General features: G+C 61.9%; 8 protein-coding genes across 10 annotated transcripts; 5 read left to right on the top strand and 3 right to left on the bottom strand.

The window, feature by feature from the left end:
* Nucleotides 1–3,874: 3,874 nt before the first annotated feature.
* On the top strand, nucleotides 3,875–9,241 carry XKRX (XK related X-linked). Its single transcript, XM_059824515.1, has 3 exons — nucleotides 3,875–4,188; nucleotides 6,668–6,927; nucleotides 8,496–9,241. Exons 1-3 carry the CDS (start codon nucleotides 3,890–3,892, stop codon nucleotides 9,239–9,241), a joined length of 1,305 nt encoding a protein of 434 aa, XP_059680498.1. The 5' UTR covers nucleotides 3,875–3,889.
* Nucleotides 9,242–10,760: 1,519 nt separating this feature from the next.
* NOX1 (NADPH oxidase 1) lies at nucleotides 10,761–15,490 on the top strand. 3 transcript variants are annotated; one of them, XM_059824459.1, is made up of 13 exons: nucleotides 10,761–10,809; nucleotides 11,827–11,918; nucleotides 12,515–12,625; nucleotides 12,730–12,814; nucleotides 12,920–13,065; nucleotides 13,146–13,327; nucleotides 13,560–13,698; nucleotides 13,804–13,896; nucleotides 14,080–14,315; nucleotides 14,396–14,558; nucleotides 14,686–14,832; nucleotides 15,045–15,169; nucleotides 15,364–15,490. In XM_059824459.1, the coding sequence occupies exons 1-13, from the start codon at nucleotides 10,761–10,763 to the stop codon at nucleotides 15,488–15,490; spliced, it is 1,695 nt and encodes a 564-aa protein (XP_059680442.1). The 3 variants fall into 3 exon arrangements, with proteins under 3 accessions (XP_059680442.1, XP_059680443.1, XP_059680444.1); XM_059824460.1 differs by lacking the exon at nucleotides 12,515–12,625; XM_059824461.1 differs by lacking the exon at nucleotides 14,686–14,832.
* A 995-nt stretch (nucleotides 15,491–16,485) lies between these two features.
* On the bottom strand, nucleotides 16,486–23,773 carry CSTF2 (cleavage stimulation factor subunit 2). Its single transcript, XM_059824278.1, has 15 exons — nucleotides 23,716–23,773; nucleotides 23,435–23,513; nucleotides 22,458–22,627; nucleotides 22,014–22,150; nucleotides 21,752–21,871; nucleotides 21,494–21,649; nucleotides 21,242–21,365; nucleotides 20,870–20,932; nucleotides 19,505–19,564; nucleotides 18,732–18,873; nucleotides 18,203–18,366; nucleotides 17,653–17,915; nucleotides 17,082–17,207; nucleotides 16,812–16,937; nucleotides 16,486–16,680 (listed from the first exon to the last, which is right to left on the bottom strand). The coding sequence occupies exons 1-14, from the start codon at nucleotides 23,771–23,773 to the stop codon at nucleotides 16,815–16,817; spliced, it is 1,785 nt and encodes a 594-aa protein (XP_059680261.1). The 3' UTR covers nucleotides 16,486–16,680; nucleotides 16,812–16,814.
* Nucleotides 23,774–24,709: 936 nt separating this feature from the next.
* TRMT12 (tRNA methyltransferase 12 homolog) lies at nucleotides 24,710–27,699 on the top strand. The gene is made up of 5 exons (XM_059824504.1): nucleotides 24,710–24,774; nucleotides 24,924–25,071; nucleotides 25,151–25,766; nucleotides 26,605–26,762; nucleotides 26,835–27,699. The coding sequence occupies exons 1-5, from the start codon at nucleotides 24,710–24,712 to the stop codon at nucleotides 27,285–27,287; spliced, it is 1,440 nt and encodes a 479-aa protein (XP_059680487.1). The 3' UTR covers nucleotides 27,288–27,699.
* A 2,118-nt stretch (nucleotides 27,700–29,817) lies between these two features.
* On the top strand, nucleotides 29,818–36,832 carry SYTL4 (synaptotagmin like 4). The gene is made up of 16 exons (XM_059824362.1): nucleotides 29,818–29,955; nucleotides 30,119–30,334; nucleotides 30,857–30,966; nucleotides 31,128–31,242; nucleotides 31,407–31,514; nucleotides 31,780–31,903; nucleotides 32,011–32,101; nucleotides 32,294–32,397; nucleotides 32,507–32,593; nucleotides 32,935–33,113; nucleotides 33,295–33,397; nucleotides 34,326–34,487; nucleotides 35,221–35,326; nucleotides 35,717–35,816; nucleotides 36,350–36,558; nucleotides 36,679–36,832. The coding sequence occupies exons 1-16, from the start codon at nucleotides 29,846–29,848 to the stop codon at nucleotides 36,819–36,821; spliced, it is 2,067 nt and encodes a 688-aa protein (XP_059680345.1). The 5' UTR covers nucleotides 29,818–29,845; the 3' UTR covers nucleotides 36,822–36,832.
* Nucleotides 36,833–37,382: 550 nt separating this feature from the next.
* Nucleotides 37,383–42,705, bottom strand: SRPX2 (sushi repeat containing protein X-linked 2). The gene is made up of 10 exons (XM_059824381.1): nucleotides 42,636–42,705; nucleotides 40,651–40,737; nucleotides 40,366–40,557; nucleotides 40,061–40,237; nucleotides 39,552–39,678; nucleotides 39,329–39,450; nucleotides 39,032–39,211; nucleotides 38,756–38,889; nucleotides 38,564–38,685; nucleotides 37,383–38,233 (listed from the first exon to the last, which is right to left on the bottom strand). The coding sequence occupies exons 1-10, from the start codon at nucleotides 42,703–42,705 to the stop codon at nucleotides 38,053–38,055; spliced, it is 1,392 nt and encodes a 463-aa protein (XP_059680364.1). The 3' UTR covers nucleotides 37,383–38,052.
* Nucleotides 42,706–44,433: 1,728 nt separating this feature from the next.
* On the top strand, nucleotides 44,434–49,953 carry TSPAN6 (tetraspanin 6). Its single transcript, XM_059824375.1, has 8 exons — nucleotides 44,434–44,553; nucleotides 44,664–44,852; nucleotides 45,069–45,143; nucleotides 45,724–45,822; nucleotides 46,094–46,249; nucleotides 46,968–47,051; nucleotides 48,891–48,990; nucleotides 49,202–49,953. The coding sequence occupies exons 1-7, from the start codon at nucleotides 44,467–44,469 to the stop codon at nucleotides 48,957–48,959; spliced, it is 759 nt and encodes a 252-aa protein (XP_059680358.1). The 5' UTR covers nucleotides 44,434–44,466; the 3' UTR covers nucleotides 48,960–48,990; nucleotides 49,202–49,953.
* A 2,731-nt stretch (nucleotides 49,954–52,684) lies between these two features.
* Nucleotides 52,685–61,361, bottom strand: TNMD (tenomodulin). Its single transcript, XM_059824524.1, has 7 exons — nucleotides 61,299–61,361; nucleotides 61,037–61,171; nucleotides 57,685–57,825; nucleotides 56,788–56,889; nucleotides 54,751–54,904; nucleotides 53,417–53,589; nucleotides 52,685–53,029 (listed from the first exon to the last, which is right to left on the bottom strand). The coding sequence occupies exons 1-7, from the start codon at nucleotides 61,344–61,346 to the stop codon at nucleotides 52,820–52,822; spliced, it is 963 nt and encodes a 320-aa protein (XP_059680507.1). The 5' UTR covers nucleotides 61,347–61,361; the 3' UTR covers nucleotides 52,685–52,819.
* Between the last annotated feature and the right edge of the window lie 2,399 nt (nucleotides 61,362–63,760).

The following is a 63,760-nucleotide window of genomic DNA, read 5'->3' as shown; positions in this document are numbered from 1 at the left end:
TCTGGCAAGGAGCTCCCTGCCATTTCCAAACAGCTTTTCTCTTCTCCTTTTACAGGAGCCGAGCCGCCAGGCAGGGGTGTGTAAAGCAGACATGGCTATTTTCAGAGCGAGGGCCGGTGAGGGAGCCTGCTCCCTCCCCGCGTGCAGCACACGCAAATGCCCTGGCGCAGCCGCAGGCGTGCAGGGGGCTGGAAAAACTGCACAGCAAATCCCATGTTTCCCACGGCGGGCAGCCACCACTGCCACGGCCCTGTGTTCAAACTGCGCTGTGTGAACACTGGGATTAAGAAAATAATGAAGGCTGGGATTAAGAAAATAATGAAGCTGGGATGCTCTCTGGGACAGGGCAGGCATTTGTGGGAACAGGAGAACTGACATCTGCGTGTGGTGGCAGGACTCGGGCTGGCACCTTGGCCATCCCTGGCTGGGGGGAGACTCCTGAATGCCGGTGCCTGCAGCAAGGCACGGGGCAGGGACTGGGGCGGCACCGTGCCACCCCTGTGCAGGGAAAAGAGTGTTTTCTCCTTCTCTTTGCCCTTCTCTCCTATTCCAGCTCCTGACAGTGAGGTCTGCAAAACGCATGAGATTCTAGGTACTGTTGTAACATAAGTAACCTGCAATCCATCTAAACCCCCTCACTTTCGTAAGCGGTGCTAGAGGTGCCAGCACAGTCCCCCTCTGTTTGGCACCTTGGTTTTTACCCCAAAGGGCATTTCCACGGCAGCTTCGTGCCGTATTGGAGGTCACTTCACCCGTCTGGACTGCGGCTCCACAGCCCAGGGGCTGCTCTGCTGCCGCAGGGAGGGCTCAGGATGGGGGCTGGCCAGCAGCTGCCCGCTCTGCTGGCCCACAATCCGGCCACTGCACACGGGAACACCTGGGTGGGATGTCCCCAGTGCCCGGGCAGTCCCTCCCGGCTTGCCGCAGCTCTGGGTCGGCCAGCGGCTCTGTGACGGCAGTGTCACGGGGTGTCTGTGCAGCCCAAGCCGCGCTGGGATTGCGGGCAGAGGCGCAGGCGTCGAGCCGGCAGGCACAGGGAGTGGTGGAGGCAGCGGGGGCAGGATCGCTCGCTGGTGCTATCTGTGACACAGATCGCTTTTATGGTCTGCTGTTTACAGTGCTGAGCTATGGACAGGTAGGGTTAGGCTTGAGGGGTGACTCACAGCGTGAACCAGAAAACAGCCTGCTGCCTCTCCGTGCCTGGGTCAGAGAATGGGATAATAACTGGTGTGGGAAGCGCTGTGAGGCTTCGTCCCTCCAGTCCTCTGATGGCTGCTGGGGCTCCCGGACGCAGGACTGGAATTCTTGACTGCTTAAATAATCACTCTTAAATATTTCATCATGAAACAAGGGAAGATGAAATTAAAAATATGAGTCGGAGCCCAGGCATTGCTCAGCCGAGGGCTTGGTGACCTGCCAGACTCCTGGGGGATGCTTTTAATTTGGATAAATGGAAGTTGCATAAATGGTATAAATTGCACGTTGCTCTTGCTGCTAATACAGAGGTGTGGGCGCAGTTGGCAGCGCCACACGATGCGCCGTTGCCGGCTGAGCGCCCAGCCAGGCTGCGTGCCGGGGCCGGCACAGCCGTTGCCCGTGCACAGCTCCCACTCCGGGTGTCTGCGGGAGCCACTCGGCTGGTGGGCAGGCTCCTTCTCTTGAATGCCGTTCCCTTTGCCCTCTGCCCTGCTGGGGTTTTTTTTAGAGAGGCTGTTTTCCAAAAACAGCTTGAAAATATGTAACTATCATACCAGAGCTGAGCGGTCACACGTAGGTCTCCCATCGCCGCCGGTCAGGCCAGTCCCTGTGAGCTCATGGTGTTTGTGGTTTCCCGAAGCAGCTGTTCAGCGTTGGAAGGAAAAGTGCTGAGCAGCTGCAGAGACCGGGATTGCTTCTGTGCGGGAGCTGCTGTCGGGGCAGACACGGCCGCCAAGGTCTCAGGCGGTTTTATTCCCAGCTCCTCCGCTGATAAGCCCCATAGCCCTGGTAATGCTTCCAGCCTGGTAAAATGGGGGAAAGTGGGGTGTGGGGAGGGTTTCATGCTTTTGGCTTGTGTGGAGCCAGGCAAGTGATGGACACAGCATCCCTCCATTAGTGTGGGCACCTCCTTGCGAGCTGGCCTGGCTGCCAAGGGGTGAACACCGAGTGCCTTTTAAAAGTTACCTAAGTCTTCCCAGTCTGCCTAAACCAAGGAAAACTGGCTGACCTCAAACACTCCTTGCCTTGTCCCATCTTTCCCAGCCAGCCGGCGTGTGCCCAGGCTGGACTGAGTAACCTGGCAGGCAGCGCGTGCTCGGGTGAGACAGCTCGCATGCATCACCGCGCTGGCAGCTCCCTGCGGTCCCACCGCTGCTTGTGGGGGAAAGGCTGGTGGGGTGGTGCTGGGGGCCACCGCACGTGCCGGGCAGAGCGGGGAGCCCCACAGCCATCGATGAGGGGAGCAGCCCAGCCAGCTTTGTGTTGCCACCGCCGCTCTGGTGACTGAGGTGTGGAGCTGAACTGGCCTCCCCGGGCCTGGACCACAGGTGGGACAGACAGGAGTGGACCTGGGGCTGAGCGGTGGGCTCAGCGATGGGAGGTCTGGCTCCGTCAGTGAGTCCATATATCCCATCACCTTGAAGGTGGGTCCTTGAAGGTGATGGGAAAAGCACCCTGTTGCTCAGCTGTAGGCCAAGGTGGTCTTCACTACCTCCTACCCAAGTGCAGGAGCATCCAGGATGCAGGAGCCACATCTCCCCCATAACATCCTACCCAAATCTTGAGGGCAGCCCTGCACACACACACCAGCCGCCCGCCGGACCCGAAGGGGTGCCCCTGTCACAGCTGGGCTTGCGAGATACCAAAATGCTCCCTGCCTTGGCAACACCCTTCCTCCCACACGCTGCCCCACAAAGCGCAGGGCCACGGGCTAGTGGGTGTCCTGGCCCAGCCCCACGCACCCTTCCCTGGGGCTGGAGGTCAGGGTCAGCCCCTGGAGCTGGGGTGGTGGTGGGTGCAGGCAGCGCTCTGGCAGATGGCTGGTAAAAGCCACAGGCCTGGCTGTGGGCAGGGCTGGCACCCACACTGGCATCCACTCCTGCCCCACAGCAGGACCCCACTGCCCCTGGGGCTGTCTGACACCTCTCCTCTGGGGGGACCCCCCATGTTGCTGCACCTTGGGGTGCTTGTAGCTGCCAGGGCACAATTGGGCCAGGACTTGGCAGAGGGGTCCTAGGAAGGACCCCAGAGGCTCGGGGGCACACGGGGTGTAGCATGGGGGCTGGTAGGGCTACGTCTGGGGGAGTGGAGAGTCCCAGGGTGGGTGCTGCAGGGGGGTCCTGGGCTGGCAGGGGGGTCCTGAACCGTGGGTCCTGGCTGTGTTGGGGGTGTCCTGAGGCATGGGGTCGTGGCAAAGATGGGGAGTCGTGGGGTGGAGGATCCTGGGCAAAGGTGGGGGGTTTGGGGCAGGGGCGCAGGCGGGGGTGTCCTGGGGCAGGGGGCTCGGCGCCGGGCGGGGACCTGGGCACAGCAGCGTGCCCCGGGCGTCCCGGGGCAGGGAGGTGGTGGGCATGGCGGGGATGCCTCGCCGGGGGAGCGCGGGATGGAGGGTCGGGGCCCGGCGGGGTGTCCCGCCCCCGGTACCCGTCGCGGCGGGCCCGGAGCGCTGCCGGTGCGGCATCCCCGCCCTGCCGGAGCACGGCACGGCTGGGCTCGGCTCGGCACGGCTCGGCGGGGCCGGGCCAGGGCTGCCCGTCGGGGCGCCGTGCGGCGGGGGCACCCCGCTCCGCCCCGCCCCGCCCCGCTCCGCCCCGCAGCGCGGCTCTTCTCTCCGCTGCAGCCCGGGATGGCGCCGCGGCGGGGCTGAGCGGGCGGGCCGGGCCGGGCCGGGCCGTGCCGTGCCGGGGCCGGGATGGACGGCCCGAGCGGGGGCTGCCCGCCCGCCGCCACCGCCGCCCCGTCGCGGGCGAAGCTGCCGCTCGGCATCGTCTTCTCGACGGCGCTTTTCTGCGGGGAGGGGGCGGCGGCCGCCGTCCTCTGCCTCTCCTACGGCCACTCCGACGACCGCTTCTGGCTGGCGCTCACCGTCTTCTTCGTGCTCTGCCCCTCCGTCCTGGTGCAGCTCACCCTCATCTTCGTGCACCGCGACCTCAGCCGCGACCGCCCCCTCGTCCTGCTCATGCACCTGCTCCAGCTCGGGCCCATCATCAGGTGAGCGCGGCAGGGACACGGGGACCCCGGCAGGGACACGGGGACCCCCGGCAGGGACACGGGGACCCCGGCAGGGACGCGGGGACCCCCGGCAGGGACGCGGGGACCCCGGCAGGGACGCGGGGACCCCCGGCAGGGACGCGGAGACCCCCGGCAGTGACGCGGGGACCCCGGCAGGGACGCGGGGACCCCCGGCAGGGAGGCGGAGACCCCCGGCAGTGACGCGGGGACCCCGGCAGAGACGCGGAGACCCCCGGCAGGGACGCGGGGACCCCGGCAGGGACGCGGGGACCCCCGGCAGGGAGGCGGAGACCCCCGGCAGGGACGCGGGGACCCCGGCAGGGACGCGGAGACCCCCGGCAGGGACGCGGGGACCCCGGCAGGGACGCGGGGACCCCCGGCAGGTCCCGCGGGCAGCGGGTGAGAGCGGGGACCGGGGGCCGGGCAGGGCGGGGCGCTCCGGGCACCGGCTGTCAGCAGAAATCTGTCCGTGCAGCAAACCCCGACGTGCCCAGGGCTGCTCCTGCCGGCTCCCCGGCCCCCTCCTCCCCGGGGGCACTGCCGCTCCCGGCCCGCGGGGGTCTTCTGCTCGGTCACCCCTCCCCAGCGGTGCCGGGGGGGTGCTGCCTGCTCTCCTGCCTGCTGGCCCCCGGCTCTGGGCAGGACCGGGCTCTGCCAGCCTGTTGCATCTCAGCTGCTGGAAGGGTTCTTCGCATGGTCGCTTTCTGCCGCCGGCATCTCCCTCTGCCTTCGGGTTTTGCCATCTCCTGGCTGGGGCTGGGAGCACAGATGCAAATCCCGGCTGGGGTGCTTGGGGGTGAATAGGAACAGGGGCTGTGCCCCCTGGAAAAGGTCCCTGGGCCTGGGGCAGGGAGGGGTTATGGGCCATGGAGGAGAGGAGCTGGGTGCAGGAGTGGGCCTGGCATGGCGTCTGGGGGGGCTGCCGGACCCCGCTGGGGAGAGGAGGGTGAGGGGGTGGATGTTGCACAAGCTGGAGAGGTGCTGATCTCTCACTCCCTGGGAATGCTGCGGTGCCTCCCCGGGCTGCCGTCACCCCGGCCATCCTGCTCAGCAAGAGTGCACAGGGGGTGCAGCGAGCGGCACGGCAGAGCCACCATCTCCGCCAGGCTCCGTCCCTGAGGGCATGCCAGCAGCCACGCTTCGGGGCACGCCATACCCGCAGAGCTGCAAAAACACTGCGGCCTGCACCACACTTCCTCCGTCACCGGAAACAGGGTGCCAGGGGCATCCTCGTCACCACGGTTCGTCTTCAGAGGCAGCTGGGGAGCCTCACCTCCGTGCCACCAGCTGTGGAAAGGGCTGCAGGTCCACCTCAACCACCTCTCACCGCACCAACCATGGCTCTCTGAGACGGTTACAGTGGTGCTTGGCCGCTTGCAAGTGCCAGCCAGAGCTGCTCGGGGCGGGGGGGCTGCTTCAATCAGCTTCTTGGGCTGGAGATGGAGCCCAGCCGGTTGAGAAGGTCTGGCAGGGCACCGGGAGCCAGCTGGGACTGCCCGTGAAGCCAGGGCTTTAGGATGAAACCGTCTTCCCGTTAGAGTTTGCAATGATCCATGAGCGCTGACCTGATCTGGCCAGAGAATTTATCCAAAAACCTCATTCCATTTGGGTCTGAAACAGAGCAACTTCTGCTGTTCTAATGAACGCTCATAAATAATTATATCCTGTTGGTCCCAGAGCCAGCTCTGCCCCGGGGCAGGAGCCAAGCCTGTCGGATGGGTCCTCCTCTGCTGATGGCCTCTGGCCCACGCACACCCCCCTCACGGCTGTGTGTGGAGGGGCTGGGGGTCCCTCTGCCCGCTGGCCTTGCAGCAGGGAGCAGCGTGGGAGAAACCCACCTCCTCTGCCCTCACGTGAGGGTGCCGCGCGGGGAAGGGGCTGCGGAAGCGCTGTCTTATCTGCCCATGTCACACCCGGCTTCACCCTGCGCTCCCTTTCCTGCTGTCCCCACCAAGAAGGAAGCGTAGAAGCCTTCTGCTCAAGAGGAGAGATCAAAGACAATATCAGAAAGTTTCTCTTGCCTCTGCTTAGAGGAAGAGATGCGTTTTGTGCCAGTGGGGAAAACAGAGCCCAAGGGTGATTAACCACTTCCTGTAGCTCTAGCTCCCAGCAGAGCTACAGTTTCCATACCCTGGATGCTGCACCTCTTGCAGCAGTTGTTGCACCCCTCGCTGGGGCAGTTGTTGTCCTCCTGCCCCACATGCTTCACCCTGAGTGCTGGAGCAGAAGAGTGGCCACCGGGCAACCCTGCAGTCCTGATGTGACCCTGCCCTCATCCGGACATCCCTGGGCCAGGGACTGCCCGCAGCGCTGCTGAACAGTTGCCCAAATCAGTTGGGCTGCTCCCAGCAGGAGCATGGTCCAGCCGGCATCGAGCGAGGGGGGACTGGAGGTGCTGGGATTGGGGCAGGGGGGCAGCGGGGAGGCTGGCGGGGTGATGGGTGCCACGTCCCCGCAGGTGCATGGAGGCCCTGGTGGTCTACTGCTGGTCGGGGAAGGAGGAGGAGCCCTATGTCACCATCACCCGCAAGCGGCGGCTGCGGAAAGGCTACGAGGTGGAGATGGAGCAGGAGGTGGGCCACTCGGTGCGCCGGCTGGCCACGCACCGCAATGCCTTCAAGCGCATGGCGGTCATCCAGGCCTTCCTGGGCTCTACTCCGCAGCTCACCCTCCAGCTCTACATCAGCGTCCTGGAGAAGTACGTCCCTGCCGCCCGAGGTAAGGGTGCCTGGCACGTGGGCTCCCCCGGGACCGTGCAGGCAGGACCCAATCAAGGCATGGCGGCAGCTCCTTAGCCGCGTGTGCCGGTGTGGCATCCGAACAAAGCTCTGGGGGGTTGCTGGGGGCATGGCTGCCACTGGACTCCCCTAAACGTGGAGCGCAACCCGCAGAGGCTGGGCGCTCATTTGTCTCCTTGTTTGCTTTTCCCACACCCAGCACTCTGCTTTCCAGCTTGGAGTGAGGCTGGGAGGGTGGGAAGAGCTGGCTGTGACCAAGGCGCCAGGCTCTGCTCCCAGCCCGGTGCTTGCAGACGTCTGCCCTATGGAGCCGTGCCATCCACTCGGTGCCCTATCCCATAAAAATGTCATGCCCCTGCCCCAGGCTGCTCCAGTCTGCATTAGTTACTGGGTTTTTGCGGCTAGCTATGGGCTCTGGCTTCCCCATGGTCCCTCCGTTGGATCTATTTCTGAGCCTTTCCCAGTGGCCGGAGCTCCCAGCCCAGCACTCCCAGGCTCCCTTGCCTGCTCCCAGGGTGTTTTTGTGCTCGAGGGCTGGATGTGCTGGAGCGAGCTTTAAAATCCCTCTTCAGCGTGCTGACGAGCTGGCTGTGCAGGAGTGCTCTTGCACCTTTCCGACTGTAGTGCCCGGTGAAGGAGCTGCCCTCGCCAACCCGCTCTCCCTGCCGTGCTGGGAGCCCAGACCTTGCCCTCTGTGCCCATGGCAGGCGCATGGAAAGAGGAACACAGGAGACATAGAAATCCCCTCCTTGACCACAGTGTCCTGTGAGGGTGTTTTGGGGAGTAGGAGCGGTGGAGGCAAGAGGATGAGCCCCAGCACTCCTCCAGCAGCTGATGTGGGAAGCAAATCTCAGTTGACATATTTCAGTTGATTCCTTCACAGAGCCGGTGTCTCAGTTCAGCCCCACAGCTCACAGCCGCTGCTGCCAGCACGGCGTGACTGGGACCAGCCGCATGCTTCCTTTTTTCTCTGTCACGGTTTTCCTGGCTGTGCTGAATGTGAGCAGCGGCTGGCATTCCCTATGAATGACCTTGGCTTTGCAGCCCCTGGATGAGGGTGGCTCTTGAGATGCTCCCAGGGTGAATGGTGGGGTATGGTGGTGCAGCTCTTGGTTTAAGGTGAGGGCAGAGGGTTGCTCGCAGCACAGCCTGTGCCCCTCTCCCCCTTGAGCAGCATTTCTTGCACAGAGCAGGGGGGTTGGTGCCTGGTTCAAGCACAGGAATGGCCCCAGTTTGACAAAGGCATCTGCTTTATTGGTGTAGGGAGCAAATCTGGGAGCAGAGCCTCCTGCTGCCTGCAGGTCCCCCCACAGCCACCCCGTCACGAGGTCTGTCACCACCAGCCACGAGCTGTCCCAGCAGCGCTCACACTGAGCCTCCTGCTGCAAGACCTGGTGCTTGGCACCCTGCCCTTCACACCCAGGATTGGTACCCTGTGCTTTGCCCCCGGGGTTGGCACCCCATGCTTTGCACCCGGGGCAGTGGAGAGGCTGGGCACACAGCCCGGTCCCCGGCACTGCCTGACTCCCCTGCCCTCTCCCTCTGCAGCCGTCCTCATGGGCATCTGCCTGGTGTCGGTCACCTACGGGGCACTCGTCTGCAATATCCTGGCCATCCAGGTCAAGTACGATGACTACAAGGTCCAGCTGCGGCCGCTGGCCTTCCTCTGTATCGTGCTGTGGCGCAGCCTGGAGATCTCCACCCGCGTGGCCGTCCTCGTGCTTTTCAGCACTGTCTTCAAGCACTGGATCATCCCCATCGCCCTGGCCAACCTGCTGGTGGTCTTCTTCTTGCCCTGGGTGCAGTTCTGGCGGAGCGGCACCCGCCTGCCCGACAACATCGAGAAGAACTTCAGCCGGGTGGGCACGGTGGTGGTGCTCTGTGCCTTCACCCTGCTCTACGCCAGCATCAACATGTTCTGCTGGTCGGCTGTGCAGCTCAAGCTGGCCGACCGGGACCTCATCGACAAGTCACAGAACTGGGGCCGCCTGGCCGTGTACTACGTGGCCCGGCTGGCAGAGAACACGGCCCTTGTCGTCCTCTGGTACTTCTTCAAGACAGACGTCTACGAGAACATCTGCACCCCACTGCTGGTGGTGCAGCTGCTCCTCGGATACTGCCTGGGCATCTACTTCATGCTCCTCTTCTTCCAGTACCTGCACCCCTGCCGCCAGCTCTTCCGGCACAACGTCGCCGACTTCCTGCACTGCGTCTGCTGCTGCCGGCACCCGCCGGGGACCCCTCTGCGCCTCCAGGCGCCCCACGAGCCTGGCGTGAGGCACAGCATTGTCTGAGGCACGGCCAGCGCACGGCGCCTCCACCCCGCTACGGACATGGGGACAGGCAGCACCGGGCTGCACCGGCAGCCGGAGAGGGCTCGAGGCACAAGCCGTGCCAGAGGCAGGCGCTGCCTGGCCCTGCAGTGGCAGCAGGTCCCAGCGCATCCCCGCGGTGGCAGGGGGACGGGAGCGTGCCCGCCTGCCCAGGGCCACGAGCATGTACACGAAGGACTTACGGGGTGCCCAAACCGCCTGCTGTTGCAAGTCAGCTGCCGTGCGGTGCACAGACCCTGGGGTGCCCCCACACCCTCGCCCGCCCGCAATGGTGCATACGGTGACCTCAGGGACACGGGTGCCGGCGGGACTGTTTTAAGCAGTAAAGAAACTTTGCTGTGGCTGCGCGTCAGGGTGCTGGCGGGTGGCCGGTGACTCACGCAGAGGGTGGGGACTGTCCCGCCGGGGCTGGCATGGGTGTGCACACCTGCTGCCCACGTAGCCCTCGCACTCGTGGGCGCGAGCCAGGGCTGTGGCAGCGGGAAGTGGGGATGGGGGGAGCCCAGCGATGGAGCTGATAAGATGCAGGAGCATGGCGGAATGGGAGCTGGCCTCATCCTGCACCTCCCTCCGCCAGCATAGTCCTGGCTGTGGGCCAGGAGCAACCGGCACGCCAGCAAGGAGCAATCCTGCCCAACCTGTTCCTCCGGGCAGGAGGCCCCAGCACCGGCTGCTCTTCCCAGCAGGAGCTGTGGGTGCCACGGTGCCGGGCACTGCGGAGCTCAGGAGCCTGCAATGGAGGGCAAGCAGGAGAGGAAGGGCGGCTCGCACATCGATGGGCATGCTGATGGGACCCAGGGGTCCTCAGCCCAAACCAGGAGTATGACCCCCCGCCGAAACCATTTGTGGAGTCAGCTCAGTTTGAAGGGTGCTGGGTGCCAGGCTGAGGGTGCCTGCAGAGGCGCAGCACTGCTGGTACTCAGGCGCTGGGCGCTCAGTCTTAATTCACCCTCCCTGGGGTGGATCTCCGGGCTGGATCCTGGCACCAGTGGAGTGCCATGCCCCTGGGACACTTCTCCCTTGGCAGTTTTCTTGTCAAACCGGGGCAGGGGAGGCTGGCGAGGGATGCCAGGGAAGCCGGGGCATCTGAGCCCGGCACAGGACGGACCCTCCGCAACTTCCTCCCACCAGGAAATTCCAACCTTAAGAAAAGCCCATTTTTGTCCCCAAATATTGCAAAAAACCCGAGAGGAGCAGCCCAAAGCCCTGCAGCGCCGGGCCGTGGGGCCACAAGGGACTCCTCAGCGGTGTGCCGTGCCTGGCGGGCGCAGGGGGCTGGTTTCGGGGCTGGCAGATGGAGTCAGCCCTGCCTTCCTGGAAGGTGGCCTTGGAAACCTACGGCATTTCCTCAAAGGCTTCTCAGGGGAAAGTCCCCGCAGTGCCGTTCCCGTGGCCGGGGCTGCCGCACCGCCTGCCACCTCCATAAAACGGCGGGCGGGCGGCGGCAGGCACGGGCAGGCGGGCGCAGTGACATCGCACCATGGGCAACTGGCTGGTCAACCACTGGTTCTCGGCTGCCGTCCTCGTGAGTTTGTGGGGCTCATCTGCTGGGAGGGGCTGGGGTGATGCAGAGGGGGGGTTATGGGTGGCACGGTCTGGGCATGGCCCTGGGGGGTTCACAGGGCAAATGGGGGCTATGGGCTGTCCTGGGCTTGGCTGCAGGGAGGGACAAGCATCTCCTCTGCTCAGCCAACCTGCAGAGCCCCGGCGACCAGGGGAGGGATAGGGTTTAGAAAAATTCGGGAAAACACAACTCAAAGGAAAGGGGGGGACCCGCTGCAAAACTTAGAAACGCCACTGCTTTGCCTGGCCACTTCGTCCAGGAGCCTCCCATGTGCCTCTTCTACCCATGCGAGAGTCGGAGGCTCCCGTGAGAGCCTGCACCGGGGTAAGGAGCCTGCACCGTAGGGACGATCTGCTGGTGCCGTGCTGTGGCATCGCTGGTGTAACGGGGCTTGCCCAGCCGGCACGGTGCTGGCTGCTCAGCACTGCCTGAGGTGCTACAAATGCATGGGAAAATGGGGGTTTGCTGATAGTTGGGTTATTTTCATTTTTTAAATTACTTTTTTAAAAAAAAAAACCCTAAACCCAAGGCAGAGTGGTTTGGGGAGCTCTGCAAAAAATTGATATCTGTGAGAGGGGCCAGTGTGGGGTGCAGCAGGGTTAGGCAGGGGACGGCAGTGCGGTGGGGCTGGGTGAGCCAGCTCCCTGCAAAATTTCCTCCTCCCAGAGTGTTCCCCACGCAGCCCCGCTCAGCCCCGACCACGCTCCGGATCTGCCCTCCCCCCTTTTCCTCCTTCCTCGTGCATGGGTGATGCACAGAGACATGGGTGATACACAAGACAGTTGTTTTGCAAGACTCCCACACCTCTCCCCACCTTTGGCCCTGTGTCCCAGCCCCGTGCATACTGCCACAGTGCATAAGGAAGCAGGAGGGGACACACTGTCCTGATGCCCTCCGGCTGCACCCACGCCTGAGAGCTGCAGGGTGAGGGGGGGCTCGGGCCAGGGTCCCTCACGAGGCTGTGGCTTTCCCCCACAGGCAGCCTGGCTGGGCATCAACATCTTCCTCTTCACGTACTACTTTCTGTTCTTTGACCGGAACGAGCGGTACTTCTACACCAGGGCCATCCTCGGGGTAAGGTGCTCCCCTGGGGCACCCTGCCTGCCCGGGCATGCTTGCCCCTCGGAACCCTCCTGCAGCGGGGTGGGGGCAGCAGCACCCCATGCCCCTTCCTTGTCCTGTCCTCTTCCAGCCCCCCATCGCTCCATCCCAGTCCCCAGCCTGGCATTCCTCCATGCTGGTCCCCATCCTGGTCCCTGGCCTGTCCCAGCCCAGCATCACCCCAGCCCAGCATGACTCCCTCCCAGTCCCCCTCCTCTCCTGGCTCAGCGTCACCCCCTCCCAGTCCCCAGCCCAGCCCAGCATCACCCCCTCCCAGTTCCCAGCTCAGCCCAGCATCACCCCCTCCCAGTTCCCAGCCCAGCCCAGCATCGCTCCCTCCCAGTACCTGGTCCAGCATCGCTCCCTCCCAGTACCCGGTCCAGCATCGCTCCCTCCCAGTACCCGGTCCAGCATCGCTCCCTCCCAGCTCAGCATTGCTTGGCCCCATCATGTCCTGGTCCTGGCACAGCACCGTGTTGGGCAGAGCCATGGGGGGCAGCACGGCTGCAGGCAGACGTACCCCGTCTGCAGCACGGGACTGTGGTGGTCACCCCCTCCCCTCTCCCCAGTCCGCCTTGGCGTGGGCACGAGCGTCGGCCAAGTGCCTCAACTTCAACAGCATGTTGATTCTGCTGCCCGTCTGCCGCAACCTCCTCTCCTTCCTCCGCGGGACCTGCTCGGTGAGTGGCCCACGGCGGCACGGCCAGCGCGGACGTCCCCGTCCCCATCACCATCTCCATCCCCATCCTCATCCCCGCCCTGACGCCGCCGCCTCTCCCCGCAGTGCTGCAGGCGGACGCTGCGGAAGCAGCTGGACCACAACCTCACCTTCCACAAGCTGGTGGCCTACGCGCTGGCCCTGCTCACAGGTACCACCCCGCGCTGGGCTGGGGCACGGTGGAAACTGGGAGGCAGCCAGGAGGGTGACCGCCTGTCCCCTGCCCAGCCGTGTGACGTGCCTGTCCCCTGCCCAGCTGTGCACACCATCGCCCACCTCTTCAACCTGGAGCGCTACAACCACAGCCAGCAAGCCACCGACGGCAGCCTCCCCGCCGTCCTCTCCAAGATGCACCTGCAAGGCAGTGACAAATGGCTAAACCCCATCCACTCCAACCAGACGGTGAGCACCAGCCCTGGCATCCAGCCGCCCCCCGCCACTGCCTGTCCCCTGCCCCCTAACCCATCCTGCCGCCCCTCCAGACCGTCGAGTATGTGACCTTCACCACCATACCGGGGCTGACAGGGGTCATCATCACGCTGGCGCTCATCCTCATGGTCACGTCCTCCACCGAGTTCATCCGCAGGAACTACTTCGAGGTCTTCTGGTACACGCACCACCTCTTCCTCATCTACTTCGCCGGCCTCGTCATCCACGGCATTGCGTAAGGCTCCTCACCGCTCCCCAACGGCAGGACAGCAAGGGGCAGCAGCCGCAGACCCCCGGTGGGGCAGCCCTGCCTGCCCCGGGGGAGCAGTGAGCCCCGGAGAGGGTCCAGCGGGGCACGAGCCCCCCATTCCCAGGGCTGGCTAGCCCAGCCGGCCTCTCGCAGTGCGGCTCAGCCCTGGCTGGGGGGCAGGAGCCAGCCCCCGGGCTCACGCCTTGCCTCCCTGCAGCGGGCTGGTGCGCGGGCAGACAGAGGAGAGCATGGAAGAGGTGCACCCCCATCGCTGTGCCCATTATCTCGTGCACAAGGATGAGGACTGCAGCCATGACTGCTGCAAAGACCCCGAGTTCGGGAGCATCCCCGCTGAGGTAGGGCAGCAGCAGGATGGCTGCGGGGGGAGAAGACCTTCCCTTGCCCTTGGGGTGCTCCAGCCCTGGCCCTCCCCAACCCTTTGGTCTCCTCCATTCCTGCAGTCCTGGAAGTGGGTTCTGGCCCCTGTCCTCCTCTACATCTTTGAGCGGATTCTCCGGGTCTGGCGTGCACGGCAGAAGGTGGTTGTCAAAAAGGTGGGTGGTGCAGGAGCCTGAGCCTACTGCCAGCTCCTTCCCTCCCAGCCACCGGTGCCACAGCTCCTTGCCGGGGTGGCCGTGGGGAGGTGGGCAGGGGCCACGGGCAGGGGCTGCTGACAAAGCCCCTTGCCCAGGGACAGGAGCCAGGCTGGGCACTGAGGCCCCGTCCTTGCCCCACAGGTGATCATGCACCCAGCCCGTGTGCTGGAGCTGCAGATGCAGAAGAAGGGCTTCCACATGGAGGTGGGACAGTACATCTTCGTCAACTGCCCCGCCATCTCCCTGCTGGAGTGGCACCCCTTCACCCTCACCTCAGCACCCGAGGAGGACTTCTTCTCCATCCACATCCGGGCAGCCGGGGACTGGACGGAGTGTCTCATCAACACCTTCGAGCAGCAGAAGCTGGAGATGCCCAGGTAGGCTGGGGAGCGTCCAAACAGGCCATCCCAGAATTTTGGGGAGGCCGTACCTCTTACCCAGGCCCTCTCTTGGCCAGGATCGAGGTGGATGGCCCCTTCGGCACAGCCAGCGAAGACGTGTTCCAGTACGAGGTGGCCATGCTGGTGGGAGCAGGCATTGGCGTCACCCCCTTTGCCTCCATCCTGAAGTCCCTCTGGTACAAGTTCCAGCAGGCTGACCAGACCCTCAAGACCAAGAAGGTATGGGGTCCCCCACGGGACTAGCTGTGGATTTCTCCATGCTGGGCTTCCAAGCCCTTGACATTGCATCCTTCCACCCCTCCTGCTCTGCTCCACCTTGAGCAATTCCTCTTCTCCTGCATCCCAGATCTACTTCTACTGGCTCTGCCGGGACACAGGAGCCTTCGCGTGGTTCAATGACCTGCTTGCCTCGCTGGAGCAGAAGATGGCCGAGTCGGGCAAGGCGGACTTTCTCACCTACCGTCTCTTCCTCACTGGCTGGAACACCAGCATTGTGAGTTGCCCACGGGCAGGCATGACTGCAAGGGGGGACATGGGGTGGCCAAACAGGCAGGAGAGGCATGGCAAGCATGTCAACGGCTTGCAGGCAGAAAGTCCCGGAGCAGTGTTTGGTGAGCATCAGCAATGGATGCTCCTCCGTGGTGAGGGACTGGAGGTGGGCTCACAGATGGTGGCCAGGGTCCTCATAATCCCCGCTCTGCCCAGGCCAACAATGTGGCGCTCCGCTTCGACACCGCTACGGACACAGTGACGGGCCTCAGGCACAAAACCATCTTTGGGCGACCCATGTGGAACAGCGAGTTTGCAGCGGTGGCTGCAGCCCACCCCAGGTGAGAGCCAGGCGGGGTGTTGGGGGTGCCGGAGCTGGGAGGCATCCCCTCCTCCCTAGCACCCACCACCAGGCTGGGCAGCACTGGCTTTGGGACATGCTCATCCCCCGCAGGTTGCAGGCACCCCAAAAAGCTCTTAAATCGCTTTTCCCTGAGCTGCCTGCCCAGCACTGACAGCCCCATGCTGTGCACAGGTCGGTGGTCGGCGTGTTCCTCTGCGGGCCCGGGGCCTTGGCAAAGAGCCTGCAGAAGTCTTGCCACCAACACTCCAGCCTGGATCCCAGGAAGGTCAAATTCTACTTCAACAAGGAGAACTTCTAAGTGGCAGCGAGGCTGGGACCCCAGCGGACCAGCGACCCTGCTGGTCTCGCCTCAACCCCAGAGCAAGTCGGCATGGCCAGGGATGAGCACGTGCACAGAATCCAGGCAAGACACGGCAAGGTACTCCTTCTCCATGAGAAACTCTAGGTTCAAAGCCTGCTGCCTTCTCAACCTGGTCTACAAGGGGTCCCCATGCGGGGAGCGGACCTGCAGTGCTGCACAGCTCCCTGTCGACAAACCAGAGGGACATGCTGCCATGATGCTGCTGGAGCAGCAGGAAGCAGTGGGAGCGCCCAGCGGGCTGGGCAGAACCACAGGATGGGGCTGGGGACGGGAGAGGGTCCTGCTGAGCAGGCACTGGGGGCCAGCTGTGACCCTCTGGGATTACACAGTCCTTTGCATAAAAGGGTAAATTAAACGCACTTTCCTTTGCAATAAAAGCCTCTGTGGTGAGTCAGTCCATGCAGGCGCTAAGGGACTTTTTATTGCAGCCCCCTTGTAGGGCTGCAATAAAAAAGCTGGTTCACAGCAAACCCCCCGGGGCACAGGGTGACGCCCTCCTCTGCGGAGGCTCGCTGCCACCACCCGGAGCCAGACACACACCAGCACCCACACAAACTTCAAATGCAGCTCATGCAGAGGCAACAAATTCTGCTCTAGCGTATGCAGAAAAGAGGGGAAAACCACCCTCCCAGAGCACGCTGGCACAGTAAGTGATACAGCAATCGGATACGGAGCCCTTCCTGCCTGGTCGGCAGGGTCAGAAAGCCGAGCTCCCCGTCCTGCCCTTCCCTTACAACCCTGCGAACAGCTGTGAACAGCACAGCACATAAAACCCCATGAGTAGATCTTGCCCTGGTGCTGGGGGGATGGGAGGAAGGTGAGTGGTTTGGACTAGCCTGGAGCCAGGCCAAACTGCTCCCAGAACCCCAAAGTCCCACTCCAGCCTCCATGAGAGACCAAACAAGGCAGCCAGAGACATGGCTTTACTCAAACCCTCCTCCCACTTTATTTCAAACATCATAAAATATACACACAGAAAAAAGGATCAATGGGAGGGGAAAAAATTAGACGAGGAGGAGAAACCTCTCCCAAAACACAGCATCAGCTCAGACAACAATGGGAAGCAGCTGCCAAAGAGCATCTTCTCTGTCCAGGCGGACAGCATCTCCACCACACGCCTGCCAGGCCTGCGAGAAGGAAGGGGAGCAGAGTGAGCCCCAGCATGGAGAGGAAAAGCAAGGTAGAGCCCCATCCTGAGCAGCTCTCTGATTTACTGAAGGGGAGCAGGCACAGGCCAAGGCTGGGTTAGGGACATCACCTGTCAGGGTGCCCCCGTGGACTTCTGGATTTGCTCCTTTAGAATTAGGATGCTCTGCCGTTGCTCCGGGGGCAGCATGGCAATCTGGTCCGCTGTCAGCTGCAGAACCTGCATGATCAGGGCTGCCTGTGGGGAAAGGGGATAATCAGAGACGAGTCCTGCCAGAGCAGCCACGGCTTACTGGAGCCAGGAAGAGGCTGTCCCTGCAACAGTAAGGCATGTAGGAAATGCTGCTCCCAGTGTCTCACCCCTTCCTTTTTGTCCACTCACCTTCTCGTGATCCTGGGGGGTGACCTGGCTCTGTCCAGGGCTAAAGCCTCCGGGCTGACCAGCTCCTTGGACCCCTGCCCCAGGAATGCCTCCTCCCTGCATACCTGCCCCTGCCATGTTAGGAACCTGCAAGTATGAGAGAGGGGGTAAGGACCAAGGGGTCTCTGGACTCAGCCATACAAATACAGGAACGTAAAGCAGATGATCAGATGGATGCCCTCACAGACAGCCTGAAGATGCCTGAGGATGAAGAGAGACAGGCTGCCGTGCATTATACGTGCTCTCCTCTGCCTCCAACTCCTGCACTCCTTTTTGCACATCAGGAAGGGATGGAGAGAGGCCTGAGCCTCGTCCTGTCCCCGGCTGGTGGGCAGTACCTGGGGAAATGCGACGGATGCCCTGACCCCCTCAGACAGCCTCTGACCCAGGCCTTGTGCTTCCCGGAGGCAGTGCTCTGCAGGACACACTCCCCTCTCTAGCTGCTGCAGGACACGATCACACCCCCCCCCCAGCCCCAATCCACCAGACCCCATCAGTGCCACACCCAGCTGAGCAGAGGCATTGTGTGTACCTGGCGAGGCCCCTGTGGGCCACTGGCTCCCATGTTAAGTGGCCCAGGACCCTGTATCCCACCAGGCATGGGGCCACGTGGGTTGGGACCAGGCCCTCGAGGTTCCAGGCCCCGGGGCTCCATGACCCTGGCCTCCATGGCCCTGGCTTCCAGCACTCGCGGCTCCAGGACCCGTGGCTCCAGGCCTCGTGCCTCCAGGGCTCGTGCCTCCATCACCCGGGGCTCCAGGCCTCGCGGCTCCAGCCCTCGGGGATCTCTTCCGACTGCAGAGGAAAGACAAGACAAGCTGTTGAAGGGAGCAGCACCACAGGGTGCGTGGGAGCGAGCCCGCTGCCTCCTTTGCCTGGGGGCTAGCAAATGCCTGAAAGGTGCAGGGCTGGGGGCAGAGGGGGCATGCCAGGATGAAGTCCCTTGCTCCGTGGGACTGTCACTCCTTGCCCTGGGGTCAGTCGTTTCACTGCCCAAAACCCCTTCCTACATCTCGCAACAGGGCAGCGGGCTCCACTCTGACTTCTTGTCTGTATGCTTTAAGCCACCCATTATTTCATGCCCCCTCTCTCACCTCGAGCATCCATCAAGGGCCCCCGCGGCTCTCCCATCAGTGGTCGGGGTTCTCCCATGGGTCCCCCCCTCATCTCATGGGGGGGGCCACGGCTGTCATGACCAGGCATATGGTGCATAGGGGCTCCCTGGTGGGGCGGCCCAAGGTAACCTCTGACGCAGAGAGACGAGGAGAGCAAAGCAGGAGGAGGAGAAAAAGCGAGAGAGTGTGAATCAGACGCTGGCTTGGCACGGTCTGGGCAGAGCGCTGGGATTGCCCCCGAAGCCGGCCACAGGGAAGGAGGGCGAGGCTGCCACAGGGATGGGTGCTGTTGGCCCCACGCCACAGGGCTGCTACCATCACCCCGGGGATGCCCCGTCCCCGGGGAAACGGGCTGGCCCCCGCGGTCGGCAGCACACAGGCCTCCGACCAGGCAGTGGTGACTCCCGGAAGGCTGGTGCCATCCCTGTCCTCAGTGAGAGGTCACCCTTGGGCAGGGGACAGTGCCAAGGGCTCCTCTCCTTCCCTCTCCCCTCACCTGGGCTCCACTTCTCCAGTGACTGAGAGCAGGGTCCCTCCGCGAGGGTCATTCGGGGCATCTCCCAAAAGGCCTCGGGGCGGCGGGCCACTAGCAGGTAGAGGTCCACGCTGCATAGGGGCCCTCGGGTCTGGCATAGGCACTGCCAGGGAGACACACAAGAGCTCGTGAGGATCTGCACGACCAGTGCCCTGCTGAGACTTGTTCCCCAGCGCTCTTGGGGCTGGGGTGCGGGGCGGCCTTGCTGCTCCCCGGCGCGCAGGCGGGTGAGCCATGCCGACCGCCGGGGAGGCAGCCCCTCGCACAAGGCCGGAGCGCACCAAAGCCCCTTCCCTGGCTGCTGATTTCATCCCTCTCTTTCCCTCTCTGGCTCTACCTCAGGCTCACTATGGCACCAGGCGGCCAAATCAAGCGTGGCTGCCCCCACGGCAATCCCTACAAGCGCAGGCATCAACACCCTGCTGATGTGGGGCCAGGAGCAAAGCAAGACCTGTAAGGCTCCTGGTAGCGAGGTGTCAAAGGGCACTGGATCCTAGGCAAAGGCCCTCTCCAAACAGGCTGTCCTTTTCCACTGGTGGCTCTCTGTGCATGCCACTAGCCTGTTCTCTCCTCTGGCCCCAGAGGAAATCCTGCCTCCTCCTCCTCTTAAACCTGTCAGACTACACGGAGTGATATGCCAGTCCCTGGCCCTGAGCACAGCAGGGTGAAAGCTGCTCTCTGCACATTCCACAACGAGCTCCACCGAAGGAGGGAGCTGGCGGGTGCCGGGATACCTTGAACGCGTTCGATAGACGCAGGCCTGGCAGGTCCCACGGGCGAGAGCTGCAGGTTCCCTGGGCAAGCAGCAGGAAAAGAGGGAGAAGAGCAGACACGTAAATAGTGTATGCACACATGCACTCAGCCTTGGGGACAGTGCTGTCTGCAGGATCACGTCCACTCCCTGAAGTCCCCCGGAAAACCTATGGAGAAGATGCTGCATGCTGCAGGTTTGGCTTTATCAACCTCTTCCATTAATGCCACCTTTGCCGCCACAGGCGTGACAGCCAGCTTGGCACGGCCCTTCCCTCGCTCACCGCGTGAACGCGCAGGGCAGGAGGACGTCCTGCCGAGAGAATCGGCATTCTGTGGGGCCATGCTGCGTCCCACAACGCACAGCCAGCCAGCTTCTGCTTCTGCCCCTGTCCGCAGCTTCCCATGGCATGCCCCAGTGCCAGCTTTCTGTCTGCTCTCCAAAACCTTCCGGGTGCCAAGAACTACTCAGTTGCTGTCAGGAAGATGGTGCCCACCCCAAAGAAAATGAGAATCAGCTGCCCTTAAGTACCTAAGACCAGAGGATCTCAGAACAGGTTTGCCACATTCCTGAAACAAGGCCTACGATACAAGTCAAGGCAACAGGGGTGTCAACTGCCTGCATGCCTTATTACTGGGAGAACAGGAACGCCTTGGTTGTGCTAACCCTGGCGCATGGCTTGACGGGGTGGCCACGCAACATGTGAACCATAAGGAATCCGGCTCCAGGGCTGGGCCGTACAGACCGTGCCTGCGGAGGGAAAGCCAAGCCATCACTCACCGGGAAATTCCCTGCCAAGCCTCACACTCACTGTGGCAAGCAAAAGCGAAGGCCCAGCTCCCTCTGCCGGGCACGGTGCAGGGAGCGCTGGGAGACGTGGGCAGACGCGGCGGCAGCACAAGCTGCTTCCCAGCACCCAGGCAGCAAAGGAGCAGGACAGGGACCAGAGAAGAGCAAGCTCTGCCTGCCCGCTCAAGCGCAGGGACAGACATGAGCTCACAGAGAGATGGAAAACACAGGCATGTCCCGCTCGGTGGGGCTCTGCGGGGACTGGCGGCTCTCCTGGCTTCCAGGGCATGTCTGCACACCATGGCGCAGAACAAGGTCAGAGCAACCCGGTGCGTGGGCTGGGGCCCTGGGAGCAGGAGAGCTGCTACCACAGCCTTGCGCCTAAGCGAACAAACCCAGGTGCAGCCCAGCGCTGCAGGAGCTGCCCCAGACCCAGGGACAGCAAGGCTGCAGGGAGCTGGCAGGGGCTCTTGGCACAGCACTGCTCAGTACCCGTGGCCTGGGCCCCCGCTGGAGCAAGGCTCACACGACACACAGCACTAACTCACGTCTGTTTTACCTTGTCCGCGCTCCAAAGGGACAGGCCCTCCGCCCGGCATCCCAACCTGCGGCTGCAACCCACCTGAGAGGGAACAGGCAGAGATCGCATCCCTCCTCAGCCATCCCTGCACCACTAACTGATTCCTTTGGCCCCAAATACCTCCCCCCTCCTGGGGAAGCATCCAGAGGTTTATTTTCCTGGTGTTGGTCGCCCCCAGAGATAAGCCAACTTTCTGGACCACTGCTGGCAGCAGCCACAACCACAACACACAGCATGGGACTACGTGTGCTCTCACGGGGACAAGCCCTCCGGTTAAGGGGAAGGTAGTGAGGGGATGTCTGCAGGACCCGTGTGCCCAGGGCACCGTTCAGCCAAAACCCACGCACTCACCTCCCGGAGCCATGGGGCTGGGGCCCGGGCCCTGCACAGGGGCTGCCATCTGTCCTGGAGCCGGCACTCCTCCCTGCATGGGCGGCTGCATCAGAGGAGGAGCGCCGTTTACGTGCATCCCACCCTACCCAGGAGAGAAACCAGACCTTAGGGAAGCCCCGTCACCCAGGCATGCACGCCCCAGCTGGGAGAGCTGGAGCTGGCAATGCCCATCTCTCCCCCGCACAGCACGTGTGTCGCGTAAGCTCTTACTATGGGCTGCGGCTGGGATGAGGGGGTATTCTGCGGGTTCAGCTGGGCATTTGGCCCTGGCCCAGGCCCCGGTCCTGGTCCAGGCCCCGGCCCTGGCACTGGCTGCTGGTTGCCTGGGATCAGAGGAGGAACACTGGTCTGGCGATGCAGGATTTTCTAGGGGCAGAAGAAGGAGAAAGGAGTTCTCTTCCACCCCGGCTCCACAACAGGCTGCCACCAATATCCTACCAACACTGGACGAGGCAGCAAGGGACAAACCAGCGCAATCTCCGGGTCGACGATCCTCATGACCACCTGGGCCTGCAGCAGAGCGTAAGCCAGCTGGGGGTTCTGGAGCAGCATATTCCTGGCTTCCTGGGGGCTGTTCTGGACACACAACTGAGAAGACACACGCAAATCAGAGCTCTGGCAAGGCGTGACAGGGGCTGCGAGGGCATGGGCAGCGGTGGTAGAAGCTGTACTCAGAGAGCTGTACTCAGAGAAGCTGTACGCAGAGAGCGCAGCCGTCCACTTCACTCACCTTCATCTGCTTCATCAGCTCAAACATCTGCTCGGGCGGCAGGCTCGCTACTGCCCGGCTGATGGACTCGGGAGCATCTTCAGGATTGACAGGGTCCCCATAGGGTGACTCTATGATGGGTGCGCCTGTGCCCAAACCTGTAACAGAGTTTGTGACCTCGTACGTCAACGTGAACCGGTCATTTTTAATGGGGTCATCAGAAGGGAAGCGCCACGCCATTACAAGGAAAGGGAAGCAGTGAAAACAACAAGATCATCTCTGAGAGAAAACACAGAGCTGAGCCCACGCATCCCTCTGCAAAGCTCCTTGCTACATCACTTGGAGCAGGTCAGCTCTGCGAGGTCTCCACCTCGCCAGCCTTGCAGAAGAGGCATGCTTTGTAACACTGAAAAGGCAGGCCCAGCACGACAGCAGTGTGCTCTCCGCCGCAAAATTTAGACTCACTCTTCAGCTCCTCCTTGTTCTTCTCGCTGGCCGCATTGTCAACGCGCAGGGCCCTCCCGCTGAACTCTCGCCCGTTCAGGTTCCGCATGGCACTGAGGGCCGTCTCCTGGTCTTGGTACTCACAGAAGCCATAGCCCTTCGGCTTTCCCGTCTCCCTGTCATACACCAGCCTGCACAGCGAGGAGGAGAGAACCACCAACACTGAGGGCAGTGCAGGCATTGAGCAGTGTGCAGTGCCCACAGCTCCCCATCACTCGGGAGGGGGCTATTGGGGTACACCACAGAGGAGCACTGGGGAGCAGAGTGAAGGCACCAGGGTCAGGTCAAGGTGCACAAGTCGGCCCTAAGCCAGAGCCAGAATGCCTCCTGGATCCAGGCCGATGAGTGTTCCCAGAGCTCTGGTGTCCAGGTAGGCCACCTGCATGAGCGCTGTGCTTCCCATGACCCCACGAAGGCAATCCTGGGGGCACAGGGCTGGACTGGCTGCTCCCGGAGCTCCCAAGCCCTTAACCGAGAGCTCTCTGAAGCCTGGCGCCCCTGCAGAACCACCGGGATGGGAGTGCTCTGCACGCTCTGCACTCCCGGCTCTCTGCACAGAGCCTGGTCAGGACCTGAGGAGTTATCTGCCCCAGCTCCACACCACAGCAAGGCAGCTCCCTCCAGCCTGGAGCAGCGTGCCCACGTTCACGCTGTTGTGCTCGGGCCGTTACGCTCTACAGCTCCAGGCCGCTCCAGGCCGCTCCAGGCCACCCCGGCTCCGGACCCCAGTGCCTGCGCCCCGAGCACAGCTGCCGCAGCCTCACAAACCCCCCCAGAAGCCGCGCTGCTCTGCGCTGCTTTGCCGCTGCCCGTCGGAAGGCTGGCTCTGCAGAGCACGGCCCTGCGCAGCCCCCCGCCACCCGCGGGGCTCGGTGTGCCCGCGCTGCCCCGGGGAACCGGGGAGGGGGAGGCCGGGGGAGGCCGGCAGCCGTTCTCACCTAAAGCTGACCACGGGCCCGACCTCTGAGAAAATGTCCTTCAACTGCTCCTCTGTGGCTTCGTACGGGATGTTCCCCACTGTGGAAGAGAGGCGGCGGTCGCCGGTCAGCGGCCGAGGGCTGCGCGGACACCGGCCCCGAAGGGCGGGGAGGGGGGGAGGGAGGGGGGGGGGGGAGGGGGGGAGGGAGGGAGGGAGGGAGGGAGCGCTCGCTCGCCCGCCCGCCCTCCCTCCCTCCCTCCCGCCTGTCCCCGTCCCCGTCCCCGTCCCCACGGCGCTCACCAAAGACGGAGCGCAGGGAGCGGTCCACGGCGGGGTCCCGCACCGACAGCCCCGCCATCCCGCCGCCCGGGCCTCGCCGCCACTTCCGGTCCCTCGCCGCACGCCGTCCCCCCCGCTTCCGCCCGCGCCCGCAACAAACATGGCGGCGGCGCGGCGCGGAAGGCGCTCCGGCGGGAAACACGGGCCCACGCCGCTGCGGTCTGCGCGCCGCGCTCGGTAGGAGCGGGGAGCGGGGCGGGGAGCGGGGCGGGGGCGGCCGGGACAGCCGGGACAGGCGGCCGGAGGGTGCTGGGTCCTTGGGGAGCCCTTCCCGGGACAGCCAGCCATGGAGTGCCGGCTCCCGGGGCAGTCCCGCGGCCTCAGGGGCGCAGTTCCGGGCACCGGCCCCGAGGCCCAATCTCCCGGGTATCGCACCCCCCCACACGCGGGCACCCCACTCCTAGGGCACCCCCTTCCCCGAGGCACCCCATCCCCGGGCACCCCACCCTCCTAAATCCCCCCGGGCACCCCGTTCCCCGAGGCACCCCATCCCCGGGCACCCCACCCTCCTAAATCCCCCCCGGCACCCCATCCCCCGGGACACCCCACCTCCAGTGTACCCCGCCTCTAGAGTACCCCACCCCCAGGCACCCCCCACTCGAGCACCCCCTTCCCCCACACCCCAGGCACCCCGTCCCCTGGGGTACCCCACCGCCAGGCACCCCATTCCGTGGAGCACCCCCACCCCAGAGTACCCCATCCCCTGGGACACCACCCCCAGGGCACCCCATCCCCCAGGGTACCCCCCATCCCCGGTCACCCCATCCCTGGTCACCCCATGGCAGTGCCAGGGCAGTCAGCCCCCTGCCCCGGCGTGCAGCCAGCGCTCCGGTGCCCCCCGCACGGCGGTGCCAGGGACCCCCGCCAGCCCCGGCTCCCTCCTGTCCTGATGCCCTGTGCCCGCCTGGCAGGCGGCTTCGTCCCTGCTGGATGGTGCCATCCCCCCGTCCAGGGGATGGAGGCAAGGGATGTCCCCGTCCCTGCACTGGCCACGGAGCCCCAGTTCGCCCAGCGCCTCAGGTGAGCCTGCGAGGGGGAACGGGAGCCCTGCGGCTGCTCCGGCAGGGTGCAGAGCTCAGAGGGTTAGCCCCACACCCGGGGGGGTCTCTTCCCTGCAGTGGGGTGGGCTGCAGGGCTGGGGAGGGCCTGACCGTGCCTTGGCCTTGCAGGGAGCATTTGGAAGAGGAGCAGCTCCTGGACGGGCGCTACAGGCTGCAGGAGGTGCCGGGGGGCCGCGTGGTCCTGCCCGTGCTGGAGGAGAAGCTCTCCCAGCTGCGGCTGCCCCAGGAGATGCTCTGCGAGCTGGTCTGGATCCAGGTTGGGAGAAACCCCCCTCCCTGAGTTCCTGCCATAGGGCAGCGGGGTCTCAGCCCCACGTGCCACATCCCTCCCGCAGGACCCCGTCCCCTCCAGGGCAGCCCGCCGGCAGACACCCGCCCAGAAGCTGCAGGCTGAGCTGCAGCGGCTGCTGGGCAAGAGCTGGTCGGAGGAGCTAGAGCATGATGTGCCTCGTGCCTGGCAGCGGCACGGGGATCTGGTCCTGCTGAGTGAGGACAGCTTCAGGGCTGCGCAGTGGGAGAAGCTGGGTAAGGCGGAGCGGGGTCTGCCTGCCCAGATCCTGCCCGCAGAGCTGCCCTGGCCTTTCCCAAAGCTCCCGGGACGGGTGTGTTGCAGGTCCGGCGCTCTGGGAGACGGTCGCCTCGGCTCTGGGTGCCCGGCGGCTGGCCAAGCGAGGTCGAGTGTTGCCGGATGGGATGCGGTCCCCCAGAGTCACCCTGCTGCTGGGCCAGGATGGCTGGGTGGAGCACGTGGACAACGGGATCAGGTAGGCAGGAGTCGTGGTGCAGGATGTGGCCAGTGCAGGGAAGGGTCTGCCCTCACTGAGCTGGTGGTATCTCCCAGGTACACGTTTGATGTGACCAAATGCATGTTCTCACCGGGCAACATCACGGAGAAGCTGCGGGTGGCCTCGCTGCCCTGCTCCGGAGAAGTCCTGGTGGATCTCTACGCAGGTAACGGGGATGGCGTAGGGATTTGGCAGGGCAGGCTTGCGGGGGCAGGCAGGCAGATAGCAGTGATGCAGGTATCGATTGCATCCAGGTGGATGTGAAATGTCATTTCCAGCTTGGACTGGAAAAATACTGAGGCTTAGAGCTCCTGCCCCGTGTGTGAGCCCTCAACTCATCTGGCACTGCTGTACCTCCTGTGTCACTGTTGCCTTCAGACACTCAGGATAACCTTGCACGCAGGCTCTGCAGAGCACTGCTCTGTACCTACTGCTGGTCATGGGAATCGTTCGGATCTACGGAAAAGATTTGCCTTTGATATTGTTTCTGAAAAGCTCCCGTAGAAGTCCTGAGCTTGTACTGATGTGCTTTCACGACAAGCTGGCGCTAACTGAAGTGTCCTGGTCTGTGAGATGAGTGGGGAGATCACATCAGGCATTTGCATGTCAAGAGAGCCACTGCTTTGTGCTTAGGGAAGTTAGTGCTTCCAATCTGTGCCACACGCACTCACAAAACTGCTGTGGATTAATTAAAATAAATGGTAGTCTGGGCACTTCTGCACAGAGTCGAAAGCAGGGCAGGGCCAGTCTCCAGCTAATGGCCAAAGACCGAAGGTAAAATAAGCTCCTCTGATAACAACTTTCAAGACAGATTTTGCTTTTGCAGAGGTGAGGGGGGATGAATTTCTGTTTTCCTAGAATCTGGGCTTGTTCTGACCTGGAGCAAAGCAGATGCAGAGAGCTGGGGCAGTAATCCACATCCCACCCTGCCTCCAGGGAGGAGCGCGGACCCCCATCCATGCCCAGACCCTGCCCTCAGCCTCTGCCACCTCTCCTGCCCTCAGGCATCGGCTATTTCACACTGCCGTACCTGGTTCATGGGGCGGCCGCCTTCGCCCACGCCTGCGAGTGGAATGGCCACGCTGTGGAGGCCCTGCGGAGGAACCTGGCGCTGAACGGTGTGCAGGACCGCTGCTGCGTCCACTACGGGGACAGCCGGCAGGTGAGCGGTGCTGCCTGGCCACGGCCCCCCGGGCCCTGTGCGGCATCACCTTCACCTCCCCTCTCCTTCCAGCTGGAGCTGCGGGACGTAGCGGACCGGGTGAACCTGGGGCTGATTCCCAGCTCAGAGGAAGGCTGGCCGGTGGCCTGCCGCGTCCTGAAGAAGGGCACGGGCGGCGTTCTCCACATCCACCACAACGTGGAGACTCTCCCCGCACCGGCCCCCCCACAGACCCCAATGCTGTGGGCTGAGCGGGCGTCTCCGGAGGAAGCCAGCTCTGCCAGAGAGAGGCAGTGCCAGCGCCCAACAGAGGACAGCAGGAAGGAGATGCCAGCAGCCAGAATCAGACCTGAGTGGCAGAGGTGGGCTGAAGCCACAGCGGCACGGATCCGGGGACTGCTGGCAGAGCTGCATGGGCAGCCGTGGTGCACCAGCATCCTGCACATCGAGGCAGTGAAGTCCTATGCGCCCCACGTGCATCACCTTGTGCTGGACCTCGAGTGCCGGCCGACGCTGCCTGCCTAGCTGGCCACGGGCCCCGCTGTGGCTCCAGCTCCCACGACAGGGTGGTGTTGGAGCACCGGTGGCAGGGAGATGCTACCGTTGCCTGCTGCCAGCCTGGATGCACTTTATGTGCCCTTGTTCCCAGGTGACAGCGCTGTCCAAGGCACCGAGGGATGCTCTCCCAGTGGAGATCCCTCCAGGAGCCGTATCCTGGCCAAGGATGGGGCAAGCCGGGGCTGAGAGCACCCTGAGTCCTGCCCCAGTTCTGCCTGTCGCTGCCTGGCTCTTGCACACATGGTGGCATTTTCAGCCCCGTTTTCAAACAGGAGAGAGACACAGGGCTGAATAAGCCCCGGGTTCCTGCCGGGCTTTCAGTGAGTCAAGGGCAGGCTTTGTGCTCATATTTACCCGCATGCTTTTTTATTGTACTGGAAACAGGTCTGTTCATCTCTGTTTCTTCTCACCTTTTTGCAGAAATAAGGATGTTTCCCACTTCTCTGGTTGCTGTGCAGTTAAAATGTAAACGCTGGTGCAAGCGTAGGGGTCCTGCCTGGGGATGCTGGGTCCCAGGGCGGTGTGTGGAGGGGCTTGGGGAGCACAGCCTCTGCCTGCATCCTCTGCCTTCAATTCTGCCTGCAAGCCTAAAGCCCTCTTACCCCTGTGTAAGAGAAACCACCTCTACACAGCTCTGTGTGTACCCCTGTTGCAGAGAAGCCCCTGCCTGGGGAGGGAGCTCCCTCTGGCCCTTTGGTGTCCCCGGATCCCTGTGGGTTTTCCCCGGTGTAGGTGTCCTATCTCCTCCCTCAGGGCTGGGAACCTCTGCCTCTCCCCTGTCCTGCAGCAGGGAGCCGTGGGGTGCAGCTGGGAGTGTGGGCAGAGACGCGTCCTTGCGTTCGCTTCGGGGCTGCTCCCAGCCGGACTCCCACTCTGCCCCGACGTCCTGCGTGGCGAGTAGCTGCCTCCCTACGGATGTGAGCCCCACGCCTCGTCCTGCCACGTGTGCTTATGGTTTTCCTGTTGCCTGTGGTGGTGTGGGCAGAGCGCAAGGAGCCCTGCTGGGACCGTATCGCTGCCCACGAAGGACAAGGGCAGAGGCTGGAGCCTTGCGGTTGGGGCCATCCTCTGCTGCGGGCAGAGCTGGGGGGACACCACGGCCGTGCTGCTCGGGTCTCAGCGCCTCGCCCGCCGCCGTGCTGGGCACCCCAGGGACGCCGGGAGGGCACCCCACCATTGCGGGGGGCTGTAGGCTTTGTGCTGGCGTGTGCGTGCTCTTTGGGAGGAGCTGGCATCCCAGGTAGGGCTGGGGGGAAGCACGCCGGGGGAGCAGCCCGGGGAGCCGGGCCAGAGCGCCCAGCTCCAGGCACCGAGCCGGGCTCTGCCCAGCCGTGCCGGGGGGAGAGCAGCCCGCGGGGTTGGGGCCACAGCTCTAGAGGTGGGGGACCGGCCCCGGGAGCTCCGGGCACGGCTGCTGTCCCGTGCGGCGCGGGGGCTGGACGGGGCGAGCGCCGCCTCCCGCCAGGGCCGCCCCGTCGTTGCCGCAGGTGCGGCGGGTGCGGCCCCTTTAAGGAGGCGGCACCGCCCCCCCCCACCCCCCGCTGCTGCCGGGAGGCGCCGGCCGGAGCCGCGGCAGGTACCGGGCGGCCCCACGGGAGGGGGGGTCCCTCCGCTGGCGACGGGGCGCGGGGACGGGGTGTCCCGGGGGGGCGGTCAGGCGCGGGGCTGCCGGCACGTCCCTGCCCGGGTGGCCGCGCTCCCAGCGTCGTGCCGGCGGCCCCGGACCGCTCCCCGGCACGGAGGAGCCCGGGGTCCGGCCCGCCGCCCCCCTCGCCCCCGGGCGACGCCGGGGCGCGGTCCGGCTGCGGGGACGGGACGGTCCCTCCCGCCGGGCTCGGCAGCGGCCGCTTCCAGCCGCCATCCGTCCCCCGGTTCGCCGGTGCCGCCGCCCCGGGTGGGGAGCGGGGGGCGCCCCGCGGGTGGGCTGCAGACCCCCGAGCGGGTGCTCGGGGAGCGCGGCTCTGCCCGGCTCCGTCGGGGCTGGGGCCGCCGCGGCCGCCCGGGGTCCGGCTGTCAGCGCCCGCGGCGCCTCCGGGCCGGATCCTGCTCCCGCCGCTGCTCCGGCTGCGCCTCCGTCCGCAGCCCGGCTGCTCTCCGGCGGGACGCGCAGCTTTCCGAGCCTGGGGCGCGTTCTTGGGCGCAGCAGCCTGGGGCAGCTCCCTCCTCCCCGGGGGTGCTGGGCGTGAGCCCCGGTCCCGCGGAGCCGGCTGAGGTCACCGGGGCTGGCAGGCGGCCGACAGCGCAGCCCGCAGCAGCGCCGTGCCCTGGGCAGGGCCGCGGAGGTGGCTGGGCGGGTTGGGTGCGGGCGCTCGGGGCGCCGGCCGCGCCGAGACGGTGTCTTGGGTGCGGCGCCCCGGTCTGGGGGTGGCAGCCAGCCCTCCGCGGGGTGCAGGCATGGGGTCCCCAGCAGCTGGCCTGAGGAGGGGCTGCAAGCCCGTGATGTGGCTGTGCTAAGCGGCTGGCTTGCTCCTAGCACGGACGCGTCCGGCTACTTCTGGCGAGGGCGAGCGATCCCGGGCGGAACGATGTCGGAGGCCGTGGATCTGTCCTTCCTGTCGGATGTGGAGAGGGATTTGATCCTGCAGGTTCTGCAGCGTGACGAGGAGCTCCGCAAAGCAGAGGAGAGGAGGATCAGGTGAGGACGTGGCTGGGCCCGGGCAGGGCGCTGGTTTCCCCGCTTTGCTGTAGAGGCGGCTGGAGGGGCGAGGATGCGGGCGGTGGGGCTGGGGCGGCACCTCTGCCCCAGCCCCGGGGTCCCAGCGTGACTCTGACGGCTCCCGGTGTTGGGGTCTGAGCAGGCGCCTGAAGAACGAGCTGCTGGAGATCCGGCGCAAGGGGGCCAAGCGGGGCAGCCAGCGCTACAGCGAGCGGACGTGCGCCCGCTGCCAGCAGAGCCTGGGCCGCATCAGCCCCAAGGCCAACACCTGCCGGGGCTGCAACCACTTGGTGTGTCGGGACTGCCGTTCCTACGGCCCCAACAGCTCCTGGCGCTGCAAAGTCTGCACCAAGGAGGCGTGAGTACCTGGGGGCAAGTGTCAGGGACCTTCTGCACGCTCCTCCTGTCCGCTTCCTCTTCCCAGTCACCCCAGCTTGATGCCCCATGGCCAACCTTTCCTAGCCCAGCTGGTCTTCTCCAGCGCAGGGCAGCTGTCTCTGCTGTCACTTCCCGGGGTGGGCACCCATGGTTGGGTGATGGAGAACTGGGTCGTGCCCTGCTCTTGGGTCTCCTTCATGCACACCCCGCTCCTTTTCCCCCCTTACTTGACTCCGATATCCCCCCGTGCCCCTTGCACAGCTTGTGTTTCAAACACCTCAGGTTTCCTCCCTCTCAGTCTCCCCTGTCCTAGAAAACCTGTCTATGTTTGCTGGAGATGTAGCTGGGCCTGTCGTCTGCCTAATGCATTCTCTCTGCCCAGCCACCTGCCAAACGTGCCCGCTGTGCCGGTGCTCTCCTTGGCTGCTGGCAGCACTGAGGGTGGCGTTGGGGTGCAGGCAGCAGCCACCCACTGCCCCCCCACTGCCCCCCTGCCTTGCAGGGAACTGAAGAAGACGACGGGTGACTGGTTCTACGACCAGAGAGTCAACCGCTTCGCCAACCGGCTGGGCAGCGACATGGTGCGGCTGTCCCTGCGGCATAGGTCGGCAGGTAGGGGTGCTGCAGCGATGCCTTCTCCCGTAGCCTGGTCCTCTGGGATGCTCCAGCTTTCCCTGGTGTGCCTCTGCCCAGGGCCGAGTTGGCTGGGAACAGCTCCTGCTCCAGGCAATGGGCTTGGAGCAGTGGTCCTCCTGATGCCTCTCTCCTTCCAGCCAGCAAAAGAGAGACGGTGGGACAAACCCTCCTCCAGAAAGCCCAGCTCTGCGAGCCCAAAAGCACCACCGCAGCCCAGCAGCAGAGCCCCCCGGCACCCCGGGAGGGGCCCAGGTGAGGATCCCTGCTGTCTCCCCCACTCTGGGTGCCAGCCCTCGCCTGCTGCAGGGACGGGAGGGACACTGCCGCCCTGCTCGGATCGTTGGTGGAGCAGAAGCACTCTCTCAGACCGGCTTCCTTGCCAAACAGGACATACCTGTGGTTTTGTTTGTCTGCAGTTTGTTTCTGGATGCCTCAGACCCTCGGGATGGTAAAAGCGACACAGAGTCCATGGAAAACATGAGCCTGGACGGCTACAGACCTAGTCCCGGTGGCGTGGGGGGCAGGTGAGGGGCTCCCTGGGTGGGTTGTCCTTGGCAAGGCTGGCCTGGCAGAGGGTGAGGACCTTCATCTCAAGTGCGTTTTTCTCGGTCTAGTGAGAGGGAGCTGGCTTCTCTGGCTGGGCTGAAACCTCTCCCTGGGCAGGCAGGTCCTCTGCTCCCCGGGCTGGGGTGCTCCAGGGAGCTTGTGAGGACACGGCATCTCCCGGCCAGCGCTTGCTCTCCCAGCCGTGCTCTGGGCCTGGGACAGACCTTCCTGTGTCCTCTGCAGGAGTAACTCCCTGGAAAGAGCCGCTCCTCTCAGAGATGGAAAACAGGTTGCTGCGCCAGCAGGACCTGCTGCCTCCAGCCTGACTCTCCCTCTCCGCTCCAAAAACACGCTCTCCGATGGACGGGTGTGTGACGCTGCTCTGGCTGGCTCAGCCCTGTCCTGGGGCGCGGGGCTGGGAGCCCTGTGGGGTGCCCAGCCCTGCCCTGCTCTGAAGGAACCTTTCCTCCCCAGGATGCTGCTGTGGGGAGCCGCAGCAGCGCCTTGGTGGACGAGCATGAAACAATATTCAAGAAGAATCCCCGACGGGTGGTGAGGCCTGCGGGTGAGAGCTGCACGGGTGCAGGGGGGTTTGGGTGCCGACATGGCAGGGGGTGGGTGGTCGCTTCTCCCTGGGCTGCGGTGGGCTTTCGGTGCAGATGGGAGAGGCGGGGGCAGCCCCTTGCTTGAGGGAGCAGCGGGGCTCTGCTAGTCCTGCGCTGTGCTGTTCCCTCCTGTCTCACCACCTCTCACGCAGACTACACCAAGTCAGTGATCGACCTGCGCCCGGAGGACTTCATGGGGGAAGGCGGCTCTTTGGGGGACAGGAGCAAGTCAGTCCCCGGCCTCAACACGGAGCTGGTGAGACCCTCGGTGTGCTGCAGAGCTGGCTGCCAGGTGGAGGAGCCGGCTGCCTGGCCGGCCGTGCCCCGCTGCTCCCCATGCAGGTGGTTTGTCTCCCTCCTTGCAGGAGGAGGAGGAGGAGGACATCGATAACCTGGTGGAGATCCATCGGCAGAGGGTGGCCCGGGGCAGCATGCGCAGTGGCACCTCCTCAGTGAGTCCCTGCAGCTTGGCCGTGCTCTGCTCTGCAGGAAGACATGATGGAGAAGAGCAGCGCCGGCTGGATGGGTGGGAGGGAGGCAGGGTGGGCAGCTCCTGGGGTGCAGGGGCAAGAGCTTGGGGCGTGGGGGCTTCCTCCCTTGAAGGGAATCGAAACGTGGAGACCCAGCTCTCTTCCAGGGGGTCTGTGTGCAGGTGGGAGGCACTCGGCGGCCATCCCCAGCCACAGAGGGGTGAGAGGGGCTGTGTGGAGGAGGCGTGGGGAGTAGCCTTGCTGAGGATGAGGAGGGACGGTCAAGTGATGCTGCACCGGCTTAGCCTTGCCATGTCTTCCAGAGCACGCTGGGGAGCATGGTCAGCATTTACAGCGAGGCTGGTGACTTTGGCAACGTCGCGGTCACTGGGGGAATCTCCTTCTCCCTGAGCTATGAGCAGAAGACGCAGACCTTGTTCATTCACGTGAAGGAGTGTCGTCAGCTGGCCTACGGGGACGAGGGCAAGAAGCGCTCCAACCCGTGAGAGCTGGGGGGGGCGATGGCTGGTGGCACTGCTGGTGGTGCTCAGCAGGGTTGTGGGGTGCCCACCAGTGATGGGAGCTGTAAGTGGGGGGTCTTGGCGAGGCAGGAGGTGTGGGGTTGCCCTGGGGGGCTAGTTGTGGGGACACCCTGGTGAAGTGCTGCCTGTTCCTCCCTTCAGGTATGTGAAGACCTACCTCCTGCCCGACAAATCCCGGCAAGGGAAACGCAAGACGACCATCAAATGCAACACCGTCAACCCCCTGTACAATGAGCTGCTGAAGGTGAGTGGGAATGGGCTGGGGTGCAGCCTGCTCCCCACTGCAGGGCTGGGCAGGCACTTGGCCCTGGAGATGCTGCTGGAACAAAGCAGGGGACAGATGGGCTCCAGACCCTGAGGCAGGGGCTCTGCAGAGGACCTGTGTCCAGACGCTGCACCCTGAAAGCAGGGAAAACCCACTCCCAGGCTGGGTCACTGCTCTGATGTGGCTGTGGTGTCAAGCCCCAGGTGCCGTGGTGGGGTGGAGGCACCACTGCCGATGTGAGTGTGTGTCCTGGCTCCTGAGGCATGCCCCAGAGCCAAGGGCCTTCTGCTTACCCCTGGACACTGCTTTCCTGTGAAGCAGGCTCCTGGGCCATTGCAGGCAGGTTACAGCGGTGGGAGGGCAGGCAGCACGGCTGCAGAGGCAGAGATAAGGCAGTTCTGGGCCCCAGGGCGGAAGCACTTGGCACTGCCCTTCGTGGTCCCTGCTGCGGCCACCACTGGGTGGTGGGAAGGGCTGGCTCCATCCCCGAGCCCGGCAGCGCGTCGTTGAGGCCAGGCACTCTCCGGACAGGAGGGAAGTGGGAACTGTGGTTTGGTTTCCAGGCTCCTCGGGTTTGCTGAGGTCTTGCGCTCTGGCCACCTGAGGCTCGGTGGGCTGGCAGAGCTTCCCGTGTGGCAGGATGGGCTGGGGTGGCCGGATGCCATGAGTCCCGGTCGTGGCTCTGAGGACCACTTGCCTGGACAGCACAGGCTCCTGGGCCACTGCCCCAGGACTTTGAGGTTTCAGCAGGCTTGGAAAGGAAGACTAACAGTCTCCTGCATGCATCCATTGCTCCTCAAACCTGTCTTCTCTCCTGCTTGAGCAGCTGTGGCTAATGGTGTATGCCAAGCCTGTCCCCTGCCCGGCGCTGCCTGCTCACCAGTGGTTTTCCTGTCTCTCTTCCTAGTACGAGATTAACAAGTCCCTCCTGCTTGCAAGGACGCTGCAGTTCTCGGTTTGGCACCACGATCGCTTTGGCCGAAACACATTCCTGGGGGAAGTGGAGGTCCCGCTGGACGCCTGGAACTTCGAGAGTCACCTGGAGGAGTTTCTGCCCCTGCACGGCAAGGTGCTGGCCCTGCCACCCCAGCCCTGCAGTGGGCAGAGGGACGCAGAGACCTCAGCCAAGAGCTGCCAAAAGGCTTGCCCCAAATCAAATCTTGGAGAAACGAAGACCCCAGAGCAGATAGCAGTAGTAGTAAAAAAGGGCAGATCTTCTGCCTTAAGCCTAGCTTCCCTCCCTCTCCTCGGTACATCCCCTGTGGGATGTCTCTGCCCCATCAGGTATTTTCATTCTCTTTGCTTGATTGCTCCAAGAGTGCAGCTCTTCCCAGCTCCCTGCCCTGGCCGGGAGGAGTTGAAGCCAACTTCAGGGAAACAAGTGGGGGAAATCGGCCAGGGCATCCCGCTGCGGAGCCGTGCAACGAGGGCCCTCGTGCAGCTCAATGGCAACAGCAGATGCTGCTGCTGGACTTAAGAGTCTGGTTCTCTCGACTAGCTCATACTGTGGGCTCAGCCCTTGGCATTGCTGGGGCTCGAGCAGCTTGTAGAAACCCCTAAATAGGGTTTCCTAAGGGAGGTGGTTGAGCCAAAGTAGGATCCCGAAGGGATCCCAAAGGAGCTGGTCTGAGTCTGACCTGGTGATGCTGGGGAGGGTCTGCAGGCATGTGTGTCAGCTAAACCACCTCCAGGAGAAGCCAAGCCCTTTGGCTCAGCGTGGGAGGTCCTGTGTGCAGACCAGGCCATCACCATGTCCGCTTTGGCCTCTCCAGCGGTGCTTGATAATCCTTGCCTCTTTACAGGTCGGGGCGGATGCTGCTGGTCTCCCCCAGTACAAGGGGGAGCTGGTCGTCTCCATGAAGTATATCCCATCTTCCAAGCACCCCGGGGCTGGGAATGTCAGGAAGGGTGAGTGCTGGAGCTGCAGGACCTCTGTGTAGCTTGGGGGACCTGCTCGTGGCCTGGCAAGCTGGGTCTGGGTGGGCTTCTTGGGTGGTGCCGCTGCAGCCTTCTCTGCAATGCCTGCAAGGCTGCTCCGGGTCGGGGCAGGCCTGGCTGTCCGCAGGCTGTTCGAGCGGTCGCAGTGCTTTCCTGGGGCTGGACCATCAGGCCCCATGTGGAGCAATTGTCTGCCTTCGCCTCAGCAGGCAGGGCCAGAAAGGGAGGAAGCAGGAGGAGATACCAGCTGGGGATCTGTGCCTGCCTCTGCGATGAAGGCTGTTCAGCAGGACCTTGCCAGAAGTCAGCGGTGCTGGAAATTAAGGTTGATTAATTCTTGCCGTGTTGGGTTTTTCCCAGGCAAAACAGGAGAAGGCGGTGAGCTCCAGGTCTGGATCAAAGAAGCCAAGAACCTCACGGCTGTCAAATCTGGGGGGACATCAGACAGTTTTGTCAAGGGGTGAGTGTGGCTCCTGGGTGGGGTGGCAATGAAGGCATTGTGCTCCCTGGCTGCGTCCCAGAGCTGCCTTGGGGAGGGAAGGGTCTCTCCGCTGGCTGCCCCATGCTGCCTGTGTTGGTACCCTGAAAGTCACCATCTGCCCATCTCTGCCTGGAGATGAGATGCTCCTGGTAGCAAACACTCTCCTGGGTTTTAGCCAGCTGACAGGTCGCAGTGGGAGGCTGCATGCAGGGCACGGCTCCAGCTGCCATCAAATTGTCTTCCCAGAGGTCACCAAGCCACTGGGCAGTGTGGCTGGGGACGAGCAGGCTCCGGTCCTTGCCCTCTCTCCTTCTTAGACCACCTGCATTCTGCTGAATGGCTTTTTGGGAGTTGGGGCAGAAACCTAGCCCCTTGCAGAGACCGTTGTGGCTCTTGAGCCATGTCAGGGAAGGTGGGCTGCGGACCAGGTCCTGGGGTACTGAGGTGCCTCAGCCCCTGGGGCAGAAGGCAGTTGCACACGTGCTGCTAACCCAAGGGGCTGCTTCCCCCAGCTACCTCCTGCCACACAAAAACAAAGCCTCCAAGAGGAAGACGCCCGTGGTCAAGAAGACCCTGAACCCTCATTACAACCACACCTTTGTCTACAACGGCATCAACCCCGAGGACCTGCAGCACATCTGCCTGGAGCTGACGGTCTGGGACCGGGAGCCATTGTCAAGCAATGACTTCCTCGGCGGTGTCCGTCTGGGGGTGGGCAACGGTGAGGAGCCCTGGGGTCTCATCAAACCCTGGGGACAAGCAGCCTTGCTTGGGGCTGCCTTGCTGCGGGCAGGAGGCTGCTCCGGCAGTGACTTCTGCCCACGTCCATCCTTTCTCCCAGGCATGAGCAACGGGCAGGCTGTGGACTGGATGGACTCCACGGGCGAGGAGCTGAACCTGTGGCAGAAGATGCGCCAGTACCCGGGCTCATGGGCGGAGGGGACGCTCCAGCTCCGCTCCACCATGGCCAAGCTGAGGCCGTAGGCTGCAGCACTGGCACCAGGACTCGGCCAAGGGCTGGCACTGCTGCTTGGGAGCTGCATTCGCTGCACGGCTCTGCAAGGCTGCCACACTTAGTTTTATTTTTTGCTTATACTTTAATAAACATGACCCTCTCGAAACAGGCTTGGGCAGAAAGTCTTCTTGGCCTAGCTTCACGTAAAGGGTTTTCCTTTTGTCTTAAGCTTTGCACCAAATTTCAGGCTTGAACTGGAGTCCCTGTGGACCCTCCCTTCTTCCCCCCCACCCCTCCCCCAGGCAAAATGCTTTGAAATCTGGTTGGGTTTTTTTTTTCCTTTCCATTCTTCTTCCTCCCACCCCCTCTGTTTCACAGTCTGCTCCCTCCTTGTCTTCTCCACCCTGCTCCCACAGGATTCTGCCAGCTCCAGGCTGGGGGCATCCGTGCACAGCCCAGCCCCAGCCCTGGCTGCGGGGCTGGGATGGAGCCGTGCGGGGTCAGCTTGGGGGGCTGGGGGTAGCAGCCCTCAGGAAGGATTCATTTCCTGGGCCTCTCTGTCACACACCTTCTGCCAGCAATGACTTTTATACAAATTTATTTATTTTGAGTTTACTGCCAAAACAGTTCCCAGGAAGGGTTGCCCCATGGCTGGTGGAAGGGGAAGCGAGAGGTAGGGTGGGGAGGGCGAGCCCTCGGGGTGGACTGCACACTGGCTTTGCTGAGCATGGGGCTGTTTGCTTTTACTACAGGCTTTCTGGCAGGACCCTGGCAGCAGCGCCTGCCTGGCAGGGCTGACCCCAGGTGGGGAGGGAGTGGGTTCAGGGTGTGCATGGGGTGAGGACAGCTGTGGGGAGGGTGAAGCTGCTGCATTAGAGGCTGTCGCCCTGCCTGCGCTGCCTGCCCTGTCCACTCTCCTCCGCTCTGGCAGCCCCGTGTTTGGCTCCCCGTCTCCCCCCTGCCCTGGGGTTTGGGCAGAGGCACTCCAGTGCCTCCTGCCATGGTCCTGGCTGGGCTGAGCCAGCCTGCCCTGCAGCCAGAGGCTGCTCCTGGCTGCTGGGCAGTGGGGATGCTGCCAGCACATGGTCCCCGTCCCTGCTCGCCTCTCTGTGCCAGAACAGCAGGAGAGGGGCTCCCCTTCCCCTGGAGGTCCTCAGCACCCTGGTCCTCCTCTACGGTGGGCGACTAGAAAAGCAGAAAGGAAGGTGTCTGTCCCCTGAGGCCGGCGGTGGCGGAGGGGGGGGTGTCCCTGGCGCTGCCTCACTCGCAGGGGTCCCCGCTCTGTGCCCGCCGTGCCGCCTCCCGCTCGCTCAGCAGGTAGGTGTCGATGAAGACGAAGAGCTCGTCAGGGCTGATGGGAGAGATGTAGCGCTCTCGGTCGGCGCCCGCCTTGTCCAGCAGCACTGCGTTGAAGTGGGAGCGGGTGAGGTGCAGGAACTGCCTGGGGGTGCAGGAGGGAGCTGCCAGTTAGGGCTGGGGGGGCTGCAAGTTGGGGCTGAGCCTGCCTGCCCCGTGCAACCAAGCTCAGGTCCCCCTGGGGTGGTGGCTCCCGTCTCTTCCTTGGGCTGTGAGCTCCAGGAGGGTCTGGGGACGCTGTATTCGGACTCACTGGGGGTGTCCCCACATTGCACAAGCCCCTCCAGTGCAGCAGGAAGGGGCTGTCTGTGAACCCAGCTGCAACCTCATGCCTTGCCATCCCTGGAGGTGTCCTCGTCCCCTCTCCCCTCCTGCAGGCAGCGGGCTCTGCAGGACAGCCCCCCGTCCCCCCTACCTGAGCTCCTCGATGATGCCAAGGGACAGCTGGTGCTCCCGGATGCGTCCCACCTCATGCGGGGGCTGCCCCACCAGCTCGATGGTGGTGACATGACGCAGGTCCAGCCCGCAGGCAGCTTGCTGTGGAGAGGGGGGTGGTGAGAGGGTGCTGGGGGGTATGTGAAGGGGTGTGGTGGGAGGGTCTTCTCACCTGCAGCATGGAGATCTGCATCTTGTAGTAGCGGTTAGAGGGGTCGGGGGCTGAGATGACGAGGAGGCGGCGTTTCTCGTGGAACTGATCCAGCAGGCTGGCGGCCGAGTTCACGGCCGTGTTGATCTGCATGGCTGGGGCGAGAGGTGAGCACATGGAGGGATACCATTTTGCACCCCATCGCCCCTTCCCCACCCCTTTGCCCTGCCGGGCAGCATCTCCCCTGAGAGCCACACATCGCTGCAGGCAGGTCCTCCCCTGCCCCGTGCCACTTACCTGCACAAAGGAGCTGGGAGCCCGTCCACTGCTGGGTGGACTGGCAGACCCGTAGAGAGGTGCCCTGGCGCTCGTAGCCCCCGTCGCACAGGTACTCGCAGGTGGCACCATAGTTGTTGCCGTCGGAGGTGCAGGTCAGGTAGCCGTTCTGCGGAGGCTTCAGGACGGGGCAGCGCCTCACTGCGAAGGGGGAGGCTGGGTGAGGGCTGGGGGTGATGAGGCTCGGCCCCAGATGTGGGGCGTGGAGCCTGGAGCAGCGGGGGGCACAGCTGGCAGCCCGAGGGGAGCGCGCTTCACCTTGGACACGGATGCTGAACTTGCAGCTGGCTCGGTTATACGCCTGGTCATGGGCAGTGTAGCGGATCACGTGCTCTCCCTCAGGGAATTCGGAGCCAGGCTCCGGGCCCCGCAGCATCACCCTGCACCCAGCAGATGGTTTTCTCCATCAGAGCCCCGGGAAGGGGCACCCAGTGCGGCCCCCTGCCCTCACCAGTGCTGCCTGCAGCGCCTCCACCCTCACCTCTTGATGATGCCATCAGCAGAGTCCTTCACGCGGGGGGGGTCCCAGTAGACGGTGGCGGTCAGCTTGCCCGGCTCGGCTATCCGCTCCCGGGATTCCGGGCAGCGGATCTTGGGAGGCTCCATATCTGCCCGCGGGGAGGAGAGGGAGTCAGGGAACTTGCAGGTGCCAGGGCTGGGCTACGAGAGCCAGGCACCGGCCCCGGCGCTCAGCGACCCCAGCGATGCTGCGCACAGCCCAGGCACTGCAGAGCCAGCACAGCCTGCTGTAATGCCAGCACCGAGTGCTCCGATCCTGGATCAACCATCAGCCCGTGCTTCGGGGCTAACAGCACCTCGGGGAGCAGCAGGGACAGGGGTCCCAGGGCCGGGAGCGGCAGGAGCCAGTACCTGGCGATGCCTGGGTGGGCATGGGGGTGATACTGCGTGCACCCCAGGGATGGGGAGGGTGGCCTGCCCTTGCGTGCCCCAGCAGCGTGGGGCTGGGAGGATGGTAGGGTGAGAATTTACCTACACAGATTGGCTCGCTCCCGCTCCAGCGCCCGTCCTCCATGCAGACGCGGCTCCGGTCACCCTCCAGCTGGTAGCCGGGCAGGCAGGTGTAGTCACAGCGGGAATCCATCTGCACGCCAGCTGAGCAGACATAGGAGCCCCGCAGCACCGCTGGCAGCACGTGGCACCGGATTTCTGGGATGGAGAGAGCAAAGAGGGGAGGGAGGCGGCTGCCCGGCCATGCTGGCAGGCAGAGCACCCAGGACCGGCCACCATGGGTGCCCGTGGGGATGCCAGCGAGCTGATGGCCGGGGGACACTCACGTCGGCAGTATGCCATCCCAGACCAGTGGCGGCTGGGCAGGCACTGGACGGCGCTGGGCCCCACCAGCCGGTACCCACGGGCGCAGCTCAGCTCACAGCGTGTCCCCAGGGTGCTGCGGTAGGATCCCCCCCGGGGCGAGTAACAGGTGGCCTCTCCGCGGTGGATGTTGAGTGTGGCACACCATTGGGGCACTGGGGGAGAGAAGGGAGGTGAGGGGGGCACCCAGCCTCGCTGTGCTTCGGTCTCCCCATGAGGACCCAAGGGATGGGTTCGGGTGCCGTTACCTCGGTGGTAGTCCAGGGCAGGCTCGGGGGGGGCTTCTTCCACATACACTTCATTGGTGTGGCTCTCGGCCGCGTAGTAGCCGGACCCTGGGGAGGAGGAGAGAGATGAAGGGGCTGTGTGATGGTCCGCGGCTGCAGCAGCACCCAGGTAACGATGCCTCCCCGGGGCAGCTGCACCCTCTGGCCCCGAAACATCCCGCAACGCCCAGCAAGCGATCCCATCCCTGGGCAGACTGTGTCCTGCTGTCCTTGGGGCTGCCATCAAGGGTTAAGCCGGGCAGACAGCGACATGGTGTGCACTGGCAGCAGCCCGCAGACTAAACAGTGGCAGGAGCAGCCGCAGTTATGGCAGGAAACGGGTGCTGGCGCAGAGTGGGCTGGCACCGACCCCCCGGCTTCGCGCTGCCGGGAAGTCCTCCTTCCACCCGCTCCCATGGCACTGTCCCTACCACCGGGCATCCAAGGGAAGGAAGAAAGGTGCTCTCTCCTGCCCGTCCCAGCAGAGCCCCTGGCCAAGGCAAGGGAGGAGAGGCATGCCACCAAGCCGGGGGGCCAGCGGGGATGCAGCCCCTCGCTTGCGCGCCAGGGAAGGATGAAGCTGCTGGAGGGATGGTGCTGGAGGGGCTTGGCCGGAGCTGCTGGCCCCATGCCATCCGTGCTGTGCAGAGGGGCCCCTGGCCCCATGGGTGGGGGGAGGACAGCCTCGCGCCATAATGCGGGCCACCCTCTGGCCCGCACCATGTCCCCATGGGCAAGGGACCAGCGGGTGGAGAGGGAACCGTGCAGGGGGAGAGGGCTGGCGCCCTTCCCCGCGGCCCCCCGGCCCATGGCGCCTCGGCCAGCCGCGGCATTCCCCAGCACTGAGCTCACGTTTCCGCTGCGTTTCCGCCGGCCCCCGCCAGCGCTGCCCCCTCCTTGCCGCCAGCCCACCCCACCGCGGTTCCTGCTCCGGCATGGCGGGGGTGCTCAGCCTGGGAAGGGACCCCGGGCGAAGTGGCAGCCCCACTGCAGCTGCACCCATCTCCCCTTCCCCCTGCTCCAGGTTTTGGGAAGGGGATATCCGCCGAGGCCAATCCAAGCAGCAGCCCCGCCGTCACAGGGAGGAAACTCCATTACAAATCTTTCCGATACGAATGTTACAACAGAGCGACTCCCCACTGCTTCCCACAAACTTTGTTAAGTCGCCCACTCGTTTCCACAAGGCCTTTTATCCCGACGCCCTTCCCACGATGCCATGGCTGCCTTGGGGAGCGGAGGGGCCTGGGGCGAGTGCAGGGCTGGCATCCGCGGGGCCGGCGGCAGGGATGTGCCGGCGACCCGGTGAGCAGGGCTGCTCCCCAGGGGGCTGCCGAGCGCCTCACCGGGGCCCCGGGGATGGGGTGCACTCTGTCCCCACAGGCAGATGTGCCCTTTAATTGCGATGTTCCCTTTTCTTGCAGGCGCTGCCTTTTCCTTCTCACCTGGGGCTGGCTCGCAGCCCCGGCTGCGCAGGGCAGGAGCATCCCCAGCCAGCTGGGTGGGCTGGCACACGGCTGGCAGCGCGGCAAGAGGATGGGGACAGGAGCAGGGAAGGGGGAACCCCCCCAAACAGGGCAAGAGCTGTTGATCCTTGACCGGATTGCCCAGCCACGGAGGGGTTTGGATCTGAGCGCTCTGTCCAGGCAAACATCTGCTGTCCGATGGCCCCCACGGGAGCGAGGAGTCAGCAGGAAAGCTGCATTCCCGCAGGCAGGGGCGTGATGGAGAGGCTGCTTTGCTGCTCCTCTCTGGATGCCTCCCAGCACCCCCTCCGCTCCTCCTCATACCCCACAGCACATCCCCGCAGGCACCCCATACCCACCAGGCACCGATGCCCTCCCCGTCGTCACCGTACCGGGGCACCCCTCCCTCCCTCCCTCCCCACCGCGAGCCCCTCGACAGGAGCGGGACCCTGCAGACTGCCGTCCCCGGGGAGCCCCACTGTGCCCGCAGACCCCAGCGCTCACCTTCGTGCCACGTGGATGACACCAGCCTGGCGAGGACAACCAGCAGGACGGGGGCCGCATCCTGCGCCATGCCGGGGGGCCGGGGGCCGGCCAGCCCGCCTGCCGCAGCGGGTCCAGGGGCAGCCGCGAGCCCCGGCGAGGGTGGAGAGGGGCTGGAAACAGAACGACGGCCCCCTGCGTCGCCTTGTCACTGCACAGACGCCTGACCCTCCTGCCTGTCCTTGCTGCCTGTGCTGAGCAAACCTACTTTTCCCTTCTGCTGCCTGTCCCAAACATTCAAAAGCTGTGAGTCAGGCCCAAAATGATGAGATTGTCAAAAATAATAAATCCCAGGATTGCCCGTTTTCCACTGCACCTCCTGCTTCTCCGAGGCTTTAAAAGGTTGTCAGACTTTTTTCTTTGCAAGCAGAAGAGCCAGGAGCCTGTTTGGACACAGGAGAGAGCGTAGCCAAGCCTGCGCAAGCCCTGCTGGGCTCCTGGAATGGGGGTCCTGGGGGGCCGTGGACAAAACCATGGGCGCCAGGACCCTTTTTCCACCTCCTGCCAGGAGGGAGGGAGAGACCTCACTGCAGACGGCGGGCTCCGAAACCAGTCCTGAGGCAAGCGCTTCCAGCTGGGGTCTGTTTTCCAGCTGAAGTTCAGCCCCCGCGAGGCAGAGGTAATAAAGCGCGTTCGTTAGGACCCGCCGCCCCGTGTCCCACGGGGTCGGGTGGGAGGCGAGGCGGGAGCCGGAGCCGGAGCCACCCGAGGATTTTGACTCTGAAGCACAGGAGCGCATGGGTGAGGGGAGACGAGGGATGAGCCTGGCATGGACAGGTAGGAGAGCTGGCGCTGGGCGGCGGGAGGGGACGTGCTCCCTGAATGAACTAATTATGTGGCGGCCAGGCCGGTAAGCACACTAATTAATAACACAGCTGTCCTGAGCAGGAGAGGGCTGCCGGGAGGCCACTGTGCGGGGCTGCTTGCTGCCTGGGCTGCGGGAGCAGGGGCGTGGGGAAGGCTGGCCGCTGCGCCTGCACCCCCCTGCCCGGGGACATCCCTGGGGACATCCCCGAGAGGGGACAGGGTGCTCCCCCCATGGCAGGCAGGACGCCCCTCGCTTGCTAGCATGGCGGCCTAGCCATGTGCTGGCGCGCAGGGTGGCTGCCTCTACCCTGGCCAGTCCGTGTTGTGCTGGGGGACACCGGGCAGGGACTGGGGGGACACGCCGGGGCTGAAGCCGCATCGCCCACCGCTGGGGCAGAAGGGCAGGGACGGGGTGGCACGGTGCGGGCAGGGGGTGGCATGGGGGGGCTGGGGCAGGGTGCGGGCAGGGGGTGGCACAGGGGGGGCTGGGGCAGGAGGTGGCACGGGGGGGCTGGGGGTGGCATGGGGGGCTGGGGCACGGTGCGGGCAGGGGGTGGCACGGGGGGGCTGGGGCAGGGTGCGGGTAGGAGGTGGCACGGGGGGGCTGGGGCAGGGGGTGGCATGGGGGGCTGGGGCAGGGTGCGGGCAGGGGGTGGCATGGGGGGGCTGGGGCAGGGTGCGGGCAGGGGGTGGCACGGGGGGGCAGGGGGTGGCACGGGGGGGCTGGGGTAGGGTGCGGGCAGGGGGTGGCACGGGGGGGCTGGGGTAGGGTGCGGGCAGGGGGTGGCGGGGGGCAGGCAGGGGGCGCCCCCTTCGGGGAGGAGCGGCGCGGCTTCGGGCGCGCTCGGCCATTTCCGTGAGCGCTCGGCAACCTCCGCCGTCGCTCGGGCGCCTCCGGCGGGACGGGGCGGGGCCTGCCCGGCGGGGCGGGGGCTCGGCGCGGCGCGGCGGGGCCCGTCCCGGCAGGAGACGGCCCGTGTCGGCCATGGCGTCCCCGTCGCGGCGGCTGCAGACGAAGCCCGTGATCACCTGCCTCAAGAGCGTCCTGCTTACCTACACCTTCGTCTTCTGGGTGAGCGCCGGGCCGCGGCCGCCCCGCCCCGCCCTACCCCCGCGACATGTCGCGGCCGCGCCACCCTGTCGCGACAGTCGCGAGCCACGGCGGCTTTCCCCTCTGCCCAGGTGTCGGGCATCGTGCTGCTGGCCGTGGGCGTCTGGGGCAGGGTGAGCCTGGCCGTCTACTTCTCCCTGCTGGACGAGAAGGCCACCAACGTCCCCTTCGTCCTGGTGGGCGCCGGCACTGTCGTCGTCCTCCTGGGCACCTTCGGGTGCTTCGCCACCTGCCGCGGCAGCACCTGGATGCTCAAGCTGGTGGGTGGCCCTGGACGGGGCGGGACGGGGTCCCATCCCCTCCTGACCCATCCCAACCTGTCCTGACCCATCCTGACCTGTCCCATCCTTCCCCGTCCCATCCTTCCCCATCTCATCCCAACCCCATCCCGTCCCATCCTACCCCATCCATCCCATCCCATTTTACCCCATCTCATCCCATCCTACCCCGTCCCATCCCGCCCTTTCTCCCTGCAGTACGCCATGCTCCTGTCCCTCATCTTCCTCATCGTCCTGGTGGCTGCTGTCGTGGGGTTCGTCTTCAGGCACGAGGTGAGTCTGGGTGGCCGCTGCTGTCTCCCGATGCTGCAGAGCGAGTTTTGTGCTGGTTTTAACCCAAGCAGATGTCGCTGGAGGCACAGAGGTGCTGCTGGGAGCAGTGCTTAGTTTAGCTAAAATGAGGTTAAAACGGCCCGAAGAGCAGCTTGGTCCCTGTGAGGACCCGTAAGGTCCCTGTAAGGACAAGGCTGGGCACAGGGTCCGCCCGACACGGCACGCTGCCCCTCTGCCAGAACAGGCGAAGTAGCCCTGGACTTGAGTTTCTGGCTTTGATCTATCTTCCGCAATAATTTCTGTAACTAAAGCTCCTCTGAGGGTTCCTGCGCCACGGAGCAGCCTGCTCGGGGGGAGTTGGCACCGCGCAGGTCCTTGTTATTACACGCAGCATCCCTGCCGCCACAGCGCATCCCAGCCTGCCCTTTAATACGGCGTTTAATTGCCTGGGTGGCCAGGGGAATGTCTGCTGGTCGTGGCCGGAGTCATTCCTGCCATCGCCGAGAGGTGACTAATGCTGGGCCGCGGGTCCCGAAGCACGGGAGGGGACAGCACCGCCGCAGAGACCTCTCTCTTGCAGATTAAGACAAACTTTGAGAGTAACCTCAACCTGGCCTTGAGAGACTACAACGTGACCGCGGATCGGCACAGCCAGGCTGTCGACACCATCCAGAGAACCGTGAGTGCCGCAGGCTGGCGTCTGGATGGCGGCGGGTGGGGATGCTCGTCTTGCCGTGGGTCGTCCCCTGGGACCCCCTGCAGTATTGGCATCCCCGTCGTGGCGCTGGGGGTCCTTTTGCACCATGGGCTTTCAAGTTTGGGAGGAGATCCTGGGTGAGATGGGGCAGTTCCTAGAGAGGCGAGGGCAGGGGAGCCGTGGGAGTGGTGGTAGGACTGGGGCGTCAATACCCTGGTGTGACCGTGCTCCTCAAACGTGCTTCCCGCTCCAGCTGCACTGCTGCGGGGTGCAGAACTACTCGGACTGGGAGAGAACCGAGTACTTCACCCAGAGGGGCATCCCCCAGAGCTGCTGCAAGAGCCAGGACGACTGCTTGGAGGAGGATCTGAAAGACCCGAGCAAAGCCAAGCTGAAAGTCTTTGTGGATGTAAGTTAAGCTCAGAAAAATCCGCCTGCCAGTCCTGGAGGTGGGGAGATCAGAGCCGGGTGGGTGAAGAAGGGCTCGCTGTTCCCTGCGAGGCCCAAAAGCAGAACTGCTCTCTCGATGCAGACACCCTGTGGCCTGGGGACTCCCCTGGGTTGGAGGCAGGGGAAGGGTAAGGAGGAACGAGCCCTCCCTCAGGCCTGAAGTCCCCCCAGCTCCTTCCTTGGAGGTCAGGGACCAGCCAGACTGAAGTGTTTGTGCTCAGGGCTGTGTGTTTGGGAGAAGTGAATAACGAGGCAATTTCCTGGTAAAGTTAGTTTCTTTCCTGGTAAAGTTAGTTTCAACAGTGCTGGTGTCTCTCAATGGCTGTACAAAGTCCTGACCCAGCGGTGAGCGCAGATGATGTCATCTGGCAGGGACGCGGTGATGCAAGGGACGTTCCCTGGATGAGTCACCTTGCTCAACCCAGTGCTCCCATTGGGAGCAGCCCAAGGGCAGCACTCCCCTTGATAACGCGCTGAGCTGCGAGGCTGGTCGGCGCAGCACTGATAGGGATATGACTTGGCCGAGGTCAGGCAGGAGGGAGGCAACCAGAAGCCCTCGGCTGCCTGCACAGGAGCGTCTTCCCCTGGAGCTGCCAGTGCTCTGGGGAGGTGCCGGTTTGTGCTCCAGGCGGGGTGAAAAGCACTGGACCCATGTGCTTGCTTTCCCTCCTCTGCAGGGTTGTTTTTTCCTGGTAACATCAACGATGGAGTCAAAAATGAGTATTGTGGCTGGAATCTCCTTTGGCATCGCGTGCTTCCAGGTAACTCTCCCTTGCTGGCTGGCACAGGAGTGCAGAGTGAAGCTAGCGTGTCTCCGGAGGTATTTAATTTCTGTGCAAAGTCTGGTGTGTGTACAAAAGGCACGGCCTGTTTCAGCCAGGGAGGAGCAGCTATTCTGCAGATTCCCCTTGGGTTTAATCTCACCGCTGTGCAGTCTCCAGTCTCTTAAACCCAGGGCTGAAGCCCCAGCTGTGTTTCCGTGAGCCCAGGTTATTTGAGAAGAGCTCCTGTCTGAAACAACTGATTTCTGAAACAACTGATTTCAGGAAAACCCAAATGGAGCCTGTGCTGCGCCAGGCAAACTCCCGGCGTTTGCTGTTGGCAGGGATCAAGTTTGCTCCCTTTCTTTTCCTATCCACTGACCTTTTTTATCAGGGAGGTGTTCTGGAATCGCTTCTGTGTGGCTGGGTCCCAGGGAGTGCCCGTGGGGCACCGCTTGTGCTGGTGGCTCCTGCCCCGCATGCAGCCTTACCCTGCAATTGAGTCCTCTCCCTCCCACTCCCCAACCTCTCCTTTACTTTATCCTGCAGAACGCTTCCTGCAGGAGCCGCAGCAGCGGCATGCTCGCCGGCCCCTGCTCCGGCAAGCTTCGTCCCGGCAGGAAATGAGAGGCCCCTGCCCCCGGCTCCGCCACGCTGGGTGTTGGGCATGCTGAGGTTTCCCGAGGTGCCGAGGGTTTTCCGACGCACCGCAGCGGGAGCTGCAGGATGTGCAGCTGGCCCTTCTTTAGCTCATTTGTGGAAGCTTGCTGGGCTCTCGGTGCTAAGCAGCTGCGGAGCGAGCTCGGCTGGCCTTGACTTTGGAGGGGCTTGAATTCACCCTGCCCTTGATCCAGCGTGCAGAGGCTGTGGCATGAGCTTCAAGGCGCTACCACCCGGGACCACCGGCTGACCACGCCAGCGTGGGGAGAAGGAACCCAGCCAAGATATTTCTCCTGTAATGAGCGTGTCGCCGTGCGTTTCCCGTAACGGATGCACTGAAGTGGGGGAAGGGGGGAGCCAACAGCCCCTGGCTGCAGTTTATGCTACCAAGTGCTTTCGGTTGTGGCTAGGAGAGCCTGAGAGCCGGAGCTGCTCCGCTGTGCGCAGCCGCTCACCCTGCTCTCCTCCTCAGTTGGGCTGTGCTCGCTGTGGGGTCACCGAGACGTGACCGACACACAAACGGTGAGCTGCACACTCCCAGCTGCGAAATTATCTCGGCTGATGCCAGGCTTGGGAATTGTAGCCGGTTCCTGGCTTTTATCGCTCTTTCAGCAAGCCTTGCTGTGTGGTGCGGCCGGCAGGGACCCATCAGGCAAATGTGCCTCTAACTTCGCTTGTGTAGGTCAAACTCCTGCAGGATCTGGCCCCAAATGTCTGCTCAGGGGCTGGGAGGCAACATTGTGGTTACAGTAGTGTGTCCTTCAGACGCTGATGCGGAAAGAGCAACCTTGCTTTCCCACTGTCCTTGCAACAGGGAGATGTGGCTGCTGTTCTCTAGTGGCTGTGTAATTGGCTGTGACACTCCTGATATCTGTGTAATCTCCGAAATGACCGTAAAACAGTAGATGCTTCATGAAACAAAATGTAACAGGACGGGACGTGGAACATCTCTTGTGAGGAGCTTGTTTGGCTGATGTCTGCCAGGATCCTCTGCTTCAGCCTTTCTCAGTTAGTCCGAAGCAGGGTGCAGCAGCCCGCGTTGTGGTTTGTAAATCCCACTGTCCATCCTTGGATTTTATAAAACTGATGCTCTGGAGCAATTTGTCAGGCTTTTTCCCTGAAACACCGCATCCTGGGTTTGGCTGCCTTTGATGTGTGGGTTTTTCTTCTCTTTTTCAGTTGGTTGGCATCATTCTCGCCTGCTGCCTGTCCCAGTACATCACGAACAATCAGTACGAGATGGTGTAGCTGGCCCCCAGCATGCTGTGGCTGTGGCTGGGTATGTCTGCTCAGCGATGTAAGCTCGGTGGGCTGCCTCTGCACCCCTGACTGCTGCCTGGTCACCCCTGGGGACCTTCAGCACGGTGGCGGGTACCACTTTTGGGGGCGTGTGGGGACAGAGGGCAACTGCAAGACCGTGTCTGCTACCTCATTATAAGCTGTGTATAAATCCAGCCTTGTCTGTTAACGCTTTGCCTTGTGCATTGCAGGGTATGCTCTCCGTGGCCGGGGAGGATGCCGCTGCCACCACCTCCAGTTTTCCTCTGGATGCCGCTTCGTGAAATCTTCCTTTGAACTGACTGATCTTCTTCTCAACTAGCTCATAGAAACGAGTGCAGCAGCTGTCCTGGTGCGCTCAGGGACTTGTCCTAACACTACTCTGCTGTGCCACCGCGTGGGATAATTAGTGTAGCTGCGGTGGTTACAGCAAGCGTGGTCCTCCAGGCGCCGCAGCCCCCAGCTCTTTCCTTGGCGGCGTGCTCGAGTGCCATGCCGAACCGACCGTGCTGGCGGCCTCGCGGGACTCCCCGTGCTCGTCTTCGGTGCTTCCATCGGGAAAGCGATGCTTCCCCTCATCTCCGGCAGCCCCTTGACATCCCCTCACTCTCTGGATGCGGTTGCTCTCGAGATGGGGCTGTTGCCTTGTCAAAACACGACCCTGCCTGCCTGAAGCCCTTGGCTCAGCAAGGTCTCGGCTTGTTGCCAAGCTCTCTCTCATCCCTGCCCTGGGTTTTATATACTTTTTTATAGTTGTACTTTTTAAAGTACAGGCTGTAGTGATTCTTTATAAGCTGTAGCGAGGTTTGGTGATGTAGCTCCTGGTGCCTTTACCTTGGTAGGTGTCCTTGCACCGAGTCAGCTGTGACTTGATTGTCAGTATTATATGCTGCTTTAACTCGTTTTGTGTATTGAGTAGAACTCTTTGTCCTAAGACACAATAAATATTAAGATATTTTACTCTATGAAACTGCCTTGGCTTTTCTTTTCATCTGGAATTCCTCTGCTCAAGTCGCTGCAAAGAGCAGCAAACCCCCTCGGGAGATAATCAGCTCGCCCCGGGCCAGCCAGAAACCTCTGGACCATCGCAGTTTGCGTTTCTCCAATGCTCACCGGTGCACTTGTGCTTACAAATACCTTCTGTAATTAAATTTTCTTCATAACAGCAGTTGTGTAACCATGCTGAAACAGAAGGCCTGGAGCATCCCAGCCCAGGAGCCGCGCGGATGAGTTCAGCTCCGTGCAAACGCGGGTATCGTCTGCCGGCTGGCCGATCGCTCCGAGCAAAGGGCAGGGCAGCGCTGCTGGAGCTGCCTGCCTCCCCAGCCTCTCCCTGGGGCAAGAAACGTGCATTTAAGCTTTTGCGTTCGTTTGATACTGCTGGTCTTGGGGCTCTTTCGTCAGCAAGCCTTTGCCCTTCTGAGCCTGGTGCCGCAGTGGTGCGGTGAAGCCCTTATCCCGCCCAGCTTGGGGGATTTTCAGGTCTCGAGCACCGACTCACAAGAGCTGTGGTCTGGAGCAGCCGGCCGGCTGCCGGGGCTGCCTCTCCCGCTCCCGGGGAGGTGGCAGGCGTAAAACGAGGGGTTAAGCTGCGGGTAGGAGTGGTGGCTCTCTGTCAGCGTTTGGCAAATGCTGCTCGGGTACTGGGTGAGCTGCCCCAGCCAAACTGCCCCATGGTGCGGCAAATCACCAGGTATGAGGCAGTCTTGCTGCTGACGGAGGAACCCAAAGGGGAACACCCAAAATCCTTATGTTGCGTTTAACCTGGGTGAGTAAATCAGACTGTTGTCAGCACCTGGCTGGCTGAAAGCCTCCTGGGTCAGGACAGCGAGGCAGAGTGCGTCAGAGCATGGAAACCGGGGTGGAAAGATGGCTGCAATTAATGCATGGATGGAGGCAGGGCAGGAACACGTGAGAAGCAGGGCCAGGTTTGGATAAGCCCATCTTTACCAGAAAGCCTGCGCAGAGGGAAGCGACCCTGCGCTGCCTGCGCCCCTGCTTCTGCTGACAGCTTCCTTGCCGGGGTGGATGGCGGAGGCGATGCCGGGCGGGGATGGTGCTGGCAGAGGGTGGCACGGGGAGCCTGGAGGTTTCTGAGCTGATGCAGGAAAACCGGCGCTGACTGTTTGTCCGTTCCACCCAGAGGAGGAAGGAGGCTTGTCCAGCCTGCTCGTCCCCACGCCCAGCGACAGGCACAGTGGCCGTCAGAGGGTGCAGATCTTACCTAGTTATATCGTGCTTCAGGAGACACCTTGCTCGCATTTGGAGAGACACCAGTGATGTCCCAGAGGTACAGGCGTGTGCTGGGGGAGTTGCCAGGTGGACTTGGGACACTGCTGTCCTGGCAAAGGCGTTGGATGCACCTTGGTGACCCGGGTGGGTCATGAGCCGAACAGGGACACGAGTACCGCTGGCTGGCCCCAGGGCTCTGGTTTCCTGCGGCAGCTGTGGCCAGGTGGGTTTCACATGTCCCCGCGGCATTCAGATGTCCCCTCTCAGGGGCATAAAATGTCTTGGGGAACTTGCCAGAAACACCCGGTGTCCCCAAGGCCGGTTGGCGTTCCTCGGGATGCCGTGCGGGGAGCTCTGCTGCACGGTGCTCCCGGTGGCTCCCAGTGTTTTAACTATGTTGTCAGCGCAGCCGTGAGCAGGGATGGAGGGAACTTCTCTTAAAACGTGCTCACGTCTCCGCGGGACCACAGGGACGCGGGGAGGGCCCGGCAGCCTTGGGGACACCACAGCCAGCACCCAGCACAGTGGTGGTGAGCAGAGCCCGACCCCCTGCTCCCTCCTCTGTATGCACACCTGGGCAGGGTCCTCAGTCCAGGTGTTTTCCTGGAAAGCCCCGACTGCGGCAGCGCGTCACCCTCGGTGACACTAAGGGCATTTCGCCTGGTGACACCCATGGGATGTCAAAGCTGCTCGGCAGCAGCCGGTTCCCTGGGACGAGAGCTGAAACCTGGGGTCTGGCGTGAGCACTGAGGCCATGAGCAGAGGAAGGCTGTGCAGGGGGTCCGTGGGGGGTGCGCAGGGATTTTGGCCGTTAGCCCTCAGCACTGCTGCAGGCAGTGTCCTGCTCAAGGCGGCTGCAATGTCAAGGACTTTTTTTTGCCTCCTACAGCTCAGGTTTTGCCTGTTGGTCATAGGGCTGGGGGCAGCTGATGGCACTTGGGGTCCTCCACGCCACCGCTCCCTCCAGCTTTGGCTGCCTGGTTACCTGGGGGCTCCTTGCGCCCACTCCTGCCTCCGCCTTGCCCGCACACTGCTGTGCTGCACATCGCTCCAGAAGGGACTGGTGCCACCCCTGAGCTGTCGCTAGTAACTACAGAACACATCAGAGCACGTAGGAGCAGAAGGTTGGGACGTGCTGAACAACTGCCAGCGGCGTTGGAGCAAATTAGGGTCCTCCGCACGTTCCCAGCGAGGTGAGCGCCGGTAGTCCCAGTACCTGAGTTATGGATGCTCGTGACGAGGCAGCCGAGCAATTAGATCACTTCTCAGACCCATTAAGCATCACAGACTGAGACTAGGCGACTTTCCATTTTCTTTGCAATCGCTCATACAGGACATTTATTGTTTGCCTCTTGCTGCTCAGCGTGGCGACAATGCACTCGAGCATGGCCACCCCCAGCCCCGTGGGAGCAGCGCAGGATGAAGGGGGGGGACAGGCGGTGTGTGCTCGGTGGGGGTGCCACGGCCAGTGGGCTTGCACGCTCGCCAGCAATTAAGCCGACCTGCGCGTCGGCTACGTCAGGATGCATCCAGACGGGTGGCGACACGGCAGGCGTGCATGGGGCAGCACCCAAGCGCTGGGTGCTGCGCGGTGGGTGCTACACCCTGCCCAGCATCCGCGCGATCCACCAGTTGCAGGGCATGATGATCCGGCAGATGACCCTCCCACCCTGGTAGCAGTAGGGGTAGGGGTAGTAGCCCAGGAGGGGCTCACAGACCCGCCGGCAGTAGCGGTTGGCGCGGCGGCACTGGGCACAGCAGTAGCCTCGCTCATCCCACAAGGGGTGGAACTCCAGCCCATTCTCCGACTGCCAGGAAGAGCCAGTGTCAGTGCAGCACGGGGGGCACATGGCTGGGGCACCCCAGGAACATGGCCAGGGCACCCTGGGAGCATGGATAGGGCACTCCAGAAGCAGGGACAGGACTTCCCAAGGAGCACAGCCTGGGCACCCCAGGAACATGACCAGGACACCGCAGGAGCATGGCCAGAGCATGCTAGGAAGATGGCCAGGCCCCCCCCGGAGCACAACCAGGACACCCCAGGAGCATAGCCAGGACACCCCAGGATCACGGCCGGGACACCCCAGGAGCACAACCAGGACACCCCAGGAGCATAGTCAGGACACCCCATGACCATGGCCAGGACACCCTAGGAGCATGGCTGGGGCACCCCAGGGTGCATTCCCCATACTCACATAGTCGTTGATGGGCAGGTCCTCCTCGGTGAGTTGCCGTGCCCGACGCTTGGGCCCTGGCTGTGCATCCTTCTCCACCTCGTGTTCGCTCCCCCCGTCCAACCAGCCCTGCTTGTCCACGAGCAGCTCAGGGTCTTCTTCTTCTGCCCCTTCAAGGTTGGCCAGCTCAGGAGCTATGGGAAAGAGCCCAAACGTTGCTGTCGACAACCAGGGAGCAGGGGGACAAATGCAGCAGCAGGCATTAATTTGGTGCCATGGAACAAGAAGAGGAGGAAACCGCTCCGACCTGAGCAGCCCCACCAGCAAACCAACTCTACTCCATTGCCTCCTGCTCTTACCAAGCCAGGGTGAAGGCCTGTAGCACATAATATGGCAGGAGGGGAGGGTGGCGAAGACATGGCCCATCTCCTCCCGGTGCTCCCGGGTGGCGGGTACCCATGGGTGGTGTTGGCATCCCCTGCACGGGGCTGCAGGTGTGGGGAAGCATGTCCTCGTGGTGGGCTCTGCTGCTGCGGGGGGGATTTGTAGAGATTTAGGGCAGATTAGGCCCAGCTATGGCACCCGTTGGTGGCTTAGGTAAGACACAGAGTGACATTAATTTTCTTTGCAGCAGGGCTTGATAGCAGGGACTGCGGAATTAGAAAGGGGACAGCAGCCGAGGACAGCAGCATCCCTCTGCATCAGGGATCTCTGATGCCAACTTTCTTCCGGGACCATCGATGGCCGTGAGCCGAGTGGTACCCGTGGGGGACAAGATGTGCCTCTGCTGCTGCAGAGCGGAGGGAGTTTTCTCAGTAGGGGTTTTTAAACTATCTCATTGGGATAGAAGTGGGTTAGAGATAGCGGGTAATTACGCTGGCGGATCTCAGAGGCCGCAACCTCTGCGAGGGCTGTGTAGCGAGCAGCTTGAGGTGGCAACCCTGTTGTGTGATTTAGATGTGGATGTCTGCTCATGTTCTGATGTTCATGCAGTGACGAGAATTTAGGCGTCCCAGTTTCCAGCAGTGCTGGCTTCTCTGCAGGTACAAAGGGTTTTTCTTTCTTTTGCCTTGTTATGAAGAGGGTGGCCACTCTGCAAAGTGCAGGGCGGTGGGGAGCCAGCACAGACGAGCACTTTGCTGAGAGAAAATTCAGCCCCTGCTATTACATTGGCCATGTTCTCTCGTGGTAGTTGCCAACATTGTGTTTATGTCTGAAATGCACGACAAGGCTGTGGAAATGGGTTCCCACTGTGTTGCACCGGCACAAATGGCAGAGGGGACATGGGTGGGTGGCAGGGCTGGTCCCAGTGAGGGGGCTCATGAACACTTTGGGGAGAAGACGGCTCCGTGTACCTGCTATTGGTGTGGGGTGGATCCAGTAGATGGTCACATTTCTGCAGATGTCAAAAATTTTGGAGCTTTTCAGAAACTCCTTGTTCTGAATGGGCTTTTCCCCAGGCACCCAGACCACGGACTGCTCAAAGTAGGTGGTCGTGATTTCTTCTCCCTGCAAGAAGAGCAAGATTTCACCCTGGTGTGGTGAGACACCCTCTCCCCACCGCTGGCTGCTTCTCCTCCCCTTGGCTTGGCCAGAGGCACCTCTCCCCTCCCAGAGAGCATCTGGTCTTCATCTGCCTTGGCTCAGGGTGCTTGCCAGATGCAGATGAAATACCCTGCTGGTCCTCATGGAGGGAGACCCTTCATGAGCCTTGTCTTTCCTGCCCCCTCTCAGCCAACACCACCCTGCTCTCTCCTCCCTCTGCTCATCATGCTTCAAGAGCCTTCTCCTGTGCAGTCCCCACCATCTGGAAGAGCCTTCTGGAGCGCCCCAACTCATTTAAAACCCAAGATTAAAACATCTCCTCTCTGCTTTGCTCTTACTACTTAATTTCTCTCTCCTTCTGCTACTGATTTTGTGATCGAACACTTTAATTTATTCCTCACAGAAATTCTTTGCACGGCCATATTCTGTAATTTATACCACATGTCTCTGCCGTTGCATTAGTCCATGGTGTGTTTTGGCAGGCACTTAGGGAGGCAGATATATAAAGATTATTGGATGGGTCTGCACTGAGCTATCTGCCAAGGCAATGTTGTGTGTGTTGGTGGTGGTAGCCCATAGAGCAAGCTGGCAAATGGCATTTTACTCTCCAGAAGGTGTCTAGAGCTGATTTTCTCTTTTATAGAGTTTTTCATTATGGCTTTGGGAAGTCGTAGGAAAGAGCCAACACAACCTAACCCAGTCTGAGTCATTTTCGGAGTCTCTGGTGAAAGCCTCAGGGCTGGGGAGGTGCTACCTGAAGGACCTGGCAAGCGCGGGGACTCTGGGAACAGATGACTAGAGCTTAAATCTACATTTATCTCGTTGGGTTTTACATCTCAGCTCTCTACCTGGGGCAATGTTCTGCTGAAGCCTGGGAAGTCATATCCCTTTTACGATGGTAGCAGAAAAGATCTGTACGGCATAATCAAAGAATCGGTGTCTGGGAATTTGGGTTATGATTCAGGGAAATGTTTCTGCCCACGCTTCGTTTCAAACATGTGTCCTGCTGTTTTTTTATCTGCAATGTCTTCCTTGGAGGGGATTCAATCTGCTAAAACCCTTCGTCTTGCGAACGAGGAGGCGGGAAGGCTGTGCTGCAGGGCTGTGCCACCGCCCTCGGGGATGGGGACAGGGACAGGCGCTTGGGGATGGGGACAGGGAGAGGGGACAACTGCTTTCAAGGGACTGAGCCGTCACCCCAGGTCACGCTGTCAGAGAAGGGTTAAGATATGGTGCCAAACACTTTTTCCACGCAGCATGCAAAGTGTGCGACTCCTTGCAGCGGGATGTGGTGGGCAAAAGTTAAATGGGCGTAAGAAGCAATCATGCACATGGGTGGGAGGAAGGTCTGGGCAGGAGAGGGAGGTGGCCCAAGCCCGGCGCTCCCCACCTCCCAGGGCTGTACGCTGAGCGCTTTCTCAAACCGCATTTCTTAAATGTGGCTGCTCTTTTAAATACATTACTTCTGCCTCATTCTACTTGAGAATATGAGCCTCAATTCTTGGAGAAAAAAATTTGATTGACTTTTTGGTGCCTGCTAATCCTGAGCTGCCTTGCAACCTTTTGACTACAACAGGATTATTGTTCTTGATCTCCAGTATTGTGCCAAGAGGTTTTTGTCTGTCGGCTGCCTAATCCCGTCTCTTTCCTCTTCTTGTTTTTAGAAGCAATCTTCTGAAATAAGATCATTTTATGAAGTGATCACAACTCCTTATTTCTTTATTGTGGAGTCTCTGGGAAGGCTGGAGCCGATGGGAGGGCGGTGGGGATGGCGGCCGCCCTCCCAATGCCAGGGAAGGGAGTGGGTTTCACCGGGGGCAGAGGGGTGTCCTGTTTTATTCACCTACCTCAAGCTCGGGGATCTTGGCCTCTGTTGTCTCAGGTAGCACTTTAGTTTGAGTTTTGATGAAACATTTTTGAAGTCCCACAAAGAAGATGCCAGTTATTCCCTACAACATCAAAACAAACAGCAAAAAAGCATTCAGGGCAAAGCAGGAGGATAAATAACCCCATCGTAGGGAGGGTACAGCTGGATGAGGGTTTAGTTGTATTTTTCCTGTTGAAGTTTTTGTGCAAACTCTGTTCAGCAGCGGTGCTAAGATGTACTAACAGGTTCTCCTAAGGGATATTGCATTTTATGGTTTGGGAGAATTGGGCTTTTTACAAATATTTTAAGGCAGATAGTCATAAAATTTTACTTTGCTCCCCTTCTCCTTATAACTATCACAAGCTCTAGTGATCATAAATAAAAATATGCAGAATAGCATCTGACCGTTATGGTTATATGAACATTCAGCCCCCAGTTCCTGCTAGGCTATTAGCTGAAAATTTTGCCATATGTCACTGCACAGGGTATTTCCCTACAAATTTTAATTAGGTTTCAGAGAGAGCCTACAACATTGTCATGAGGTTTTAATGCTCTCCAGACAGACAAAGGTACTGGGCTTGGATAGATTTATGATGATTGTGTTCCTTTGCAAGGGTAAATCCAATAACTAGGTCTTGCTTTTAAGATGTATTTCGTTGGAACTGAACCATGCCACTATTAAATACCAGTGGAAGCTTATGTAGATACACGTCTCTTTCCTTTGAGAGCATCCCCAGAGAGTCTGCTTCTGGGCATTGCTCTCCCTGATGCAGAAGCAAATCGTCCTGGGCCTTGCTCCAGCGACCCCGCGGTGCCTAAGGGATACTGCTGGTCCTGCTCGTGGCAGGCTCGTGGGGACGAACCCTGTCTCACTCACGTTTTTGAAGTCATGGATCTCCAGGATTTCCTCGCTGCCGTTCCCGCTCCTGAAGGTCTCTGTCCTGGCCAGAGGGTCGATCTCCATCACAATCTTCTTCTTCTCGCCATGGCTGAAGAACGTGTGCTCCATGTCGTAAACCTGCGAGGGCCAAAACCGCACAGGGGTCGGCTCAGCCCACACCGATTTCACACGCTGGCCGGTGGGCGAGCGGTCTGGTGCTGGGTGCCTGACCCCTGGTGCTGGGCACCCTGCGGCAGGGCGGGCTGCTTCCCTGTGCCCCGGCTCTGAGCCAGGGTGATTGTCTGGATAGTGCAAGGAGAGGCACCTCCCAGGCGCCAGGACTGGGAAGAAGGGCAGGATGGGGCCAGGCTGCGCAGGGGGACATGTGTGTCAAGCCTGAGAGAGAAGATACTCATCCCACACTTCAAGCAGGAGCTGTGCCACGGCTCAGCCTTTGCTGGTGTTTTCTGTGGCACGAGCCTGTTTACGTCCCGGGCTGGACCAAAGTCCTGAGCCCAAGGGACCTCGCTTTCCCCTGCCCAAGGCTTGCTTGCTCCGTCACTGCATCCCCGGCTCACTTGCTCCACTACCGTGTCCCCAGCTCGCCTGCTCCATCTCTGCGCCTTCTGTTTTTCCTGGAAAGGCAGAGGTAAAAGCCTCTCTCTGCCTGGAGGAGATCAGGGATTGCCTGCGGATCAAAGACCTCCTCGAGGGCTGCTGAAGAGCTTCGAGGCGTAGCAGCCGGCTTCCCGGCAGCACTCATCCCTGCAGGGAGCCGGGGTGAGCAGTGCCGGGGGGAGCAGCCCTCTCCTCCTCGCAGGTGCTCGCCGCGCTCAGCCAGCCCAGCAGCCCTCCAGTCGCTGTGGATGCCTGACCCTTAAAGGATGAGAAGTGGCAGATGCTATTTGAAGCACAAGAATGATCCCACGGCGTGGCGAGAGCTGGCGAGCCTTGGGGAGTCTTGTTTCCCAAATCAAACGGTGTCATGCAGAAGCAAAGGGCTTGTGCAAAACCCCTCAAGTCCACAGGGCAGGAGAGAGTGATGGAGGCATGGGGACGGGAGAGCCCTGTTTGTCCCCCGGCATGGTGACGGAGCCGGGGAAGGAGCACCCTGGCCCCGCAGCAATGCCCCAGCGAGGGGCAGGGGCTCTGCCTGCAGTCCTGAGCTAAACCCCCTTTCAGGTTCCCCTGGTTCTTGCACATCCCTCCCCATTGGGGGTTCAAAGCCTCTTAGCGACATTTTCAGCATCACCATCCCCCGTTTTGCAACCACTGGAGGAAGCCTGGGTGCAGAACCAGCCGGGGGTAGCTGCCGGGTACCTTTGCCCCTGCTTAAAAGTTGGAAGAGCAATGTGTGTCTTGGCAGCCGTGAGCAGCTCCTGTTTGTCAGCAGAAGGCTTTTATAAAGATGTATGGCTGTCAATGGATTTTACGGTACCGTAAAAACAGTCTGAAGCCTAAAATGGCTGGAAGGCCGCTGGTTTTGACTGACAAAATGTGCACGGTGCTGTAAATCATCTCTAGGAGGGTAGGATCCCGGGTGGCACCTTACCTTCGAGTGCCTCTCCATTTACGAAGAATTACTTTTGCCAGCACGGTGGCCAGCTAACCCATTTGGGCTTGGCCAGCTCTGTGCTGCTCGGAGAGCTGTGAAATGTTTTATAGGGCTAAAAATGACACTTGCTTGCGAATCGTTGAAATATGTCCCCTTGCAAGGCCGCGACGAACCCCTTGTTAGCTGACTCATCGCCTTCGCTTGTCGGCGGTGCCAGCCGGCGCGGATGCTGCTGTGCAGAGGGCAGCGCCGTGTCCAAGGCCACCCCTCGGAGGAACAAGTCTTCTTCAAAGATTTTTTCCATTCTCCAGTTGTGTGAAGGGAGCTCAAAGCACTTTTTGTTCTTTAAAGAGTTTAATTCCCCTTGGTCTCTATTTTTGAGTGTTAGGAACTTCCAGCCTCCCCTGTCCTGCTGTTCCCAGAGGACTCCCGGAGAAGCTGCTGCCCCACGGCCGCAGAGGACGTGGCGATGCCGGATGCCGGGAGCATCAGCGTGCAGCTCCACCGTGGGAACATCTTTGCTCTCCTGCGACCTCGCGCTTCGCTTGCCCGCCCGCCAGGCGTTGAGAAGGGCTTTCAGAAGTACCGACTGATTCCATCCTCCATCAGGCCGCCGGAGCCGAGGACCAGCGCCCTGGATAACCCTTCCAAGGCTGCGGCAACGGCTCGGTGCCGCCGGCTCGGAGAAAACCTCCCCTCCAGGGGTTAACTGCCTCTTCCACCCGTGGCTGGCACGCACCCTGTTTTTCGAGGAACAGTAGAGACTTTATAACAGTCTTGGCAGGAGCCTGGAGGCACATATGGCTTTTATTACTTTTTCTTTTGTTTTGGGGGTTATTTATTTCTATTTGCTGATAAGAAGACAAAGTTTCTGGCGAGCAGGGTGCTTCCTCCAGCTGGCGGGAGGACAGCCCGGCCAGGCTGGCCTGGCTCCGGCGTGGGACAGGGAGGAGAGAGGAGATGCCACCGTGGGAAAGAGTCCACCTTGGCTGCACATGGGAATTTTGGAAATCCTCTCGAGAGTCGGGAAAACCCACCAGCGCCAGGGTGCAAAGCGGGGCCTCCTGGATGAGCATGGAAACTCAAAGGGGAGGAGGATGAGGAGCACTGGGCAGGCTGTAGGCTTCAAGTTAAGCGATTTGCTTGGGGTACGGGACAAAAAAAAGGGGTTTTGGCAGAATTGCCAAGATCTTGGCTGGAGCGAGCAGAGATGCCGCCCCCGGCACGCTCAGCACTTACAGCAGCGTCCGTCTGGGGAGCTGGGAATAAACGAGCACAATCCAGTTAGCAGAAGCTCCTCCAAAAGCTAATCCGTCTCACCGTCCCCTCACATTGCAGACACATTAAAGTAAGAAATATAATCCATGACAATCAATCACCACTGCGTCCTGGCTTTCTCTCCTCTTTATGTGGTGGCATAATGACTTTTCCACCAGTTTCTGGCAAGATAATTGAAATGAAATGGAAAATATTTTCTTACTTGTCATAAAATTTGCTGCCGGTGAAATAAGAGTAACTTTAACTCTTCGTGGCGTAGCTCCCATCCCCTGTAATTGTCAGTTAGGGAAAGAATGCGGTGACAGAGAAAAAAACCCAGCCTGTATAAAGTAAAATCTAGTTATGAATAATACAAAGATTTTTAAAAGTCCCATGAATACTTGTGGTCTAAGAAAATGCATTTTGTAAAGTTGCCTGGGTTTCGGGGTGTAGTTAAAAGTTGCAGTGAGTGGGGGGGGACAGCTCCGGCTGGGGAAGCGGCACTCAGAAACGCTGGATCAGATAGTCTTTACTTACTTTTCTGGGTGTTGGGTTCCAGAGATATTTGACACCAAAAAATATCAGAATAAGAGAAATGAGCAGCACGCTGAAGAGCAGTCCGCAGATCTGGTATCTGGTGCAGGTCTTCTTTCGCGTCTTGGATGCTTCTGCCTAATTAATGACAAAACGGCGATAGCCAGAGGTTGGCTGATGATTCAAGGAGGGACGAGTACACATGCATATCAGACATTTATCACGCTGGCAAGCTGCACGGTGGCACAGCAAGCCACGAACTTACGTCCAGAAAGCGGCAGTCCTCCGGGCTCTCCCGAGCCGTCCCTCCCATGGTCTCCTCCGTGTGTGAGGATGCGAGCCCGCGCCGAGGTGGAGTTACAGAGGCTCTGGGCTGCACATGCGGTGGGGAAGGCTGGGTCACTGCCGCCCCAATGACGGTGGCAGCCAGCTTTCCTCCGCAGCCTGCCGGGCCCCGGGTGCTCCCGCAGCGCTTGCTGTTTGCAGGGTGCAAGCCATTCCCACACTCTCGCAGACGAGCCCGCACGAATCTCTGCCGCGCAGCGCCCATCAGCCCCGTCCAGGGTCCCAGTTTTACGTTTTTAAGCTCTGCTCCTGCCCTCCACTTCTACCCCTGCACTGACGGCTGGAGGTGCCCAGGCTGTGCAAGGGCTCCCCGGCTCTCCCGGGGGCTCTGGGGAGATGGGCGCTGCTGCTTTCGGGGGGCTGCTCGCCTGTGCGCACGCGTGCAGGGGGCTTCTGCAGCCGGGGCAGCCCAGGAGCTGCTGGCGGAGTGTCTGCATGGTGGGGGGACATGGCCATGGTGGGGGGGGGCAGCTGTGTACATGGGCATGGGTGTGCATACACATATGCACGTGTGCGTATGCATGTGTGCGTGTGCGTGCATGTGCGTATGTGTGCATGCACATATGCATGTGCGTGTGTGCACAGGTGTGCGTGCACGTGTACACATATGTGCATGTGTGTCCATGCATGTGTGCATGTGCATGCACGCACTGCCAGCCCTCAGCAGCACGGTCCAAAGCCCGAGCTCTCCCCATGGAGGGCTCTGGCATCCTGCACCCGCTTTGTGCAGAGCCTTGCCCCAAATTCGGCCTAGCCAGGAATTTCCTGACTAATTTTTTTTCTACACTCAAAAATTTCCATTTGTTGAAATCGTACCATTTCTTCATGGAAATGAACCCATCTTAAGAAAGGCTTTCAGAAATCCAGTGTGAAGTTTCTAGTCTGAACAGGATGAGGCTCCCTGGTGTAGAGGAGCTGGCATGCACTGTTTTTCCAAGCTGTTTACGCTCATAAAATCCCAGAGTGCATCATGTACTAATTAAAATTGCACTAAAAAGAAGAAAATCCATGTTGAGTTTTGCTCAGGGTGAGAAACAGAGAAAGAAATTGTTTTGAGTGGGTCTGGCGCTGGCTTTGCAAGCACGTCGGGGCATCGCTGCCCGCATCCCGAGCCTAAATCCAAGTGGGACGGAAGCGGAGTTGCTGAATAGTTTGGGGAAAGCGATGTGCATGCGTATGTGTGTGTGCAGGGGGTGTGTGTGCCCCGGTGTGTACGGGCTCCCTGCAAAGGGGTTTGGGCTCCCTGGCCCCGGGGCGGTGGGAGTGCCTCACCCCGCAGCCCAGCGGCAGCTCCGGGGCCAGCTCCCCTTCCCTTAACTTCCTAGCTCAGGGGTGTAAAACACACCAGGGGTTTTTAATATTTCAGGGGCCAATAACAGAAGGGAATCATATTGACGAGTGAAAGACAGCAGGTCAGTTGGAGGAGAAAAATCGCTTTTTAATGGAAAGCAATAACAGGCAGCCTTTGAAAATAGCTGAAAGATTTTGGAAATCTAAATGCAGCAAAATCTGTGCAGACACCAGGTTTGTCTTTCTCCACTTTTCACCAGAAAGTTTCACCTCCGAAGCTTTTGTTATTCGCAGGAAACTGAAGTATCTGAAAACATTTGCTTTTCCTGTCAAAATTACAGTTTCAAAGGAAAACTTTGGAGCAGCTCTACTGAAAGACGGTTATGATTACAGGAAAGAATTACAGCAGTGCCGTTAAGCAGACGTAATTGATCAACATAGCAGCGATCTTCACAATATCCCCCACTCCAGGCACAGGAAACACTGCAAATACCACTCGTAAACCAAATTAGGCATTATTATTTTATTACTGTTGTAAGGTAAATGTCAAGCTTTTTAATGGCAATCACTGTAACTCCGGCAGGAGTCGGGCGTCTGACTTAGCTGGAAGAGGTGAGAACCTCCCAGAGCTGGGAGTTAATAAAACTCAATAAATATCATCAGTCCCTTCCAGCGCTTGGCGAGTGCTGGGGATGGAGCGGCTGGGGCGAGCGGTGGGGGGGTCCTGCCGCAGGGCTGGGGACCTCGCTTTGCTGCAGCCTGCAAAATTGGGCACTGCTGGCCGGGAGGGATGGGGAGCAATGGGAGTAAGCGCACACAATGCATGCATATACAGCGTGCACACAGGCATGCACACGTGCATGCACGTGCATCCCCAGAGCCAGCTCAGCCCTGCGCTCCCCGGCCCTTGTGCTGGGCAGGGAGCAGGATGGGACCCCTCCTCGCTGTTGCTCTCCATAGAGAACATTATAAATATCTAGTCTTGAACTGGGGGGGTTGACAGCTGCAAAACCCTGTGCAACCCAAATTATCCTTCCCCTCGGCAGCTGTGGGCTGTGCGACAGCTGCTGGATCCCGGCGGGGAGACGGATA

Source organism: Gavia stellata, chromosome 14, assembly GCF_030936135.1.
Source record: "Gavia stellata isolate bGavSte3 chromosome 14, bGavSte3.hap2, whole genome shotgun sequence".
Classification (NCBI taxonomy): Eukaryota; Metazoa; Chordata; class Aves; order Gaviiformes; family Gaviidae; genus Gavia; species Gavia stellata.
The sequence above is the reverse complement of the archived record's forward strand: the minus strand, read 5'-3'. Positions and strand labels throughout refer to the sequence as shown.

Excerpts from the sequence above, each read along its gene's own strand:
- SRPX2 (XM_059824381.1), bottom strand. The coding sequence starts at position 42,705 with ATGGCGCAGGATGCGGCCCCCGTCCTGCTGGTTGTCCTCGCCAGGCTG. Across the intron at positions 39,212-39,328 it reads GTTCAGCATCCGTGTCCAAG|TGAGGCGCTGCCCCGTCCTG; the intron begins GTGAAGCGCGCT and ends CCCCCTTCGCAG. Across the intron at positions 38,234-38,563 it reads GGCATCATCGAGGAGCTCAG|GCAGTTCCTGCACCTCACCC; the intron begins GTAGGGGGGACG and ends CTGCACCCCCAG.
- TSPAN6 (XM_059824375.1), top strand. The coding sequence starts at position 44,467 with ATGGCGTCCCCGTCGCGGCGGCTGCAGACGAAGCCCGTGATCACCTGC. Across the intron at positions 44,853-45,068 it reads GCACCTGGATGCTCAAGCTG|TACGCCATGCTCCTGTCCCT; the intron begins GTGGGTGGCCCT and ends TTCTCCCTGCAG. Across the intron at positions 45,144-45,723 it reads GGTTCGTCTTCAGGCACGAG|ATTAAGACAAACTTTGAGAG; the intron begins GTGAGTCTGGGT and ends TCTCTCTTGCAG.
- NOX1 (XM_059824459.1), top strand. The coding sequence starts at position 10,761 with ATGGGCAACTGGCTGGTCAACCACTGGTTCTCGGCTGCCGTCCTCGTG. Across the intron at positions 10,810-11,826 it reads CTCGGCTGCCGTCCTCGTGA|CCTGGCTGGGCATCAACATC; the intron begins GTTTGTGGGGCT and ends CCCCACAGGCAG. Across the intron at positions 13,897-14,079 it reads AGAAGGTGGTTGTCAAAAAG|GTGATCATGCACCCAGCCCG; the intron begins GTGGGTGGTGCA and ends CTTGCCCCACAG.
- TNMD (XM_059824524.1), bottom strand. The coding sequence starts at position 61,346 with ATGGGAGGGACGGCTCGGGAGAGCCCGGAGGACTGCCGCTTTCTGGAC. Across the intron at positions 57,826-61,036 it reads GGAACCCAACACCCAGAAAA|GTTTACGACATGGAGCACAC; the intron begins GTAAGTAAAGAC and ends TGGCCCTCGCAG. Across the intron at positions 56,890-57,684 it reads AGATCCATGACTTCAAAAAC|GGAATAACTGGCATCTTCTT; the intron begins GTGAGTGAGACA and ends TTGATGTTGTAG.
- CSTF2 (XM_059824278.1), bottom strand. The coding sequence starts at position 23,773 with ATGGCGGGGCTGTCGGTGCGGGACCCCGCCGTGGACCGCTCCCTGCGC. Across the intron at positions 22,628-23,434 it reads GGGCCCGTGGTCAGCTTTAG|GCTGGTGTATGACAGGGAGA; the intron begins GTGAGAACGGCT and ends CTCGCTGTGCAG. Across the intron at positions 21,872-22,013 it reads AGCTGATGAAGCAGATGAAG|TTGTGTGTCCAGAACAGCCC; the intron begins GTGAGTGAAGTG and ends GTGTCTTCTCAG.
- TRMT12 (XM_059824504.1), top strand. The coding sequence starts at position 24,710 with ATGGAGGCAAGGGATGTCCCCGTCCCTGCACTGGCCACGGAGCCCCAG. Across the intron at positions 25,767-26,604 it reads CCTGGTGGATCTCTACGCAG|GCATCGGCTATTTCACACTG; the intron begins GTAACGGGGATG and ends TCCTGCCCTCAG. Across the intron at positions 26,763-26,834 it reads ACTACGGGGACAGCCGGCAG|CTGGAGCTGCGGGACGTAGC; the intron begins GTGAGCGGTGCT and ends CTCTCCTTCCAG.
- SYTL4 (XM_059824362.1), top strand. The coding sequence starts at position 29,846 with ATGTCGGAGGCCGTGGATCTGTCCTTCCTGTCGGATGTGGAGAGGGAT. Across the intron at positions 30,335-30,856 it reads AAAGTCTGCACCAAGGAGGC|GGAACTGAAGAAGACGACGG; the intron begins GTGAGTACCTGG and ends CCTGCCTTGCAG. Across the intron at positions 35,327-35,716 it reads GGCTGGGAATGTCAGGAAGG|GCAAAACAGGAGAAGGCGGT; the intron begins GTGAGTGCTGGA and ends GGTTTTTCCCAG.
- XKRX (XM_059824515.1), top strand. The coding sequence starts at position 3,890 with ATGGACGGCCCGAGCGGGGGCTGCCCGCCCGCCGCCACCGCCGCCCCG. Across the intron at positions 4,189-6,667 it reads CAGCTCGGGCCCATCATCAG|GTGCATGGAGGCCCTGGTGG; the intron begins GTGAGCGCGGCA and ends ACGTCCCCGCAG. Across the intron at positions 6,928-8,495 it reads GTACGTCCCTGCCGCCCGAG|CCGTCCTCATGGGCATCTGC; the intron begins GTAAGGGTGCCT and ends CTCCCTCTGCAG.